At 33.9% G+C, this 56358-nt stretch overlaps 4 protein-coding genes and 1 long non-coding RNA gene across 6 annotated transcripts; 1 reads left to right on the top strand and 4 right to left on the bottom strand.

The window, feature by feature from the left end:
- Positions 1 to 12323: 12323 nt before the first annotated feature.
- Positions 12324 to 12719, bottom strand: LOC132314448 (uncharacterized). The gene has a single exon (XM_059813311.1). It carries the CDS (start codon positions 12717 to 12719, stop codon positions 12324 to 12326), a length of 396 nt encoding a protein of 131 aa, XP_059669294.1.
- A 3143-nt stretch (positions 12720 to 15862) lies between these two features.
- LOC132312397 (uncharacterized) lies at positions 15863 to 29398 on the top strand. Of its 2 annotated transcripts, XM_059810755.1 has the most exons (10): positions 15863 to 16121; positions 19667 to 19759; positions 20325 to 20449; positions 22705 to 23483; positions 23687 to 25041; positions 25901 to 25980; positions 26092 to 26187; positions 26262 to 26335; positions 27904 to 28036; positions 28627 to 29398. In XM_059810755.1, exons 1-10 carry the CDS (start codon positions 16037 to 16039, stop codon positions 28708 to 28710), a joined length of 2904 nt encoding a protein of 967 aa, XP_059666738.1. In that variant the 5' UTR covers positions 15863 to 16036; the 3' UTR covers positions 28711 to 29398. The 2 variants fall into 2 exon arrangements, with proteins under 2 accessions (XP_059666738.1, XP_059666739.1); XM_059810756.1 differs by lacking the exon at positions 15863 to 16121 and having other exon boundaries at positions 19672 to 20057.
- A 775-nt stretch (positions 29399 to 30173) lies between these two features.
- Positions 30174 to 37831, bottom strand: LOC132312399 (protein YELLOW LEAF 1, choloroplastic-like). The gene is made up of 5 exons (XM_059810757.1): positions 37674 to 37831; positions 36969 to 37043; positions 33038 to 33198; positions 32245 to 32320; positions 30174 to 30544 (listed from the first exon to the last, which is right to left on the bottom strand). Exons 2-5 carry the CDS (start codon positions 37018 to 37020, stop codon positions 30348 to 30350), a joined length of 486 nt encoding a protein of 161 aa, XP_059666740.1. The 5' UTR covers positions 37021 to 37043; positions 37674 to 37831; the 3' UTR covers positions 30174 to 30347.
- Positions 37832 to 43077: 5246 nt separating this feature from the next.
- Positions 43078 to 43558, bottom strand: LOC132312400 (uncharacterized). The gene is made up of 2 exons (XR_009483255.1): positions 43390 to 43558; positions 43078 to 43238 (listed from the first exon to the last, which is right to left on the bottom strand). It is a non-coding gene; the product is annotated as an uncharacterized LOC132312400 (long non-coding RNA).
- Positions 43559 to 47606: 4048 nt separating this feature from the next.
- On the bottom strand, positions 47607 to 51321 carry LOC132312401 (farnesyl pyrophosphate synthase). The gene is made up of 12 exons (XM_059810758.1): positions 51030 to 51321; positions 50334 to 50358; positions 50098 to 50213; positions 49878 to 49964; positions 49678 to 49794; positions 49506 to 49594; positions 49338 to 49389; positions 48762 to 48857; positions 48519 to 48563; positions 48317 to 48406; positions 48153 to 48224; positions 47607 to 47951 (listed from the first exon to the last, which is right to left on the bottom strand). Exons 1-12 carry the CDS (start codon positions 51138 to 51140, stop codon positions 47823 to 47825), a joined length of 1029 nt encoding a protein of 342 aa, XP_059666741.1. The 5' UTR covers positions 51141 to 51321; the 3' UTR covers positions 47607 to 47822.
- Between the last annotated feature and the right edge of the window lie 5037 nt (positions 51322 to 56358).

Genomic DNA, 56358 nt, shown 5'->3' on the forward strand with positions numbered 1-56358 from the left:
GGATTGGATCTTAAAATTGATCCGTTCAAATTTATAGTATATATATTATACATATTAATTATTATTTATTTATTTTTTTTAATTTAAATTTTTACTAAGTTTTAATCATATATCAACTTTTTTGTATTGACTTTTGAAAATTTATCTATTAGGTCATAATTAAAAAATCACAATTCTTATTATAATCAATCCGATTCAACTCGTAAAAGAGCTTAATATGATCCGATTTATTCCGTAAAGTAATGGTTCGGATTGGATTAAATTTTCATCGATCCGTGGTCACCCCTGCTTAGTACCATTCGATTCAAATTTTCTTATATATATATATATATATATATATAATTTGAAGTAATGTATCCATTAGTGCATGAAAAACACGTCTACTTTATTTGATTCTGTGACAAAATATTAGAAAAATGGTACAAAAACTTAGGATATGCTTGGTTTATCACCCATAAAATGATTTTTTGTTTTTAAATAATTGAGAATCAAATTATTTGTACAAAAGCTTTACTTGATTCATTTTCTTTATAACTGATTAAATCAGATATTTCAGGCTTGGTTTGTCATTTATAAAATATTTATCAAGAATTCATAAAATAAAAACCTATTTTCAGAGAACTACAAAAGACATTTCTATAAAAATAAGCCCTTTTTATAACTGAGTGATTAGAAAATTGAACCAAGTAATTTGATTGAAAAACAATTTTTTTTATTTATACGTGTAAGAAACTTGTTAAATTCATAAAATACAAATTTATAAATTTTATGATACATTGTTGTATTGCATTGTTAAAGTTTTTGTTTAATTTTGTGCATTGCATTTTTTTTTTTTTTAAGTGCATTTCATATTTATTGATCCAATGCCAATTTCTAAAGGACAATGCTCAAGTCCTCTATTTAGGACGATGAAGTTCATCCTCCATTTGATGTGATCCAATGTCAATGCAACATTTGTTTAAGCAATTCTCTCTCTTCATCTTCTCTTGTTCTCACAACAATACAAATCTCCATATCCAACCTCCATCGAAATATATATATATATATAGTTTTATATTATGGAGTTCTAAGTGAAATCATAAAGATTTTACACTTATTTAAGACTATATGCTTAGGGTTTTAGAGACTCACACTTAGGGTTTTGAAATTAAAGCAACCACAAGCAGTGGAGGAAGGTGGCGGCGGAAAGCAATGCAGGATGAAGACTACGGTTTCAAATGGATGTTGGATATGGAGATGGATAGAGATTTGCTTTGTCGTGACGAGAGAGAATAATACAGATCATGTTGCAAAAATAAAAAAAATAATAATAAATAAATAAATCTGTTTAACCCGTGAAAAATGGATAATGCCCATCTTTAATTTTTTTATTTATTTTTATTTAGACAAATGTTCCGATAACATTGGACCACATTAAATGGAGTTCATCCTTTGACAGGGGCGGAGCATTCTGTGGACTAACCTAGGCTATAGCTCAAGTCCAAAAAAAAAAAAAAATTTGTACTACTACTTTATATCAGCCAGCCTAGCCCAAACAGCCCAATCCATAATAAAATATAAATGATGAATGACCTAGCCCGGCAAACCAATTAATCAAAGCTACAACCTAGCAATCCAATTACCATTTAACCCAAGCTACGGCCCAACAAACCAATTAATCAAACCTACGACCCACCAAACCAATTTTATTTAGCAATCAATTAATAATACCATAAAAAAAATGTAACATTGCAAGTCAGTCCAATTTCGTAATTAAACCAACAAATAGAATTATGTAATCCAAACAAGGAGCAGTGTTCATCTTTCTTTCCAATAATCCAATGTGTAAATTTTTTTTTTTTTAATGCAACAAGAAAAAAAACTTTTCAAATGTTATAATTATTACTAAAGATCTAAAATTAGGATTTGAAATAAATAGGATAAAAAAAATAAAACAATTTATAATTTAGAAATATACTCCTTTTTGTTTTTTCTTGAATTAGAAAATATGATTGAATTGAAAACCCTATAACCAATAAATGCCTTTATATATGACTGTCCAAACATAGCTTTGCGAATTAGTTTTGTTTCCAATTAACCAAAGTTACAGCCCAGCAGACCAATTAGTCAAGAAGAGTCAAGACATAACTAATTAACTATTCGTGATTCCTGATCAGAGTTCCGCCCCTAATTCCCAATTTCCCATCTCTTTGAAAAGTTAAAAATTTGAAAACGCATCACTCGTGACTCAACTTTGTTATCTCCATCATTTGCAACAAACCAACGTTGAACGATCGAAGGTATGTAGATAATCTCCCCCACCCCCCCCCCCCCCCCCCCCCCCGCGGCAGGAATCCTAGCTTCCGCCCCTGTCCTCCTAGATGGAGGACCCAAGCATTATCCATTTTTAAATGTGTGCTGAAGAGTTCTCAGAAGATACCAATATATGCATATTCTTTAGATGATTAGTGTATTATCAATTTGTAGGCTTGCCACCAACATATGGGCAAGGACACGAGACATGGATTTTTTGAGGTTTGTGGTTAACGAATGTGTTCTTTAACATGAAGTTTTCTTGTTTTTGTTATTGTAAGAAGTATAATCATGATTTTGCTCTTTGGAGTGAAAACAAAAAGGCGAAATGATGTTTATAAATCTTTGTTGTTGCTATAATTTTAATAACAACAAACAATAATGATAAGTGCTTAAATGTTGCACATTTCAGCACCTAAGTTAGGGTATTTCAGTCTTTGCATCTATCTTAAGTTTATGTTTTAGTCCTAATTTATGTTTATGTGTATTTCAGGGCAATAAAGTTAAAATGAGCTAAGAACGGTCCAATTAAGCCTTTTTGGAGTTAAGCAAAGATTTTCAGAAAATGGCACAAAGCGGTCAATCTCAGGCCTTTGATGATGTTCCCAAAGATGGAGAAGCAAACCAAATAGCCCGGGGCAAAAATGGAGCTGAATAAGGCTTAAAGGAATTTTCCAACTCTGGGGGATCGATCCCCCAGGGTGGGGGATCAATCCCCCAGGATTTGGCAACATTGCATATTTTTATTTTAATGTTTGGGCTTATTTTGTAACCTAGTGGGCTTTAATAGGTTTATTACTTAAGCCCAGTGAGGCCCATTGTTTTTAGGGTTAGTATTTATTAGTTTAGTGATTTATTATTTGAAAAAAAAAAAAAAGTTTGATTTTTATTATTTATTTTTCTGTATCGTAATATCGTATTTTCTCTCTGGAAAAACACGCGAATAAAGGGAAAAAGGAAGAACAGGCTAGGGTTTGGAAGAAAAGTTCAGAGAAGATGAAGCAGATGATGGGGATTGTCCTGTCTTCGACTCCATCAACCATGAGTAGCTGATTCTTCTACTTAGGGTTGGATAAACCCTAAGCATGTAACCTATTCTCTCTCTCTTTTCATACTTTTTGGGGATTAATTTATATAATTAGTGTATAGTCTTGAATATTATGAATTAAATTCTTCCAATTGATTATCTGTATTAATCTCATATTGTCTTATGTGTGGTTGATTGATAAACAAATTTTACACATGAATTCTTTGTTAATTGATTCTTGTGATGGCTATGCATGGTATTGCTTAGTTGTAATTGTGTTTCAAATTGATGAAAAGTGCTTCCATTTGATGGATGGTACTACATGTTTAGGTTAAATTGTTGTCTAATTAGTTTTAAATTCATGTTTAATTAGTTTAATTTAAGTTTAATTAATGTAATTGCAATTCAATTATTAAGTAAGTAGACCATCCATACTTATGTTTGAATTCCATACTTTTTGTCACAATTGCATTATCTTCTAGATTAATGTGTGTTAAATTTGTAACTTGGATTGATAAATCATGCTTTGAATGGGTGAATTGCACTACACTTAGTTTAATTGTCATTAGGTAGTTGATTTATGCTTGAAATTGATGGTTTACACTTTTCATTGCACTTGTTAGCCACATATAGATTACATAGTATTATTTCCCCAATTAGTTGAAAGTGAGTGAGTTAGGGAATATGCTTAGTGGTGAATCCTACACCCTAAGTCTTTTTCCAATCTCTTAAACTCTATTTCTTTATTGCAATCATTTAGTTTAAAATTAGTTTTAATCACAAACAAAACCCTTTTGGCAATCACATAAGCACTAAAGTAGAATTCAATTCTGGAAAACCTATAATTGTTTAGATCTCTTGGGACGATCCATGCTCACTTCATACTCCATAGTATAAGTGTTTAGTGGTTTTATAAATTTTAAAATATGGTGCCCACTTGACATTATTTCTAAACCTAAAGTGTTGTGCATTATTTTGTGCACACGCTCGGTCGCACCAAATAACAATGTTTAGTGATACATATATTATGGATTGTATTTTCTAGTTTCTATGGGGCATATCGGCATTAGCAAGGATCCGGAAGGTAAGTCCTTGAGGTATTGCTTTCGAACCGCACTCCCGACTTGAATGGTACGTGTGTTGTGGGGCTGATACATGTGCTCTAAGAAAAAAAATTTGATTGTATTTTCTACAAAGTCATCATTGAGAATTTTTTTTATTAATCTTCGTATGATATTGATGATTTGTATTGAGTAGATCAAATTTTTTTGGATCTAATTATCGATTAATTATGACGTGATAAATTTAAATGCACATAAAGTAAAGGTACGTGCATAAGAGATAGAAATTCATCGATATTCATAATTATTAATGTTCGCACTCAAATAAATATAATTGAGCATTCTATTTTAACGAGCGTAACTTTCTATCTCGGGTAAAAAAATTGAGTGGAGTAACTTATCTTAATCATTTGAATAGGATCATTCAAAACAAAATATGTTTGGCGTATGGGATAAATTAAACGGATGGTCGACAAGTAGAATATTACTTGCACTATAATGAATAGTTTTTCTTACATGTTACTAGTATAAATTAATTTTTAATCTTGAGAACTACTCGTATTTGAGAACTATAATGATTGATATTATATTAATTATTTATTTTGATATACTTGAGTGATTTGCGGGTCGGCACAATCAAGTATTTTGGATAAATATTAATATAATGCTGCAGAATATTATATCAAAATAGAATCTACGTTTTGGTACTACTCCAGGTCAAGCACGTTTAATTCTGAAATTTTGGCAGGTTCACGCCATCACTGCTTTAAAATTTGTTATGTCATAGAAGGGTTTTGAATTTACATATAATACTTGCCCCATCCACACTCAGGCGATGTGGGATTGTACACCTGTAGTTCGCCCAGTGTGATAGCTTACTGGTGTCACCTGCACATACTCACACACACTCGCCCACGAAGTCGCCGCAATTTATTCAAATAACTAATTAACGGCTATTAAATACTTGTGGCTAGGGATGACCATTTAACCTGACCCACCAGTTTTCGCCCCACCTTGCCCCTAATGGGGTGGATTTGGTAGCCCTCTAAATGGGTTTGGGATAGATATGATAAAACAATTAAAAATTCGAAGCGGGTTTGGGGTGGGGGCGGATTTAGTAATTAACCTGCCCCGATTATATATGTATCTTTAAAATAATATATATATATATATATATATATATATATATATATATATATATATATATATATATAATATTTAATATTCTTAAGGAAGTATCAACTAATATATTAATATTTACTATTTAGTAATTTATCAGGTGGATCAGCTTATTTATTAGCCCAATTTGAACATATTGAGCTATTTTTTTTTTTTAAACTAAATAATAAAAGGGGCATAACTGTTGGGTTTTATTTAAAAAAAAATCATGTAGAAATCAAGTTGTAATTAATTAAAGAGTAATTTAGATATCGTACTTGATTAGAAGATGAAACTTTTGATATCTTTTTGAGAATTCCTTAGTGCCCTTTGAGAGATCTGAAAAATTAGAGCGCTTTATCCCCTTCTGAAAGTTGTCGATACGATAGGACTGAATAAGGGTTTTAAAACCCCTATATATAACAACAACAGAGGGGTACGGCTTCTCTACAAATAAGCATATCTAAGTCTCCCTTCCTATCATGGAAACTTATATATCAATGGTTAGAAATAAATCGCACCAAATAATTGGAAAACCATAATCCAACGGTATAAAGCCATACTCCTAATTAGACCACCAAATTGGAAAGTACAAACCCAATCCATCAAGTATCAATAATCACATTGCAATCCCACTTTAGAAAACGTAGTGCGTAGGACCATAAAATAATTTTTATTGTTTAAATATATATATAAAAATTCTAACAATCTCTCACTTGGTCCATACACTCTCAGTTTTATAAAATGACACTATGAATTGCAACACACTTTATAAAAGTCGAGTGGCCACTCATTTTTATTTAGAAAACACAATTATTAAAATTGATGAATTGAAACTTTAGAACACTCTCCCCTATAAATTTCCTCAATAGTGGATCATGAATGCGTAGACAAGTAATATATTAGTCTAAAAAGTTCCATGGTCTTAAGATCGATTCTATCTAGGATTCAAGCAAGTATAGTGGTTTTACTGTATTTCATGAGATATGCAAACTACATGTGATATAAACGCACACCTCACTATCCGTTCTACTTCATATCATTGCGGTATGTCACCTGAACATATTACAGCAAACCGCCAACCTTCTGTTCAATGTGAGGGTTTACCGATATGGAGCCAATCTCATATCTAACCCAAGCTATCTTCATAGAGCGTTAACACTCCCACATGCAAACTTTAGTAGTTATGTTTGGATTTACCAATGTGGTGCCAATTTCACATCTAGCCCAAACAACTTCATGAGTGCAATACCACTCTCAGGCAACAAGAATAACACGTGCATATATCATATATAACAATGTAATAATAATAATAATGATGCATCATAACTTTATTTTCATGCAAATAATTGTCACTAGAAGGTGTAAATAAACTGAAAGAAACAACTGCAATGTAACATGATGTAATAGAGAAATCAGACATCATAACATAATGACTCTTGAATACCCATCCGAATCACGTGCTCTTTAAATATTTTTGGCTGAAGACCTTTAGTGAGAGGATCTGCAATCATCCTTGCTGTATGTATATGCGGAACCTCAATAATACCTTGTTTAACCTTCTCGCACACGTAAAGGTACTTTACATCTATGTGCATATTACGCTTGGTCAATTTTTCATTTTTTCACATATTTTGTGATAGCTTCATTATCACAGAAAATTATCAAAGGCTTGTGTATGGAGTTCACAACCTTTAAATCCGCAATAAACTGTTTCAACCACATAGCACGTTTGGTCGCTTCATAACAACTGATCAACTCTCCATACATAGTTGAATCTGCGATAATAGATTGCTTAGAGCTTTTCCATAATACAGCTCCCTGAGCCAACATAAAAATATATCCAGAAGTGGATTTTCTACTACTCGAATAACCTGCATAGTCCGAATCAGAATAACCAACTATCTCCAAACAATCTGATTTCCTGTACACCAAAATAAACTATTTTGTTCTATAAAGATACCTCGAAACTTTCTTCACCGCCCTCCAATGAGCAATACCCGGATTTTGCTGAAATCTTCCAAGCATCCCAACCACATAACTAATATCTGGTCTAATGCACGTCATAACATACGTCAAACTTCCAACTGCAGATGCATATACAGCGACATCAATTTTACTTTTCTCAATCTCATTCTTAGGACATTGTTCCTCTGAAAAAATATCCCCTTTTACAACTGGAACCTCACCAGGTGCACAATTTTCCATCCCAAAAGTTTTTAAAATTTTATTAATATATGCCTTTTGAGATAAACCAAGTGTTCCTATCGTGCGATTTTTATGGATCCTAATACCCAGGACAAACTCAGCATTGCCCATATCATTTATATCAAAATGAATTGATAAAAAATTATTCGTATCATGTATCGCATGAATGTCATTACTAGCTAGTAAAATATCAACATATAAGACAAGAATAATAAAACGACTCCCACTAACCTTGAGATATATGCATTTGTCTCCAACATTCTCCTTAAACCCATAGCTAGTAATCACTTCATCAAATTTCAAGTACCATTGTCGTGAAGCTTGTTTGAGCCCATAAATTGATTTATTTAATTTACACACTTGATGTTCATGTCCCTTAACCACAAAACCTTCAGGTTGAGACATGTATATCTCTTCCTCAAGGTCTCCATTAAGGAATGTTGTTTTCACATCCATCTGATGCAACTCAAGATCATATTGTGCAACAATAGCAAGAATGACTCTTAAAGAATTCTTTGATGAAACTGAAGAGAAAGTCTCAGAGAAATCAACACCTGGCTTCTACTTGAAACCTTTAGCCACCAATCTAGCTTTATATCTATCAACATTTCCAAGTGAATCCCTCTTGGTCTTAAAGACCCATTTGCACTCCATCGTATTGCGATCTATAGGTAAATCAGCAAGCTCCCACACCCCATTAACATCCATATAGTGCATTTCATCTTTCATAGCATCTATCCAACTAGAAGATTCATGACTCTCTATGGCTTCATTAAATGAAATTGGATCTTCATACTCGCCAATGTCAACCTCACTAACATACACCTCAAAATCATCAGGTATAGCGGATCTCCGAGTTCTAGAAGATCTTCTAAGTTGATTAGGCTCAGAAAGTGGATCAAAAGTTGAAGCAAGAGGCTGCATACGAGGAATAACTGAAGGGGTGGGACTAGGAGCTCTAAATGGAATCACTGAAGTTGGAATTAAATCTGTAGTAAATGGAATAGGCACAGAAGATTGCTCTTCTGTGAAAAAGAAAATACGATGATCCAAACTCCCACTGGATTCGTCATTCTCAATAAATTGTGCATGACTGGTCTCAACAATCTCCATAGGTCTCGAGGGACAATAAAATCTATAACCAAATGATCTTTTAGGATACCTAATGAAATGACAAGTAACAGTGCGATGATCAAGCTTCTTAATATCAGGATTGTACAACTTTGCCTCTGCAAGACATCCCCACACATGCAAGTGTCGAAGACTAGGTCTACGACATGTCCAAAGCTTGAAAGGTATTTCAGGACCTGCTTTACATGGCACGCTATTAAGAATATAAACTGCCGTTTTAAGAGCTTCTCCCCAAAAATTCTCAAATAGTAAAGAATGGCTCATCATATTACGAACAACATCTTAATAGGTGCGGTTTCTCCTCTCTGCAACTCCATTTTGTTCAGGAGAATCAGGTGTGGTATACTGTGGCACTATACCTTGCTCCTCGAAGTACATGACGAAAGGACCATGATTCACACCCTCCTGGTCCATTCTCCCATAATACTCACCACCTCGGTCCGATCTTACAATTTTAATCTTTTCGCCTAACTGTTTTTCAACTTCAGTTTGATAGATTTTAAACATGTTAAGTGCATCGGACTTTTGGTGTATTAGGTACAAATAAGTATACCTTGAGAAATCATCAATAAAGGTAATAAAATACCTTTGTCCTCCTCAAGAAGCGGTAGGAAACGGACTACAAATATCTGTGTAAATAAGATCCAAAAGACTAGATGACCGACTAGCCTCAAAGTTGCGTTTCTTGTGCATCTTCCCCTTGACACAGTCAACACATAAATCAAAATCTGAAAAATTTAGTGGTTTTATAATCTCATCCTTGACCAAGCGTTCAAGTCTCTTTCGAAAGACATGCCCCAATCTCCTATGCCACAACATAGATGAATCCTTTCTAATAAAAGCACGTTTTGATCTGGAAGGTATCGAATCAACAGAAAAACAAGAAGCATTTATATGAGAATCATTCAACAATAACTGATATAAACCATCAATTAAACAACCATGTCCAACTATATTCTTACCATAATGAATAGTAACTGATCAATCACCAAAAGAAAATTGAAAACCCAAAGCATTAAGTCTTGAAATTGAAAGTAAATTACGCCTAATAGTAGGAACATAAAAAACATCCTGAAGCTCTAAGGAAAAACCAGTGTGTGACACTAGCGAAATCGTCCCAACAGCAGCAACATGAACTGCAGCAGCATTACCCAACACCAATTTCTCCTCAGTCCCGGGTTTTCTCTGGCTTCGAAGTCCCTGTGATGAACAAGAGATATGAATAGATGCACCCGTATTAATCCACCATGTATGATTAGACACATTTACTAAGTTGGATTCAAAGATTACCATAACAACTCTCATACCTGTTTTGTTTTCTTTAACCAATTTTTGTAGCTGTAGTAGTCTTTCCTTTGATGTCCTTTCTTTTTACAGAACTAACATTCATCATTCTGATAAGCGCTGAATATTATATATTCAGGCGCCCTAAATTACATTAACAAAGTCCATTAATTGATTATTTTATGTAGATTAACTCCATTTGCATGTTTTTGTGCATTTTCAGGTTAAAGTGCAAAAAGGAAGCAAAAATGATGCCTTGTGGAATTATGAACAAAAAGGGTGCCAATTCTGAATTTCTGGCAGCTGTAGAACCTGACTTTTGTTGCCATTTTTGACCTAGCAAACTCAAGAACTGGACTTCCATCATAACATGAAAGATTTAGAGCTCTGAATCAGCTTTCAAAATCTTCAAGCGGTTCATCATTCGGAGTTCAGAGCAGAGAGTTATGATCTTCTTAACAGAGGTGCACAGAACTGCCTGGCAGCACTGAAGTACTGCCTTTCTCCCCATTTTTGACCAACCAGACTTGAGAATTGGGTCTTCATCAAAACATGAAGTTTTTAAAGCACTGAATCAACTCTCCAAATCTTCAAACAGATCATCATTCGGAGTTAGGGACACAAAGTTATAGTAGTTTTACCAAAGTAGGTCAGTGCTGAGCAAGAAGAGCATGTTACACATTACACTAATTTAGAGTGCTCGAGACCACTCTTCGAGTGCTCGAAAATCAAGCAGATTGTACTAGGAAATGGCTCAATTTCAGCCACTTGGCAATTGGTTTCCTCAATGCCATCTTCCTTTTTTATGAAGTGGTTGGAGGTGTTCCTTGGAGGAGAGAGAGCCTTGACTTGAGCTTGATAAGAGAGTGGAAGGACCACACAAAACATTATCCTATATTCTAGCAAGATAGAGGAGAGAGAAGAGAGTAAGGAAGAGGGTGTTCTTGAGTGCTACAAGAGGGTGCACGAAAATGAAGATGAGGATGATGCTTCTTCCTTCTTCTAGCTCACCAATGGGCAACTAAACCTCATATAGGGAGGTGATGAAACCCCTCCCTTGTAAGCATGTGTTAGTATAGTTTATTTTTGGGGATTACAATGTATTTTTTATAGTCTTTCCATGATCAAGAGCCTCATTTTTGTTGTAATGAATGTTGAATGTTTATAAATGATTATTGTGAGTTATTCATCTTGTCTTGGATGGTTACTTTTCTTAATCATATTGCTTGCACTTCCATGGTGACAATGGAAGTTAGATCATGGAATGGTTTTAATGGCATGGAGTTGGAGAACCTAGATAGTTCATGGCTTAGGGTTTCCCTTTGATGGTCTATACTTGATTTTTTGCTTTATGTGCATTCACCATTTAAATTAGGGCTTGATAATCCTTGACTTAGTAAGCATGTTCTAAGCTACATTTTAGTTTAGGTAGTTGATCATGTGAACCTTTGATGGTTTATTCTTGCCTTCCTATTTAAATGAACTTCTTGAGGATATTATAGCAACCTAGTATTGTTATGTATCATGACTATCATATATGTTGTTTTTCCCTTAAATTAATCTTAACCTAGCATGTGTATAGGGATGAAGGTGGATTCATTTCCCTAGCCTTCTTTACTTGTACTTCACTCACTTGAATTCTTGCAATTTATTATTTTATGCATTTTTAATTTCCTAACTTAAGTGACATCCAACAAAACCTCTATAAACCCCTTATCTTTCTAAGAACAATTCTAGACACTTAGGTTGCCATAGACTAGCGCAGTCCCAGTGGTTCGACTTACCCGACCAATAGCCCTATTTTACAATGATTCGTGCTATTGCGAAGGTTGATGTTTAATTGACCAACCAATCACATTCGCATTTGCATACTCAATGCCTTTTCCTTTATTGTCTTGCTTTCCATTTTTTTGAATTGCCTGATTCCCTTTCTTGCCACCTTTCCACTTGAAGTTATTCCTGCTTTTACTGCTTATGGCAAGATGAACTGACTCAAATTTAGCACCCTTGAGCCGCTCTTCCTCGGTCACACAAAGTGCCAATAGCTGATTAATGTCCCATTTTGTCTCTTGTGAATTATAATTTACCCTAAAAGCATCGAAAGATTTAGGCAGAGGGTAGATCACCATGTGGACCAATAATTCATCATCAAATGTGATTCCCTACTCCCTGAGACCATTAACCAGCTTGCATATCTTATAGATATGCTCCCTCACTGAACCACTGCCATCATAACTGGTTGACATAAATTGTGTCAAATAATAATACTGAAGCGCCTTGGCAGTATTAAATACAGGAATATCACCACGAATAGTCTCACCAATAGAAGCACGGATCAACCTAATGGCTATGGTATTAGCTTTAGTCCACTTAGCATACAACAACTTTACTGCTTCAGAAGACTCTTCAGTGATTGCAGCGGGTTTCTCCTCATAAAGTACAAACTCATAGTCCAAGAAACCCAACATAATATCAACACTTGTCCTCCAAGTAGTATAGTTCGAACCATTCAATGGTTCAATCCCTGTGAGCTGTCTTTGAATAGCGAAAGCGTCCATAACTGTAATACATGTTATATCAAATAACATAAAAATGAACATATAAAATAATATGTTATAACTTTAGGGATTATTACTTTAATTCATGCTTGGGGTTTTAAGTCGAATTTATCAGGGTGTTTTACTATATGCAAAACCGTCCACCCTGCGAGAACATATAAAATGTCATCTAAAAAACACAGTTTGGCAGAATTTTAGATTTTATTTTATCCTAAACTTGTGATCAAATCACACATAGACCTATTTGATTATACTTGAATTGTTACTAAACACTTCCACTACCTTTTGGCAAGACTGTTATTTAGTTATAATCCAAGCACTCTCAAATATTCTACTTACTTATTCCACACTAAGACATTAATCACTTTTTGGCAGAACAAATACCCTCATGTAGGTAAGTGCACTATGAGACTTCAATAAAACTAATGCTTTAAAATTTCAAAAATAATAACCTCTATGAGCATGTCACTTTTTAGCAGGCATCACTCACTTTGACTATTAATTTTGAAACGGTCACTTTACCAGTCCTCATAAACCCCAATAAAAGACCTTATCTTTAGAAGTTCCATTTTAATCAGATTAAAATTTATTTATTTAATGTACATAAACTGAACCAAACCAAAATATGGAACAAATATCATAAAATTAGGTCATGTAATTTCATCACCATTATATGGGATTACAATCAATTAGTCAGGGAGAAATTAATAAATAATACATAAAATTACTATCTCAGATATATGGAATAATTTAAAGACTTAATTAAATATTCAAAACCATATATCTTTCTATATATTGTTTTTCAAAATAACTCACATAACAACATATAAATGAAACCGCCAGATATATATATATATATATAACATAACAAACTTGTTGTTTAAAACCCTCGTTCGACGTGCACAAAAAATTTCATACAAACTGATTGCATACAGTCTCGTTCAGCGTGCACAAGAATTATCATACAAATTGATTGCATAAAACAAACTTTAAGAATCTGTATACAAACTGATTGCATACAATCTCGTTCGGCGTGCACAATAATTAACATACAATTTGATTGCATAAAACAAACTCCAATAAGCTGTATACAAACTGATTGCATACAATCTCGTGCACAAGAATTAACAACATACAAAAGAATCCTACTGATTAGATATATATGAATCAATTGATTGGTTAAATAACAATTATTATAATATTCATATTAAAATCATATCCGGAAAACAAACACAAAACCGATCCAAATAGTACAAAACTCATGTACACAATTTGCAATTAGATATAAGTTTATTTATTTATCGTGTCCTTAATTTAAAATAATATATAATGTGAATTCAATTCACTGATCTTGATTTCTACAAACCCTAACCTTGCTTTGATACCAATTGTTGGGTTTTATTTCAAATAATAATCATGTAGAAATCAAGTTGTAATTAATTAAAGAGTAATTTAGATATCATACCTGATTATAAGATTAAACTTTTGATACCTTTTGAGAATTCCTTAGTATCCTTTGAGAGATTTGAAAAATTAGAGCGCTTTACCTCCTTCCGAAAGTTGTCGATACGATAAGACTGAATAAGAGTTTTAAAACCCCTATATATAACAATAATAGGGGGGACGGCTTCTCCACAAATAAGCATATCTAAGTCTCCCTTCCTATCATGAAAACTTATATATCAATGGTTAGAAATAAATCATACCAAATAAGTTGGAAAACCACAATCCAATGGTATAAAACCATACTCCCAATTAGACCACCAAATTGGAAAGTACAAACCCAATCCATCAAGTATCAATAATCACATTGCAATCCTACTTTAGAAAACGTAGTGCGTAGGACCATAAAATAAATTTTATTGTTTAAATATATATATATAAATTCCAACAATAACCTATCCTACCCCCCAAATAAATGAAGTATGCAGTGAGGAGTCGTACTTAGGTAGGGATGGTTATGGTATACCAATTACAAATTTGTGGTACACCAATTACAAATTTGTTTCGAAATACAGGCGAAGTTGGTATGACTAATTTTCTAATGGGTGGAGTAGAGTTTAGCTAACTTTGCCTCGTTGACATATCTGTCCCTAAACCTTAAATTAATATTTACATTTATATATTCAGTTTCAAAATACATTTGGAGTAATGATCTCTTTCTTTCCATGGAATAAGAAAATTCATTCACACTTTCCATAGTGACCATTAAATCTAATCTAATGATTGTTATAGAAACATACTTACATCATTTCCTTTTAATACAAAACCATTGCTACTATTTTTAGTTTCTAAATTTAATATTTATTAATACCACTAATTACAATAATAAAAGGTAATTATTTCAAAAAAATTGAAACCTCTTTACCTCTAGAAATCACGTCTCTCAAACAAAAAATAACAAGAGACAATTTACCTCTAGAAATCACGTCTCTCAAACAAAAAATAACAAGAGTCAATTTATTTTCTTAATCCATTAAATTTTATGCGGGTGAAATGTCATGCAGAAAAAAAAAAAAAAATTTATTTATATATATTTTTGAGTTGATGTTTCATATGTCATTAGTTTAATTTTCCCAATCTTAATAGCTGTAGTATGTATGATAATGACTATGATTTGTCATGAAATTGCTAAACAAACTTAGTGAATGGTTTGTGGTTCTTTTGTAAGAATCAAAACTTATGATTAAAAGGAGACAGAGAACTTGCAAATTGAATTTATATGGAGAAAGAAAAATATACTCTTGTAGGTCTTTGTTTGAAAAATATGTTATTTTTAGAAGTGAAGAGATTTCTATATATATTTTTTTGAGTAATTACCTTTTATTGGTGTAATTAATGGTGTGGTAAATATTAAATTTGAAAATTAGAAATATTGATGGTTTTCTATTAAAAAGAAAAAATATATATGAATTTTTTATAGTGACCGTTATATTAGATTTAAAGGTCTTAATAGGAACAAGAGTTCAGTACACTGTATGTATGTATATATATACGTATATTATACTATTTCATAATTTAAGTTGGAAATATCTTATATCTCAATATGTGAACCGAACTTGGAGGCTTCTTGTATACCTTAGGATCCCAACTAAGCGGTGACGACCGACGCACTATATAAACAGAAACTAAGTAGGGCAAAAAATAATACGCTATATATATATAAAATTATATATTGAGAACTCTCGGCGACCTTTGCTGTTGTTGCTCTGTTACGCGTTTATTGAGCCCTAGGGACTCGGCTCTCAAAACTCAAAAGCACGAACAATTCAAAACTTCAATAATTGAATTTTTGATCTTCAAATTTTCAATCGTCAATGGGTAAGAGAAAAGAGCGTCGACTGGCAGCAAAAAGCGCCGCCGGTAGAAGAGTAAAACTCGATCTCTTTGCGGAACCCTCTGGTATACCAATTTCTCTCCGTGTCTATATATATATACTCATTATATATAAAATATTAGATGCTTCTTAGGGTTTAAATTGTTGTTATTTATTTGATTTCTCGATGTCTGGTTGCTGAGATTAGGAAGCAAAAGAGAAACTAAATTGAATTTCTGGATTTGTTGTTATAAGTAATTTTGAATTCATAAGAAACAGAAAACCACTAAAATTGAAAGGATTAAAACTGAATATATAAATGTAAATTTAAGGGAAGAGTTGGATATTGATAATATAAGTATCAGACTTCAAAACTAAAGGACCAAAGTGTCAGTGGCGGAGCCAGGAATATATATTAGTGGGGCTACCATTAACAATAATAAATAATAAATAGCAAAAGAAGACTCTTTTGTAATTTTGATTCTTAAAAATATTGTGTGACCTGCTGGATGACGTTTTATTTTTTCCTTCTGAATTTGAAATTATGTTGGACCAATGAATTATAAATGAGGGTTCTTTTGAATTTTGGAAGTTTTATTAAGGTGTTTTGTGAATTTTTTAGAGATTTAGGGGGACATTTGTGGGGGCTCTTTTATAATTATTAAAATTTTTGTATAAAAAATAAGAATAATAATGCAAAGTGACCATTTTATATTATGGTGGTATAATTAGTAAATTGGAGCAGGTTGGACAAAATAGAGATACAAGTAGCAATTTATGCTATGAAAGAATAACAAACAAATTAAAAAGGAACGTTTTATAGTTCTGTTATTAGGCCAACCATTTTAGATATGATAGATGATAGGGGTGACTATAAGAGTAAGAGATAGGGACACCAATCATCATGAGGGAGAAATTCGGATTGATGCTTATTAGCGGAAAAATAAGAGAAAGTAAACTTAGGTAGTATGGACATATACAAAGAAGATATATAGATGCACTGCTAAGAAGAGGAAGACTAATTTGCATGGAAGGTGGGAGACAAAGAGGGAGACCAAATTTAACCCAGGATGAAATCGTTAGAAATGAGTTTAGAGAATTAAACAATATAGGGGAGATTTGTTGCAATAGAAAGAACAGGCAAAGAGATTTCACGTGGCGTAGACCTCATTCATATAATATTAATGCAAGAATGACAATGATGATGAGAAATAAGCACAAAAAATTGTCAGAGAAAACGATCAGTTTTTAGGAGAATGGGTGCTCTTTTATTAAAATCTATTTATTCGTATGTGAATGATAAAAGAATGGAATTATCACCAAGTTGTTATGTATGTGAAGGCAGGCCAGCAGGATGTATTATAGTGATCTTCATATTTCCCTACTTCATGTGGGGAAACCTACACAAGATTTTGTTTTGTAATTTAAAGTGTTTCTAAAAAGAGTTTAGTGCCTTTCCCCATAATAATCCCTGGAGGTTAATCAGAGCTGGCAAAGCAGCTAGCCCTTGCACTTACAAATTTAGTTGGTGTTCAGGGGAGTGGGATGGGTGTTAAGAGTACCAATAGTAAATTTAGGTGCATAGTCGTGGTGGAGCTTATTTATATACATATTCAATTCATAGTTGTTAAAGGCTCATGGCGCAATACAGTGCCAAAGGTCTTCTGGAGCCTAAGCACAAGGCGCGAACCTAATGGAAGTAAGGTGTGCTTGTGATCATAACGAATATTTTGTAAGCATATAAAGAATAATTAAACTATGCAACACTAATTTGTCATTATCAAAATAAGAAAAAATTTCAATATATCAATTCAATAAATTAGCTAAATCAACATACATATATCTTAAAAAGGAAAAAAAAAATGCATATACCTTTTCTCCTTGCATATGAATTTAACAAAGTCATTATACGATAAGAACCAATTCAAGATATATGACGGATATAATAACAAATTCTTTAAAAATGGAATATATATATATATATATATATATATTTCAACCAAGAGGATCAGGTAAATTAATGCTCATAAATTATTTCCTATGCATGTAGTTAATTAAATTAAATGTGATTATGATTCCGAAACAATTAAAAACTATAATCATGCAAAACTTTAAACATATATTATCATAAATATTCAAAACCGACCACTAAATGTAATTACTGTAAGTAAGTGAGTCATAAATTTACGAATTTTGTCAAATACTTCATATGGTTGAAAAATATGATCCGATAAATATGACCATGGTATGATATAGAACATTCTAATTTTGTAGTCATTCGATAAAAAAAAGGAAAATGATATGAACTAATGATTAAAAAATAGCAGGTGTTCTTTTTTTTTCTTTTTTTTTTTTTTTTTTTTTAGCTTGGAACCTACTAAAAAGCGCAAGCCTTCTGATCCAAAAGCTTAAGCTGGTGGGCAGTGTTGTATACCTACCCTTATATACACACTCTATTTCCCATCCGGATCTGACGTGGAACAAAATTCCTCTTAACATTCTCCCTCACCAAACTCATAATGCCCTCATTGCAGTCGGACTGTCCTGCCTACCCGGCCTGCACTAGGGCACCTCCCGAGTGGGCTCGCCCAGGCGGGCGCTTGGCATGACACCGGATCAGTGACTGAATCTGGCTCTGATACCAAATGTAATGGGTCAGGTGCTTACCTCATGACCAAAGCTTAAGCTGTTGGATAATGCTGCATTTCCACCCACATATGCTCAATCTCTTTCCTATCCGGATCCAATGTGCGACAAGACCCCTCTAACACTTGGCCTGTACTAGGTTGAGGCGCTCTAATCGAGCCTTGACGAGTGTGGGGCTTTTTTGAAGTCTAGACATGCCTTTAACAACCATGATTCAATTATATTCAATTATCTACTTCTTAGAGCTCGAACACCTCTATGTGTGTATTTGCGTGCGTGTATATGTATTTTTCTCTACTTCTTAGGGCTTCAAAAGTTGTTCTTTATTTGATTTCTTGATGTTTGGTTGCTGAGATTACTGAGTAAAAAGAAAAGAATTTGAACTTCTGAATTGTTATAAATCATTTTGAATTTACAAAGAAAAAAGTATGAGAAGATAAAATACTAGTTGTCTTTGGCACAGTTCGGTGGAGCTTATTTAATTTTTGGCTAATTGAATTTTTTTAAGGCACATACTTCTAATTTCGTTTGGTTTCCTTTCTTTTTCTCAGAATCAAAACAGAGTATTTGTAGTTTTTTGTTTTTTTAGTCTTCATACTGTATTAGTTACCTCTTTCTTTGCATATATTTATATTTTAATTAGTCTGTCGCAGAAAAAGGAAAATTATTAGTTTGGAATTTTGTTTCTGTTGATTCCACAATACAGACAAATACACAAACATATGTTCTTATTGGGCAATCCTTTGCATAATAGCTGTTTTGGCATTTGTATTGTATCAATATTTGGAATACTTGATGATCATTATGCTGAGGTGCAAGCAGCACTTGTTTACGGCTGAAGTACAGTACCACAATGGGTTTATTGTTTTTCCTTTATTATGATGATTGTGAGTCACCATTTATTGCATTTGGAAATTTATTATTTACTTATACTCATCTCATGATTGATTCATTTTAATTTCGGGCATTATGCTTGATCTTCTAGGAGATTTGGGTGGCTCCTCTCCCCGGGATGAAGTTGAAGGGGACATGGATTCGAAAAGTCATGCTGGGTTACCCAATTCACCCTCTTCTTCAGGTGGGTTCCGTTAGTTTTCTTCAAAAGGACTGATCTATGTAGAGAGGACATGATGTGCACCGCATTACATTGGTGGAAATTTTTGATATACTTTGTACAAGACATGTTGTTTGCCCCTCCAAGATTTTGTTTTCAGACTGTAGGATGGCTGTGGTCTTGGGAACGTTCAATTGATCATCACATCTCCTCGGGCCCTACCACAGTAAATTATTAAATGAAACTCCCGACCTGTTATTCCTTTTTATTTCGCGGCATCAAAGGCGGTTTGGAGATTTCGACAGGAAAATTTTCCTCTGCGGTTCGTATATCTCTGGCTTTATTTGTTTTGTGACCTACTGACAATTCGTGCAATGTGTAACAGGTGGAGGGGATCGATAGACTCTAACATACACCCCTTGGATTTATTATTGCCTTTCTCTAATTTTTTTTATTCTTGATGGCTGCTAACTTTATATAGACATAATATTTTATTGGTATTTTTGTTTGATCCCAGATATGCTGGTTCTGCTAGGTAGATATTTTGATGGCCTTTAAGGTATTTGACATTTTAGTATCTTGTCTTCAGGTCAAAAACCAGAGAATCCTCTGTTGTTACTCGGGCAGTATAGTGATGACGAATTGGATGAGGAATCGGGTCAAAAACTTAATGAAGCCATCGTGGAGAAAAACTCAACCAACTTAAATGGCCAGGTACTTTATTGACAATGACATTTGTTCACTTGACTGTCAAGCAGTTAAGTGTTAATTTTGGTGTGCCACAAATTGCAATTGGGAGTTGTTTGAATGTCCATGAGCCAGATTAGAGCAGTGAACAATCTCTTTTTGTATAGTGAGTGTGAAACTGGTGGTGATGTGCTTAGCTTGGGTTGGTTTATAGGCATGGAGCCATGAAGGGCCCAATGGAGGCGGCCACCCTCACTGAATTTTTAACTATTTATATTATATTCTTAAATTTTTGTCAAAATTTCAATATGGCCACCACTAATTTTTTGACAAAACCCGTTATATGTTCTCTTATCTCTTTCTCTAAACTTCACAATATCAACTTATCTACTTTTGAATCTCCCACTAAGCCTACTATTCTCTTTAATTTTTTCTCTCATAAATATATTTCATTCTTTATATATTGCATGGATTGTACACAGTTTTTGAATTTAGAGATTTAGAGAGTTCATGATGGAGTTTTCTCTCTCTCCTCTCTCTCTCTTTTATAGTTTTGTGCCACTTCAAATGCTAAATTTCTATCGATTCACGCTTAGATATATGTATTGTTTTATTAGAGTTATACAATCCTAAATATATATGTATTATATGTGGATGAGATTTGAGTTTGTAGCTTGTTTACCTCTCTCTTTAAACTTGTTTATTGTTTCTCTATTCGACTAAAATTTTAATGATACGCGGGGCTTCTTGGATAAGGGTTGACCACAAATTTCTAAGATTGTCTTTAATTAAGATGCCATCTTAGTCTACCAAAAAAATCTAAAATTAGTCATATCAAATTTGTGAATTCATAATTTCTATTTTTCTTTCTAAATTATAAATTTTATGATTATACATGATTCTTTCTAGAATTCTTTTAATTTGATATTGTTTTTAATATGTTAACTTGATAATAATTGAAATGGGACTATTTACCAAAAGATTAATTGAAATGGAAGTATGAGCAATTTTAGATGAAAATATATATTAAGCTAAAAAAAAATAGTTTATTATGATAGTATGATTTATTTATTTATTAGTTTTTGTTGTCTTATTACTGATTTAAGGCTGACCCCTCTTGAATTATTTTCTGGCTCCATTACTGGTTTGTATCACTATATGATTGTTAGGATGTGAAAACTTGGGACTCTTACCTCACAATTTTACTTATCAAAAAAAAAAAAAAACTTGAGACTCTTTCCTCACTTCCCCTTCTTTTGGATACTTGTTTGCAGTAGGCTTTGCAATGGAGCGGGCCTGACCCTAGATCCGATCCAATTTGAGGTCATTTTGTATGTGTAAGATAAGGGTCGGGTATGGATCATCATTGAATGACCCGTCACCAATTCGGGTTGTATGTGTCTGGGTGGTTCTTGAATGGCTCAGGTTTTACACAAGATCCAACCCAGCTCAAATATATTTTACTCTATTTGGGTCCCAGTTTAAATTATACAGGTCAGATATGGAATTATGTCCATAGTATCTTATTTGGATCGGATCAGGATTCACGTGAATTCTGTCCATTTTGAGCCCTATTCAACAGTTTCCATCTTAGATAGATAGGAAACACCACCTCCATCATCATGCGTCATTGTCGACATATATTGGAAGAGGTTCATTCACATCAATGGCAGCAGGGCAAACTTTTCCTCTGCTTGACTTGGATTGGTCATTTTGACTGTTTCGTGGGGCATGTGCATTCTCAATTTTTGCAATTTATTCTTCCAAATGCAGGTTACAAAGTCTTGTGCTTCCATGTTTTGGAAATATGATGGGTCTTGTTTGATCTAGTTCTTAGAAAGCAGTTAGTAAAAAACTGTAAAAGCAAAAAATAGTTAGTACTTTTTAGAGAGCTAAAGGATGTGTTTCATTTATGCAACTATGACTTCAGAGAATTGTAAACCAAAGTTCTTGAACTGTTTCTTGTTTTTTCTTTAAAAAATTTGAACCAGAGAGGGCCATGATTTGGTGTTAGCATTTGCTTTTGAAGTCTTGATATCTGGGATGAATTACAATGCTCTGTTTACTTGCAATTTTTCACACTGTTAGCACATGTAGACTTTATATTCCTTACATGCTGAATATATAGTATTTGATTTGTTATGACGAGAAAATAAGTTGGCATTAGTGGTGTAAATATATTAAAGTTGTGGACTAATTTACACTCATCTACTAATCACTAGTTACACCTTGACAGATATGAACATTTTCTTTTGCATGCTAAGCAAAATTTATTCGAGCAGGTTGATGGCAATGAAGGAGAAGATATGGAAATCAATGCGGGCGAAGATGTTGCCGCTGACAATGTTGAACATGACATGGAGATTCTTTCTGCTTCACTGGAGGTTTTGCAGAAACCGGAGGACAATGATGCTAAAGAAATTGATGTTATTGGTTCTGGGGATTCATGTAAAGAAGATTTGAAGGAACACACCTCTGGTCTTGGAAATTCTGATGCACAAGTCATTGGGGATGTAAGTTCAGGCTGGAAGATGGTGTTGCATGAAGAGAGTAATCGATATTATTACTGGAATACTGTCACTGGGGAAACTTCATGGGAAGTACCTGATGTTTTAGCTCAGGGAACAGAATTGACCTGTGAACAGAAATCTGTTTCTAATAGCGAAGGAAGAGAGAATGCTGTTGTGGGTACACACGAATCAAATTCTACTTCAGATATTGGACTGGATGATTCTTTAGCTGCACAGACGAATGATTGCTCTAAACCTAAAGAAATTTATGAGCATGGCCCCCAAACGGAAGTGTGGAATGAAGGTTATAAGGGTGACATTTTGGAAGATAAAGAAGGGGGCTCCAATATCAATGGAAGTGGTGAAAAGAATAGCTCTGATTATGTACTGCTTCATGATGTTTTCCCCAGGCAGTCAGCTGATTCTTTTGGGAATGGGATCACCACAGCTGATACAAAAGCTCATGAAGAACATGAAACAGAGGCTGATATTTCTTCTTCTCTTGTGAAACATGGTGAATATTTGTTGGAGAGATTGAGGTCATTGAAAGGGTATGGACATGCCTGGTCTGCTTTTTTTTTTCACCTGTCTTTTGCATAGTTATCCTTGTATTTTTTTATTTATAAACTTATCTGACAAATGACTCTAGATTTTGTTCTCTCCCCCCATCTCTCCCATATTTTTCTATTTCTAGCATTTGATTGTTATTATTATTTATTTATTTTTCACCTTTTTTGTATCTGCAATGTTTCAGTCCCAAGGGCCATCTGCAAGGAGATGATCAGATAGCAAAGTATATATTGGAAGTTGAGATTAGACTTTCTGATATCACGTCACTCTTATCGTATGGGTCATCCTTGCTTCCTTTTTGGGTGCACTCTGAAAGGAAACTTAAACAGCTTGAAGTTATCATTAATGATGTTGTTCCCCAATTTTTTAAATCTGCACAAATGACTGAAGCTGAGGAAACATATAATTCACATGAAAGAATGAGCATTAATACGAAAGCAGATGGACATGAAAAAGAAGTAGTTTGTTGTACTTATGAACAGTCTCATGGTTCTAATGTTGGTATAATAACTGAAGTCCAGAAATATTCACACAATGAAGCTCCAGATTATGATACCATCGACTCCGAACGTGTTTCCTTAATTGGATATGGAACTGAGCATTCTGGAGGGAGTGCAGGAGGAAAAGGTGAAGTCCATGGTGCTGCACTTCCTACTGAACTAACTCCCAAGACTGTACTCGACGCTGAGGAAGATGTAGACATGGACGTGGACATGGAAGTAGAAGATGCAATTCTTGCAAGCAACACAGAGACTGTTGAATATTGCGCTCCACCAGAGCAGCCTATTCAGCCAAACCCATCTGCAGAATATGAATCATTTATGCCAGAGGAAGAGCTCGGTGTTCCACCTCCTCCAGATGATGACTGGATTCCTCCACCACCGCCTGATAATGAACCTGTTCCTCCACCACCACCTGATGAGCCACCTGAACCGTCATATCCTGAGCCACCGTCATTTCCAGAGACAATGCCACCTCTTTCTTACACAGAACAGTACAATCTATCCTATCCAGGTTCTAATTATGAATATTATGGACAAACAACACACAATGAAATTCCGGGCGGTAACTTCTATGGACATGCTGAGGGATGTCAAGTAGCTGTGCTCCATCCGACACTTTATTATGAAGCAGTGCCCGGAACATATCCCGGCGCTCCTCCAGTTGTTGTCAATCCTATTGAGCCGGTAGCATATTATGATCTTCAAGATGGAGCGGTAGCTCCTTTACCTGTAGTTAGTGGGGTGGGATCTTCTGGGTTTGACGGTGGATCTGTTAAGGACACCCTTTCTTCCGAAATCAGATCTATGGGGGTGCTTACAGAATCAGGCTGCATTTCGTTACCAAATACCAAGGTTGACGCTTCTGCTTTTGATAAGGGAACTCAGAAGGAATTTGCAGAGGTTCCTTCTACCCTAGCCACAATTGAAGCTCCAGCAAGCATTTCAGTGATTGAAAATGTTCCCGTCTCATCAACACCTGCTGTCACTGCTAACGCTGTTGCTACAGCATTAACAGTTTCTAAGGGTCAATCTAAAGGTAAAATTTCAAATCTCTGGAGTTTTTTACGTGGAAAAACCTACTATTTATTGTATTTGACTCAACTGAAGATTTTGTGCTTACTTACGCATACTTAAACTCCAAATATTATTCTATTGTATAAATTTCTGTATCTGGCTGTCACATATCTACCTAGGACAACTGATGCAGCTGCTTCTAAAGAATAAGTGGATCTGCTCAAACGCTGTTGTTTCTGAGAAATGAATGTTTTGCTTGTGACGGTTTCAGCTGAAATTCGTTTCCTAGAATCTATTTAAATTTATTTTTGCACTTCTATGACTGTTTCTCTCTCTCTCTCTCTCTCTCTCTCTCTTGTAAATAAAATTATTGTTTTTGAGAAATTCAGTGTAGTGGCTAATGTGGATGGATATATTCCTTCGATTGGATATATATAATCCCCTAACATCCCCTTTCCTCTCTCTTCCAAGCTTGGTGGACCAGATAAATATGATTTACCTCATTCAAAATACTAATTATCACTTCATTGATTCTTTTTTTTTTTTTTTTTTCAAACGTATTTGTTTATTTATTTTTTTGGTGGATGGGGTTGTGACATGTCTTGAATTTTGAGTTGCTTATTTGTGCATCAGACAACTGATTCATATTATCGTCATCATCATCCTTGCCTTTGTTCCATATGGATGGGGTTGGAATATATAATGCTGAAAAGAAAAGCTGTTGATTATTTGTCATTTCTCACCTCAGACTTAAATTTAATAAAAAATAAACCTTGGTACTCATCTTTGTGGTTAAATTACTACTTGCTAATAGTTTTGGTTCACTCATATGAATTTATAGCTCTATGTAATTGGACTCCTACACCTTTCATTCTTTGCAGTTCCACGGAGTAAGAAACGGACAATTGCTGTGGTGCCCTCTTTGAGGTCAAATAAGAAAGTTTCTAGTTTGGTGGACAAGGTATATTATTTGTCCAGTTTGGTACTTTGTTAGCTTTTTGGACCTGCATTCTTGTATGTTTGTATATGTGTATTTTAGATTATTAAATATTTAATAATTATGTTCCATTAGTGGAAAGCGGCCAAAGAGGAGTTGCATGAAGATGAGGAGGATGAACCTGAAAATGCTTATGAGATTTTAGAGAAGAAACGGCAACGGGAAATAGAGGTCTGCGAATGGTTTTCTGTTTCCTCTTTTGTTAAATGGCTGCTTCTAGTTTCTAAAGGTCCTTTTGATTGCAGGAATGGCGTGCTAAGCAAATTGCCAGTGGAGAGGCCAAAGATAATGCTAATTTTTTGCCTCTTGGTGGTGATTGGTATGGAGCGTTGAACCCACTTTAACAGTTCTTTATAGGACATATCAATGTTGTTTGTCCTGTCATAATGTTGTTCGAGTAGAATGTACTGGTACCAGTCTACCAGATCATTCTGATGTACCTTATTGGATTTATCATGTATATTTGTGGTTGTTTAAAGGTAAGCCTAGGCATCAAAGAAGCCCGAGGTTTGCTAGAGCGCCTCAACCTACTAAGGGGCAGGCACACATAAAGCCTTTAATCTTGCACTTTTTCGGAGGCTTAAGCTAAAAGAAAGTGCGCCTTTATTTTATAATCATTCAATTGCAATTGCCATTATTTATTTATTTATCTTTATTATAGGTGAATTACATTGACCTCCTCTAAAGTAAGGCTCATTACACACGGCATAAAAGAATGTCTAATTACACTGATCACGGTATAAAAGAATGTCTAATTACACTGACCTCCCTTGGGGTCATTAAAACACTAATAGAAGTTATTAAGTGATTGTGTGAAATGTCTTTCGTATCCTTGTTATCTGATTTAATATATTTTAATGAAAAAAGTATGTAATGCTTCACCCAACACAATTTCTCTCTCTCTCTTTGACGCTGTGGCCACTGCCAACACCACTTCTCTTCTCTCTCCTCCCCTCTTTTTCTTTCTTTTCTCTCTCCTCTCCCTCTGAAACGATGGTGTGGTTGATTGCTAAGATGATTAGATTGAGTCCAATTCAATAAGTTTTGTTGGTCAATTATGTTTTAAATCCCGCTTCCTTCTAATAGTGATTTTAATGTCTTTTGCTTTTCTACCATTCGTCTCATACTTCGTTTTCTGGCTTGCTTGCTTGCCTCAATATCGACCAGAGACACATACCCGGTTAATGGGAATCTAGTGTAGGATTCCTAACACATTCATTGATTAACTTAAGCCAGTGCTTGATTGAGGCCTCTAAAACTTAAATTAGGGTGAGGTTTGGCCTATTGGGGGGAAGGAGAAGATATCATGAGAACCGGATCAGGATTCTTTTGAAAGTTTTACATGTTCTTCATCTTTTGGCCTCTTTGTATAAAAGAAAACTATAAACAAGAAAACCTAAAGTAGTGTATGGCTCTTTATGCTGTATATGCTTTCTCTAATTGAGTGGCCCAATGGGACTAAAATGTCCAGAATGGTCAAAAATTGCCTGAGATTAAAGTTAGAACAAGAGCGTTTGTTCCATTATTTGTGACACTGTACAATCTGGGGCTGTTCCATCAAAAACCAATTGGATTATTGGCATTTGTATTACATGGTGATTTTACCCTGCATTTTATAAAGTATCTGTTTGCTATGTAGTGTAGCTATGACATGATCAAAAGATCTTATTTATCTTACTTTATATATATATATATATATTGGGTAAATAATCTTGCTCTAAGTTTAGACTGCGTATAAAAGTTAATTATCTTTTTCTTCGCATGTTAGTTCCACTGGTAAAGCTCAAGCACAACCAAACTCTTGTTAAAGGCCTATATTAGAAAATTTCATGATTGTTTTACACCCCTTCTCACTGATATTGTGATTTGGCTCTTTTGATTATGCAGGCGTGAGCGGGTGAAGCGTAGGAGAGCCCAGTCAGCCAGTAAAGCTGTACAGGCTCCATCAGAAGATGTTACTGATGGAAACAAGCAACCTGATTTGAACGAACTTTCAAGAGATCTCCCATCTGGGTGGCAGGTATATCTAAAGCTTACCCAACTCAAGTGTTTTTCTTTGATCCAACAAGCATAAGATGAAGGTGCATGCAATTAACCCCAAGGGGTTGGCTCAAGTGGATAAGAACTTGGCCCTGGTGCCTCATGAAGCATCAGTTCTAAGGGTCAAATACTCTTGGGTGCAAACAATTCCTCAAGAGATTGACAGTTCATTATCAGAGACACAGACACACACATGCAGACTTCACTAGTATGCTAACTTAGCACCTTCAAGCATTGCCTTCATTACTGGTGTGACTTAAGAGTCCTAGGCACAGCCGGTTTTGTTTTTCATTTTACTTTAACTAGTAGTCAAATATTAAGAAATACTAATTATCAGGGCCCTTGGATCTGTTGTGTTCTAGCTGGTTTTTTCTTATGTTCTTCCATTTATTTATCTATGCTTTCTAGGAATGTATTCTGATGTCAGAATTTTATTTCTTGCTGATAGCTAGCATTAATAAATAATAATTGTTCTACACTATAACGATCTGTCGGGATTTTCTTCTGTTTTAACCTTGGACTGATTTTATTTCTGTTCTTTTTTTTCCCCCCTTTTGTTGGCTCGATCAGGCTTTTTGGGATGAATCCTCAAAGCAGGTGTATTATGGAAATTCAATCACATCGGAAACAACGTGGATTAAACCAACAAATTGAGCCATTAACAAATTTGACAGAATTTGTGACTGATCCGTCCCACCTTGGGTTGTATTTTCCACCTCTGCTGCACAATTCTGTCTGCAAGTATGCCAAGTCAGACATTGACGACGGGATATAGTCAGGACAAGCATTTCTGTTCGAAGTAGAGGAAGAATTAAAAAAAAGAAAAAAAGATACGCCGAAGCTCATCTCGAGGAATTGGTGCTCGAATTATTGGATCTAGAGCAGAATTTCTTAGCATGGGCGGCATACAAGTGGTGGGTTTTAGAAACTCAAAAACAATACTTTGGACCGGGAAGAAAAGAAGTCTAGGAAGAAGAGTCTTCTTGCTTTAGAATTCGGCATTGGTTTACTCTATTAGTACTCATTTTAAATCACTTGGTTTCTATAATTGACTCGTTTTGTCCAATTATTTAGTTTATATTTTGTGCAATGCACAGCTGGGGAATGTACTAGGTTAATTTGATTACATATGAAGAGAATTATTTCAGAGCCTTGACGTTGTTCATTCAAGGTCTCTTGTCGGACATGTTAAGATACAAATTTGAGAGGATGTGGCACATCTTGGGCTATGAAATTGCTGCCCCTTGGGTGTGCCATATAACTGATGACATATCTTGTCGGCTAAATTGTACTGGGAATTTACCAAGAAAGCCATCATCTGAGAGTTCCAACATAGTATAAAGCTCTCTTCAAGGGATGTGAACTAACCATTCTTATTTAGCAATTAAAACAAACCCTTTTTGTCTTTTTTGTTTTTGGAAGAAACACATGAAACAAAACCTTAAATAAACCAAAAGCAAATGATGTTTGAGAAGTATTAACATACTAGTAGGATTTTTTCCTGTTTGGAATGTTGACATGGAATTCGTTTATTCAGAATGTGAAAAATTTAGCCTGATTTTCAATTATCACATCATATACACACATTTCTTTGGGTATGTCACTCTTGCAAAAATCAAGATATTAAAAAAATCTCAAGATCAGTATCGAGTAAAGTATGATATTAATAATTACAGGCATAATTTAACTCACTAAAGTCTTTCCTCTCAAACAATGGATCATTTTTGGCCCTTTTAATTCATGCAAGACTATAAACTCAAATAAACCACTTTTTATATTTTTTTTTAATTTTTGGTCACTTCCTTCCCCTAGCATTACTCTCAATAAGAACTTAAATTACCAAAATTCTTGCAATAATTTTTTTCGCAATGGTGGTGGGTCTCCTTTCTTTTTTAATTTTTTGGATTCTTAAATATATTAATTGATGAGTGAAAAAAACTGAATTGAGCAGTTCGTTTGGGTGTATATATTAAACCCTTTGTCCCAAAGGGTGATCTTAAGGTTAATAAAAGGGTGCAGTCCACTGTGGCAATAAACTCTTTAATTGAACTTTGTTTTATTTAGCACTTTAATTGAATTTGTCATATGTTTCTAATATATTTATCAATACACAATAATGGAAAAAATAATAATAGATCTTCCAAGGAAGAGTGTTGCTACAAGAAGACTGAGTTGGCGTCTTTGCGTAATTATCATTCTCACTAGCTAAAAAAGAGAAAAAAAAAAAGCAAAATATAACCATGGAGCATGACCGAATGCTTCAAGTTTCGTCAAACTCGCAATACTCTTAATCATCTCCTACCACCATTTCGGTAAGGCCCTTCACTTTCCTCATCCTTTAAGAAGCCTAGAAAAGCAAGAAAGCCAAAAAAGAAGAAGCCGCCTTTCCAGCCGCCGCCTCCACCGCCTCCTCCACCACCACCACCATCATCGTCACGGGGTGGAAGTCCAGTTCCACCATCATCGAGATCCGGCGATTTTTCCTTCCCTGGAATTCAGTTATGAGTCATCAAATAACAATTCCTAAGAATTTTGTTAGCAAAACAGAAGCTTACACAACACACAGCATTTTAGTCTTCTAGTCCCAATCAGTTTCTAGATGGCTTTCAGATATTCAGGAACTCATTAATCATAATTATGCAAGATATAAGGAAACAGAGAGCATGTGCAAAAGTAATTAATTTCCAAGCACATAAGCGCACCAAACGTTCCTCAAGGTTAGAGGCGTTAGAAGTGCTTTAGCATTTAACACGGGCTTGGTGTTAGATGTTCATACTTCTGATAAATGTATAACTTTTCTGATAAGTACGCTAGATTTACATCATGAACTGCAGTTCTTACATGCACCATAAAATAAATAAACAAAACAAGTTCCCAAAAGAAAACAAGTTCCCTAATATCAGCGGCCTCCCGTTGATGTGTGCAAATAAATCATACAACCAGAAGCATATACGTTGACTAGACATTTGTATCTACAAATATTTATCTGTGGAAATCCTTTTGATTTTATTTGTGGGTTCACCCAAATTAAAATACAGATCCTTAAAATCCTTTTGATTTTATTTGTGGGTTCACCCCAATTAGAATACAGGTCCAAAACTAAAATTCAACTTCCACCGTTCGCTTCATGGAAATTTATACTCAAAAGCCTGACTCAGTATGTTACTATGTTTACAAATTTGGACTACGGTTCTGTATGTCCCACAAAGGAAATCTTTAAAGCCAACTCAACAAGGCCTCAACAACTTAAATAAACTATATAAAATCTCGCATCACCAGTACACTGTCTTTTTTCACTAGTCAACCCCATCATTTTTGGAATTACCCATTTCCCTAGAACAACTTCAATTTTATTGGTCTTTACACGTCAAAATCATCATTATCAGTTTTCTTTAATGTTGACTGCACCTGCTACTCACCAACTCCCTCAGAAGTTGAATGATGCATGGAGAGCCATCAGACACTTTTAGTTAAATGGCACCTAAAAGAGTGAACCTTCTCCTATGAAATATCTTAGTATTCAATATTTGGGAATATTATGGACCTAGACCTTTACAGAAAAGGAACTCTCTGATATCTCATAGTCACAGCTTTTCCATAAGTTTACGAATTTATGCCAAGAAAATAAGCATAAAGTTATGTTTAATTGAATGTATTTTACTTTTTATTTTATTTTATACTTTATAAGTAATTGAAAGTATTTTACTTCAAAAGAGTGTGAAGTTCATGAATTAAAGAAAATAAACCTGGCGATTTTCTATCCATCCATCAATCTATAAATCTCTCTTTCTCAAATGCATGAAACCACACACCCTGAGAAATCCAATTGCAACGATATGTAAATATGGACCATGGAGCATGAGAATTCTACTAATAAAGCAGCTAAGCCCATGAGGTTATTTGTGAGGAAGAGGTGGAGGAGAAGGCATCTTCTCAGTTAGCCTGATGAAGTAAATCATTTTGTTTTTTTTTTTTTTTCATAATTAGAGGTTGTGTAGGATTCATTCACTTTATCATCAAGGTTTTATTCTTAGGTTCAGAGAAGTGTTCTATTTCTTTGAACCTGGTTATAAGGAGTCTATATAAACTAACTAGTGTAGTTACTCTTTTACTGGGAACTTTTAAGATAAATAACTGGCAGAATACAAGTACAGTAATATAGTTTCACAAGTCTCTGGCAACAGTCACCTTGAATAGGAGCAATAGTAATAGTTGATTGCTGCCTCGTAACTGTTTGGGTTTGCTCTGCACCACATCTTGCATTCTGCAGAAATAAAAACCATATCAAGATCCAAGAATCACAAGTATTCTCAAGAGCTGTCAATTCCAAGCATATGTGACAAAAACAAGATTCGAGCAAAAATACAAATGGTAGCATATTTTTTTTGACATATCCCCTCTTGCAATCCCTCATTGTTTATCTAAGGGTTGGCTCATAACCATTTCCCAAGTAAGGGATACTGTAGCATTAATACTTTTTTTTAATGAGTAATGCTGTAGCATTAATACTATAAATGTAAAATAATGCACCTCCAAAAAGCATATAAATAGAACAATGAGTGCCCATAAAAACATCATACTTTAATTGCCAATTGACTAAATCGTAGGCCAGCCCCGCTTATCATACTAAATGTCATACTGAGTTGCCAAACCCTAGGTAAGACAACAGAAATTCTAATAAGTCCAGCTTTGGAAGCTTTACAACACTAGCTTGCCTCGACACTAACTATCAAATGAAGGACTGAAAGGGGAAACATGAACATTTAACGCAAATGCAAGCCCTCCTGCTGGTTTACCAACAAATGTGAAGCTTCAAGCCTTCCACTGAATGTAGCGAGGAAACCAAGAACCTTGCAACTATTTTCAAAAGGGAGTTTGGTAATCTTTGAAAATTTATATAACAAGAATCATTAAAAGGAAATTTCTGACAAGCTGCCAAAGAAGTAAAATGTAACCCAATATTAGGAAAAGCTAAACTTACCAGAGCAGCAGCGCATATTAAAGAAGCAGACTTCATCCGAATGGCATGTGTAACGGGTCGTCTTCTATCAAAGGGCTGACACTGTGAGGTACGTGGCCATAGCCCTACTGCACAAGATCCACTAAGTTTGGCCTGCCTCGTCCAAAGAGACTCTGATCTCACTGTATGAAAAAGATATGGCAATTTAATACTGCAAGTAGTATCAATATATACAAAAACTTCTGAAACTGTGAGTGTACAGTGTACACATGTTAATTGTCTTATAAGATTCAAGCACGCGCGCGCGCGCACACACATATAGAGGACTGTCAAAGAAGTCCTCCACACATACACAGGAACCTAGAATGCCTACTCAGTTTGTTTCATCCAGAAGTACATACTCTTATCTCAGTGAGTTTCTGCAGAATAAATCCTGTTCCGTTTATAGTCAGACTTAAAGTAATAATAACGCCAATGAACCCAGAACAGACATTTTGTCTTCATCATACTGAACTCATTGATAAATCAAAAGCATGAAATAAGCATGAGAACAGAAAATAAAATAAAAAAGCGGCATAAAATTAAGGGTGCAATTATTACCTTTTATCAGAAAATGGGTGCAATTATTAGAGCCAACTAAACCTCTGATAAATCCATCCCTGTTGGGGGGTTTTCTGGGCAATTAGATATAAAGTCAATTATGTATAAGTAAAGCTAAGTTTCACGGCTATTTCAGTATTAGTTTGGTAGGTCAGGAAAACCTAACCTTAATGCCTTCTATATAGCAGAAATGCATTCAAAATATATTTGCCATTGCAACTTTATGACCACTGGTTGGGTCCACAGGACAAAAAGCCCGCAAACCATTAAAACAGAAATGATTAATAACTCTGGTATAGTCCGAAATGATGGGTCTGGGATCTCAAATTAGAAAGGGCACTTCAAAGCTTCATACAATAGAGAGGGGAGAGAGAAAGAGAGAGAGGAGAGCCATGTTGAACTTAAAATGAAATTGGGTGTGCAAATAAACTATGGAGTGTATGACCAAGGTAAGTCTTATCTCTTCTTAAAAAAAAAAAAAATTTGGGAACTAAAGAATAACCAATGCAAAGCCGTGAAACTGAAATTTTGAATTAGAATGAATAAATGAGTTTGGGGGTGTGATTAAAATTCACATGAGAGATAAAGCAGACCTGCAGCACAAGTAGATGATTAGTAATCAAGATATCTTCTATGAAATATTGACCCAATCCATCTCCCCCCCCCCCCCCCCCCCTCTCCCCCTCCTTTCTTCTCTCTTATTTCTTCTTTTACCCTCTCCCTTCCCTTAGTGGATTTTGAGCGAGATGTTAGCGCCTCCCTTCCTTCCTTCTTTTACTCTCTCCTCTACTTCCAGGCGCTGACTCTCAGCCTTTAGGTGTTTGATTGGCCTTCCTGAACAAGGGTGCAATTGACGCGGGAAGGAGCTCACAAGCTTTAAGGTGTGGAAGCCCTTTTTTCCAAATAAGTCACCACTGTAAAAGTACCCCCAAATCTCTATTCAAACAATTGGTGAAGGGAAGAAGCAATGCATCGTACTACACTCTTCAAATTATACTCATTTCCCTATTACAATATCACGCTCCTTATACAGGAGTCGCGCATACGTCATCTGATTTCCATGTGTTCGTACCAGCATCAATGAAATCTCTTCCTTCATCGGCCTTGGTCGTTCTTTCAACTGCCCCGTCTGATCTCCTCATTGGCCCAATGTGGACAGCCCCCATTTTCTCACAATCTGTCCCAACTCTTTGGATCTCCTTAACCTTCAGCCCTCTTACCCTCCTCCTCTTCCTCCATATCCATCCCCTAATGCAAGCCGTTTAAACCAAAAAAAATTAATAAATAGGCACCTTTGCTTCAATTCTTTTATTCAATTACACAGTTTGCTTTGCTCCTATTACAGATTAAAGGTTTAAGAACCAGCTTTGATCTCATTAGTTCTGAGTTGAAGCTGACATGAGACTCCCGAAATCACTGCACTACAGTCATATCTCTTGAAAGCAATAGCACCTACATAACCGACCTACACTTTTTGGAGAAGACTATGCAAGTAACCAGTACCTTACTTAGCACTTGGTGTGGATGGAATCACCTAGGTTAAAGCTGATAAGAAACCCTCCAAAGCACTGTAGTATAGTTATATCTCTTCAAACCCATAACATCTGTGTAGCTGACCTATGTGTAGATGATTGCGTAACTAATCTACTATTCTCAGAAACACAGATCGACAGGACCACTGGAGGGCAATTATCATTACATATACCCATACATATGTGTGTATATATATATTTTCTTCTTGTGATTAGGGCTGTAAATGAGCCAAACGTTCGGTGAACAACTGGGTTCGCCTATTTAGTAAACGAACCAAGCTCAAACAGGCTTTCCAAGCTCATTTCATAAACGAACCAATCTCAAACAATCTCCTGCTCAGCTCGTTTGTTTGTGAACAAAACTTGTAAAGGTGTTCACGAACACATATAATTATATATATATATATATGTATATACATATTTTTATACACAAATATATACCTAAAACTGAGAATCTAAAGTCTATTTTTATATAAGGTTCAGTTTAAAATTAAAATCTCTTAACCCAATGTAGGCTCATAAATAAATGGAACCAATCAGCCCACATATTTATCTATAAGGTCCATTTAAATTAAAATGTCTTAACCCAACTTAGGACCATAAATGCATACAACCCATCAGCCCATATACACACATATAAACCCTAACCTAATCTAATTAAACTCATCATCTTGTTCTATTCCTTTCTCAAACAGCGGCAGCGTCTCTCTATCTCACATACAATCTGCAAGCCCTCTATCTATTCTTTCTTTTACTCCGTCCTCTTCTCTCTCAGCATCTGCAATCCCTCCCTTCTGAATTTTCTTGTGAATCTTCACTGTCCTTATTATTATTTTGTATTTGTCTTGTCTGTCATTCAAAATCACGCTTGATATTTTGTGTAATCAAGACCCAAGAGGAGATGGAAAGCATTACAGGGGCGTCACTTTGAAGATCTTTAAAAAGATTGAAGTGAAGATAAGTGATGAATTTGTAATTTTATATACATAATTATTTTTTTCTTCTTTTTGGAGATATGTATCATCTATGACACGTTAGTGTGTGTAAGTATATAGTTGTGTGATCTGTTATCTGTAAAAGTGGTGTATATATATATGTGTGTGTATTTGGCTCTCTGTTAGAGCTTGAAGCTCGGCTCGAAATTTCGTGAACAGTTTCGAGCTGAGCTCTAATATTGAAGTGAGTGCTTGGCTCAAGCTTGAGCGCCCAAACACTATGGTGTATAGCCGAGCTCAAACAACCCATTACTCGGCTTGGCTCGTTTACAACCCTACGTCTGATTACTCAAACCTTTTCTCTACGCTCTCCATCATACCTTTACTTAGATCTCTAATTCTTAAACTAGACAACTTGTAATTGATTAAGCATTTTAGCCCCGGTTTACATTAATATCAATACATATTGTGTTCGGGTGCATATATGGGTATTAACTTTTCTAATTCCTTAAAACGGGGACACAAAATAAGAGCCATTACGCTACAGGCATTCAGAATATGAAATATCTATCTAACGTGGTGTGGCAAAAAACATGTGGCAAAAAACATGTATACCTTGCTCATCCAATACAGTGTGTGTGGCACCAAGGGATGAGAATCAACAAAACTTGTATTAGAAGTGCTGTAGACTTATCCTATACATTTCACAACCATTTTCATGTATGTTACCCTGGTTACCCATTTTCAAATTTGAAGCGTCTAATTAGCATTCAGCTGATGAAGAATGCACAACTCACCCATGCTAATTTCCATAATGGATTTTCCCCCCTTTTATCAATAAAGAGTCATTAACAAAAGAAGGTGAGCATAATAGTTACAACATACCTTGTGGTATCATAGTTGGGGTGGCAATGGTACTTGCAATCAGCGAAGACATCTTGATAAAATGGAGAAAATGACCTGAAAATTTTAAGATTTTCATTAGAACCATAACGGCATAAAAGACACATTTTAAAAAATCTTAGTACATGATATTTATGAAATAATTCATGCATCTTAGAACCCAAAAAGAAACGCAAAAAAATTCCAAAACAATAATAAACCCTATAATTCGTGTCAACAATAGAACATTCATAAAATCATTCCCTAGCCATTGTCAAGGCCAAAATTTAGAAAAGCCCTTTTCTTATTTATACAAGCCAAACCAATCCAAAGTTTGATATCAACACAATAGAATTGGTTCCTAGTTCTGGCACAAAACCTATCCGTCTTGGATTCCAAACATTTAATTTAAAAATCCAGTTCCCAGAATTCATTACTTTACCCTGAATTCTAACCTATAGATTCATTTAGAATATAATATGAAGCTTAAATAGATATTCTCTATGAAGAAATCTATTCAAAGAAACTTAACCAATATATATCCAATAAAATGAACGGAGACGCAGGAAATTTTTCCCGAGAAAGTTTCCCTACAACTATTTTCCGTTAAAATAATTAAAATGAATCCAAATCAAAACCGACTGTAATTTGAGGGGTTTGTTTATATAAAATCGAAGCCACCCAACAACCCTTGATTAATACTGGTACCTGTAATCGGATGATAAATGAACCAATTGAATCTTTGTTTCGCCGGAAATTAGCTTTTTTACTCTACAGATGGCGGAGAAGAGAAGACGAGGGCCTCTGTCGCCGAGGGAGGTTAGAGAGGGAGAGGGAGAGGGAGAGAGATAGAGGAGAGGGAGAGGGTCTCTCTCTCATGATATTTATCATGACATCCGCGAAATGACGTTTATGCCCCTATCACGTCAAGCAGATTTTGAGGGAAAAAATACCGTCAATTTTTATGTCAATTTTCAATGAAATGAATAATAGTAATATTCTAGGTGAGAATTTTTTCTATTTAAATTCTAAGTCATTCAAAATTTCATTTATATACTTATCAAATTAGATATAAAATTTATATGAAAAATGACAATGTTCTATTCAATTTTTAAGATTTTATTTTTATTTATTTTTTTCATGTGCTTAACGATATGGTACTCCGTATTGATAAAATTTGTGTAAATGAAAGAATCAGTGGTTTAAAATTAAATAGAAACGGTTTGATCTTATTTAAAATTTAGTAGTATCTATTTGTATTATTATAAAGGAAAAATGGGACTTAGTGGTCATTTTGTCAATTTTGAGGGCAGTATATTCAAATACCAATAAAGAAAAATAAATAGAATTACTACGGTGGCGAGTTGGTAATGGGACTTGGTGATAATTTTAAAGGGAAAATGGGACTTAGTTGTAATTTTATATTTTTGCATAAAGTGAAGCCTCAGCTCCAAATCTGTGATCTTATCCTGTTCTGAGTCATAAATTTGAAGGATTTTTTTTTTTTTTTTTTTTTTTTTTTCATTTGAAAAACACAAAGGCCAAGGTATAAAGCATAAACCAAGTCCGATAAAACATACAAATTGTTGAAAAAAAGTCACCCCTCTAAAACAAAATCACCAAGAGAGAAGAGCAGTAATTGGAGTTATCAAAAGACAGACTATCACCAAGGTAATAGCTCCAGAGCTGCATCCACAAGACGGCTCCACACATCCAACCCGCACAAGATCAAATCAAGTTAGGAAAAACAAAAATCGACCTAGAGCAAAGATCTAACTGAAGGGAAACAACAGATACAACCTGTCGAGTCAAAAACAAAGTAAACAAAAGTAGATCTAGCCACCCAAAACCAAAAAAACTACTTCAAAAAATTACTCACCGGACGAACTTATTGAGACACGCCAAAGTTATTAACCCGGAGGTAAACAAAGGTCACCTCCCCACTCCCATGGAAGGGTGTAGGGAGCAAATCGGAAGGGGAGGAGCAGCTGTGAGAAAGAGAGAGAGAAAGAGAAAGAGAAGAGAGAGAACAGAGGAAAAGTTGATTTTATATAAACAACAAATTACAGTCGGTTTTGACGTGGATTCATTTTACAGATCTCTTACTTTCCTCTGTGTTCAAAGATAATACATACACTGTTATATATGTACACTTATACGCTTTTTTCGCGTTTATTGCTGTACTCCAGCTTCTTCACACCTGTCTTCTCTCTCTCATATGAATATATATATATATATATATATATATATATATATATATATATTCATATGAGAGAGAGAAGACAGGTGTGAAGAAGCTGGAGTACAGCAATAAACGCGAAAAAAGGTTTCTCTATCTTCGACCGCGTCCGCTATATTTCCAAATTACAGACGGTTTTGATGTGAAGAAGGTGGTAATGCAGGGCATTCCAGTCCTAACTTCCCTTCCCAGCACTCACAGGCAAAAAGACCGGGTGGGTATTTCCCATAGAGGTTGATGTAGCTGAACATGGTTGAGGCACAATCATTAGTTAAAGTCATTCAAATCATCTGCATAGGGGCAGCCAAATTCTTTAAGAGCTCCACAACACTGTTTTGGTGGGTACTACGGTCCTTTGCATTGACTGGTGATAATTGTGTAGTTCAGAAACTCAGAGTTTACAGGGCAAGCTGCAAATGACATGACTCAAAATCATCACTAGCCCATCATTAGCGGCAAGTCTAGTATTGTTCTTCAAAGTAAGATTTCTAGTTTTGAAAAACAGGAAAAATGAATAGCATTCCATAGAATGTTTGAGAAAAACATTTTAAAAAAATACTAATTATGAGGTCTTGTGCAAGAGATGAAATACATAAATTTTATTCAATTATATATGTATTGAATGGAAATATTATAAATCCATATTTAAATTTTATTATTTATTGTTTTTGATTAAAAATATTATATTATTGTTGTTCAGGATCGTCTTCACTAAAGTAAATTTCTGACTCCGCCACTTTATATCATTTGCCGGGAGTCATGAAAATTTCAGAGCACAAACCTCCTAATAAATACAGGACTTGTCATACAATCCAACGAGAATGTTTTTGTAAAAGACCTTAAGAACATAACTCCTATAACTCCGTCTTTTCCTTTAAATGCCATGCCAACATTTTTCCTGGTGCAAATCATAACAAGTATGAGGATATGCAATGACCTACCATTTAGAAACCACTTCAACATTGCCGCGCAATTTAATGCATGAGATCCTACTTATCATGTTTTTGATCAGTAGTTTAGCAATTAACTTTTGCGTTACTACATTTTTTTCACCACAAGTAGTGGAATTTACATTACGTTTTCAGCACTCCGGTGAGTGAAAAGTAATCCAAATTCTTTCTCTATTACTTTTTAGGGTTAAGTGCAAAAAATCCCCCTCTACTATCGATATAATGTATATCAGTCCCTGCGTAGTAAAAAATCTCCCTATACTATCAATTTGGTGCGATTGGGTCCTTGGTAGTGTAAAATGACGACAATACCCTCACTTCAGTTGAATAAATTAATAATTATAAATACAAGCATGTAAAATGACCCTTTTGTCCAAATTTGTATAAAATGAGATTTGTTTGGAAGAAGGATAATATAAACCTCAAATTGTATAAAATTGGAATAACCTAAACCTGAATATAATTAAATTTAAAACCAAACATGCCCTTTCATATTTTAAAATTTAAATAAATTTGTCATTTATATACATATATATATACACACACACACACACGTGCACACACCATATATCATTAGGGCAAATCATTTCAGCCTCTGCCTCCATGGCTATTCTCGTTCTCAACTCTGAACTTGCCCCCCCCCCCTGGCTCTCTCTCTCTCTCTGGGTGCAGAATCAGAAGTTCAAAACCCATATATTTTAGTTTATCTATCTGCTGCAAGAATCAAAAGTTCATAACCCATATCGGTATATCATTTCAGATTGTTCAAAAAATCAAAACCCATCGCCTGCTGTTCCAGTTCGGGTTCGCCGTCGCAAGCTTCAGCCGTTGTTCCAGTTCGAATTCGCCCTTTTTTTTTTTTTTTTTTTTTTTTTTTTGTTTGTTTGTCTAAATCAATGATTAATGGCCATTGTAAATTGGGGATGGATTGGAATATTAACATATAATCATCATATATCATATGAGAAAGAGACAGATGGGATTCAACCAAAAAACAAAAAAAAGGCAGATGGGTGGTGTCACGGTTATGCATAGATGAGTAGAGAGATAATTGTTTTTGGATCCATAACTGACCTCTTCTTCTCTCTCCCTTTCTCTCTCTAGACGACTGCACAACAGAGACTCCACAGTAGAGATCTACGGGTGTTGTTATTTGACTCGGATCCTTGCCGCTTATATGCGTGAGGTGAGGCAAAAGAGGCTGAAGGCGACGTGTCAGCAAAATGCTCAATTTCAACATAAAAGTGCATCTAATCCTAATCACAGTTACTAGCAATGCATATGAACTGAAAACAAGTATCTAGACTTCGCAAGAAATGAAATTAAAGATAGAAATGAGTTTGGTGCGGCGGAGGCAGTTTGGTGGAGGGCGCTGTTTCTCTCTCTAGTTGTTGGGTGGTTCTTTGGGGTTGTATGTATTTATGCGTGTATGTACATTCTGTATACACACGTTTGCCTTTTTAATCAAAATTGGTGCTAATATTGTTTTGCTTATATAATAATTTAATAAATACATATAAGATAAATATTATATTTCTATTACAAAATAAATAAATATTACATCTCTCTAGTTGTTGGGTTCTTTGGGTTTGTATATATATATATATATATATATATATATTCTATATCTGCATGTTTGCCATTTTTAATCAAAATTGGTGCTAATACTGTTTTGCTATAATATATAATAATTTAATAAGTATAAGATAAATATTATATTTTTGTTAAAAAATAAATAAATATTACTCCATATATCCATACAAATTCTAAAGGTGAATCAAACAGAATTAAAATTCTAATATAATTAAAAAATAATAAATTAAACTAGAATTGTAATTTAATTCCATAACCAAACGTACCCACAGTCTTTTTTCTTTTCTTTTTTTTTTCCTTTTTTTCATTAATAAATAAAAGTTGACTATTGATAAAAAAAAGAAAAAAAAACAAGAAAAGGGTATATTTTACTAGTGATGATAACGTGAAATTTAATTTATTTATTTTTGTTAATGTTCTTTATTTTTTTGTTAATATTTTTTCTATATCTATATCAAAATATTGGGTGCTGAGCACAGTATGGGGGGCCTTTTATGCACATCGCTGAGGGACTTTTATGCACAAATGGTGAGGGGCAAAATGGGAAACAAAAGGGTAAAATGGGGTTTTAAGTTTTACTTTTTGTAAAAAGTTGTCAGAGGGACCGGTTATGCACCTTTTTAAAATTTTAAGGATTTGTATGCACTTTTTCAAAAAGTAGGGACTTGTTCTGCATAAAATCTATATATCATGGGGTTTTTTGCACTTAACCCTATTTCTTATTACTGTATTTCGCTATTCTAAAAATAAAAGAAAATAAAAAAAGTTTTTAAACAAGAACCTCAAAGAACAACAAAAAGGTTTATTCGAAGTACCAAATGATCAGCTCACCAAAGCAAAAAGCATCCTAATCATATCCACAAAAAATAAACATGACAGGCTGTCCTTAGCTATATTACTAAAACTTCTTAACATTTTAGCTAAGTCAGGAAGAAATTCACTCTAAAAAAACTATGAACTCTGTTTTCTATTGTTGGATGACTCCCCTCAAAACCCAGCCACCCCCAACCCCCCCCCAACAACAACCAGATATATATATATATATATATATATATATATATATATATATATAGATTTGTGAACTCCTTGTCTAGAGCACATTATACCCATATAACATTGCCCTCATTTAACTCAAAAAGGGAGACAAAAGAGGAAGACTCAAAAGTTTGGAATCTGAATTTCTCACTCCAGACACGCTCTGAGATAGTTACATTTTTAAGTTGACAAAGATCTTTTATCTTGCAGGTCAACCAAGTATAACAAAGAATTCATGTAATTTTTATTCTATGAAAAGCCCCAAAAAAGAGGGGGCAACAACAAGACCGAAATCTGAGCTCATGAATCTGGAAGATTAATGCATTATAACTGAACCCACAAATAATTTCAATTATACATATAAATTGTGTAGAAGCGGCTGTAATTGAAAAGAAAATAAACCTTTGCCCTGAAGCAGGTTCCGGCCGGTGGAAGAGTGAGACCCAAAAATATCATCTGCACCATACACACGTATAATTACATATGGATATAGTGTGTGTATATATAGATACAGAGCTCTAACAAGAATGATATAGCATGATTGGGAAAGGTGATTAAATTGATTAAATAGATGTAGACGGTCTATTAGAATTGACACACACACAACCTCACTCCTGATATGTAAGTGGAAGCAGAAGCAGCAGAGAAGAGGAACAAAAACAGAGACACAAGCACTGATAAAGAAGAAGAGTTGGAGCAACACCGATCAATCCATTCTATTTTCATATTTTCCTTTCCTTTCTTTCTTCTTTCAGTCAACCACTAATATGCATAAAGTCAGCTCCAAATTTGTGATCTTATCCTGTTCTCAGTCATTGGGCTCCACAGATTATTTCACTTTTTCCAAGATTGTGGCTTTCAGGACTAACAAATACTCCTATAGCAGGTGTTTAAACCAAAGTTGCACAATCTTTTTCAATAATTGTCATTTTTACGTTTCGAGTGCATTTTTGTTCTTAAGTTTTGTGTGTATTTTAATTCAAATTTTTATTATTTATGACTTAATTTTGATTTCTACCGCTCTCATACGTCCGCTTTCAAATTCGCTCCGACTCTCACTTCATGTGACTTAAGTTTAAACCAAAATTTTAATTTTTTCTTTCCTTTCCTTTCTATGTTACTCTTCAAATTCATTTGATTGTCTTTAAAAAAAAATCACATTTCCCTTCTTCAATCAAACCATAATACTATTTCCTTCAAAATCCCCTTAATTTTCTTTTCTTTATATATATATATATATATATTTTTTTATTACAACAAGATTTATTTAATCATGATCAATATGTCCCCCCTATATATTATTCCTGGCTCTGGCACTATTTATATTAAGTGCGTCGTGCATAATCTATTGAATCTAATTAAACGAATGAAAAATAAAAAACAACCGTCCAACTTGAAGTGCTGTAAATGATGAGTTTATCAAGCATTGCTTTCAAATTATGGAGAGACAATAACAACTTATATTTGTCTTATATTACTTCTATTAGATGTTTTTTGTTTATATATATTTTAAGGTAAATTACACTATTCTTTCTTAAAATTTGGACAAATTACATTCATATGGAACATCCTTTATTACTTTGACTTTTCCTAAAAGTATAACATGTCTATCATACCCTTATCTAATTTAATAAAATAAAATCTGTCAAACCAAAAGACTTTGTTACCCTTTTTTTCTCTTGTAAAAGCTAAATTATCCTACCTATTTTTTTAATTTTTTAATTTGGGAAAAAAAAGCCTAATCAAACCCTTAAAAAAGAAACCTAATCGAATGTCACAAAAAAATAATAATAATAAAATAATAAAATAAAATAATAATAATAATAAAAAAATTTGTAAAATTTAATAATAAAAATTTGGTATGAAAATTGATACTTTGAATTATTTCAATGGCATTTCATAGTACTTTGTCATTTCCTGTCAAAATATAAGGATGTGGAAATCTTTTATAACAATGAAAGGGCAATTTCGTCATTTTCTGAATTTTTGTTAACGGTCGGGTGCCGTTAATCTCAAGGTAATAAAGGGCCAAATGCTCTATTTATGTGTAATTTGTCAAAACTTCATAGGAGGTGAGTGTAACTTACCATTTTTTAATCAAGTATACTAGAATTTTTATTTATATATTTTTTTATAAAGTTCACCTGTTACCAATTTTCCTAGAAACTGAAAGCGTCCTCCAGGCCAATTGATATGCAGATTTGAGGGGAAACAACAGATACAACCTGTCGAGTCAAAAACAAAGTAAACAAAAGTAGATCTAGCCACCCAAAACCAAAAAAACTACTTCAAAAAATTACTCACTGGACGAACTTATTGAGACACGCCAAAGTTATTAACCCGGAGGTAAACAAAGGTCACCTCCCCACTCCCATGGAAGGGTGTAGGGAGCAAATCGGAAGGGGAGGAGCAGCTGTGAGAAAGAGAGAGAGAAAGAGAAAGAGAAGAGAGAGAACAGAGGAAAAGTTGGTTTTATATAAACAACACCCTTCAAATTACAGTCGGTTTTGACGTGGATTCATTTTACAGATCTCTTACTTTCCTCTGTGTTCAAAGATAATACATACACTGTTATATATGTACACTTATATATATATATATATATTCATATGAGAGAGAGAAGACAGGTGTGAAGAAGGTGGAGTACAGCAATAAACGCGAAAAAAGGTTTCTCTATTTTCGACCGCGTCCGCTATATTTCCAAATTACAGACGGTTTTGATGTGAAGAAGGTGGTAATGCAGGGCATTCCAGTCCTAACTTCCCTTCCCAGCACTCACAGGCAAAAAGACCGGGTGGGTATTTCCCATAGAGGTTGATGTAGCTGAACATGGTTGAGGCACAATCATTAGTTAAAGTCATTCAAATCATCTGCATAGGGGCAGCCAAATTCTTTAAGAGCTCCACAACACTGTTTTGGTGGGTACTACGGTCCTTTGCATTGACTGGTGATAATTGTGTAGTTCAGAAACTCAGAGTTTACAGGGCAAGCTGCAAATGACATGACTCAAAATCATCACTAGCCCATCATTAGCGGCAAGTCTAGTATTGTTCTTCAAAGTAAGATTTCTAGTTTTGAAAAACAGGAAAAATGAATAGCATTCCATAGAATGTTTGAGAAAAACATTTAAAAAAAATACTAATTATGAGGTCTTGTGCAAGAGATGAAATACATAAATTTTATTCAATTATATATGTATTGAATGGAAATATTATAAATCCATATTTAAATTTTATTATTTATTGTTTTTGATTAAAAATATTATATTATTGTTGTTCAGGATCGTCTTCACTAAAGTAAATTTCTGACTCCGCCACTTTATATCATTTGCCGGGAGTCATGAAAATTTCAGAGCACAAACCTCCTAATAAATACAGGACTTGTCATACAATCCAACGAGAATGTTTTTGTAAAAGACCTTAAGAACATAACTCCTATAACTCCGTCTTTTCCTTTAAATGCCATGCCAACATTTTTTCTGGTGCAAATCATAACAAGTATGAGGATATGCAATGACCTACCATTTAGAAACCACTTCAACATTGCTGTCAAACCCTTAAAAAAGAAACCTAATCGAATGTCACAAAAAAATAATAATAATAAAATAATAAAATAAAATAATAATAATAATAAAAAAATTTGTAAAATTTAATAATAAAAATTTGGTATGAAAATTGATACTTTGAATTATTTCAATGGCATTTCATAGTACTTTGTCATTTCCTGTCAAAATATAAGGATGTGGAAATCTTTTATAACAATGAAAGGGCAATTTCGTCATTTTCTGAATTTTTGTTAACGGTCGGGTGCCGTTAATCTCAAGGTAATAAAGGGCCAAATGCTCTATTTATGTGTAATTTGTCAAAACTTCATAGGAGGTGAGTGTAACTTACCATTTTTTAATCAAGTATACTAGAATTTTTATTTATATATTTTTTTATAAAGTTCACCTGTTACCAATTTTCCTAGAAACTGAAAGCGTCCTCCAGGCCAATTGATATGCAGATTTGACGGTTAATTCACCATTATCAATTTATCTGATAAACCTCACACCAGGAAATGTCCATTTGCAGCAGAGAATGGTAAATGTTTTCTAAACTGGACGCAAATATTTTCCATTATTACTATTTTGTTAATATATATATATGCATAATGTTGAGCTTAAATGTTAGGAATTTTTTTAAAAAAAGTTTGACTAAATTAAAATAAGTCCGAGACAATTGGTAATTTTCATTGATTAACTCCTCTTTGGCCCATTCCTTTAAATAAAAAAAATGCTTCACAACTCATTGCAAAAGCTCAAAATATAACTTTCTTACTGCAAAATCACAACATGAAATCGCATCACACTAAGAACTATAATTTTAAAATTTTCCTACTTCATATATATATATATATATATATATATATATATATATATATATTTCTGAAAAGATTCCGGCTTCTTCCTAGAAGTGGGTCAAGAGAACAGAGTTATGCCATTGCCACATTGTAAAGCTTAACAGTGATTTTACTTTTCCATAAAACAAAGTGAAGAGCTAGTCCTTGCGAGCTTGCAATGGTAAATGGACAATGCCAGGAAGAGATCAACACGATACGCGGCAACACAATCAAGCAATCACCAGATCATAGACTAAAAGCCCTCGCTTTGATGATGCTCAAATGTAAAAAATTCGAACTGCAACTTTGAAAAATATAACGGATTACACAATTACCATGATTCAAGACACAACTCACTCCATTCTTATAAAAATGACCATGCAACTTCTAAGCTCTAAAAATAAACAAGACATGGATAATCAACAAGAAAAATGACGCAAGAAGTGAACAGAGGGACAACATTATAAATTTTATTATTGTGAACCATGTGCATTCTCAAACTTAATAATGTAGCGGTTCGTTACCCCCCAGTCCAGAGAAAACAAAACCCGTGCTTATAGAATACAGACAACATTTTCTCCAAGTTTGGAGAATACAAATACTAATCAGGCAAAAGATTCGAATTCAACTCCATGCAACCTTGCGGTTTTGGTGAAGTTCCTACTTCTGCCTCTTATATATCTTTGCCAAGAACGATTTCAACAGTGCTTGAACTGCTTTATTTGGATGAGCTCCAATGGAATTGATTAGCTTCTCATAACTCTTGCTCTCATACTCTTCAAATACACCCTAAAAGTTCCCCCCGAAAAAATGAATTAGAAAATAAAACAGTTGAAATGCTGTGGGGTTTCAAAGACCTATATCTGTGTAAAAAGGAAAGCAAATATTTGGGATTCTGCAGAATATTGAGATTTTAGAACACCAAATTTTTTGGCTGTAAGAAGTTGTTGCTCCCCTCGATGCAAATCAGAAAGGGTGGAGAAAACAAACCTGAATATTGAGAACTTTATAAAGCTCCTTTACTTTTGCTTCGCAGCTTGGATCTTCCTTTCCATAGTTCTCCTACAAAAAGAACTCATGTCGATGAGCAAATTAACCACCTGTTGAAGTCTTGTAGCAGAAATAAAAAATAATAGGAGCACCGCGTCGCTTACATATAATAACTTCTTTTGTTCATCATTACATAGTTCCAGTGCTTTCACAACCAACCAAGAGCACTTAAAATCTTGAATGTCGGTTCCAATCTGATAGTGCAAAAGACCAAATAATTTTGAGATCTCTATCAAAACAGAGCAGAGGTCGAAAGTAAAGAAATATGCATCAGCAAAATCCATTTGCGCATATCCTGGAACTAACCTTTCCAATCACCTCAGGTGCACCAAAGCAGTCCAAATAATCATCCTAAAAAGTATTAACAGATCAGTAATCAACACTTGATATCATAACCCATTGGCAAAGTCGTCATAAAAAACTGTGTCTTTTTGCATGCCAAGGAGAGACTTCACATTTCATACCAGCAGAGTGTTGAGGTCAGTTCCATTTTCCTTTTCTAAAATTAGCGATTTTTAACAACCAAGTATCTGTGCAAATAATACTCACCTGCACTTGAAAATAGGTTCCCATTTCAATGAGTACATCCTTCACATCAATATGATTGTCCAAATTCTCGCCTGACATAAGCAGCGCGCACGCCACCTGGACACAAAAAGTAACCACCGGCGTTTTAAACTCAAGGCAAATCCACTACATTTTGATGTAAAAAGAAACTTCTTAAGTAAAGAAAAGTAGTCTTGAGATGGTTCCAGGACGCATAAAGCCATATGAATCTGAGGCAGAGTTTTCTCATTATATTAAGGACATGAGGGAATCAAGATAATTAACAGAAGCACAAATGATATATTTAAGTGCATTCAACTCTGAAAACCAGAACAAGAAAAATTCTGTGTGTGTCTTAGCCATGCAAAGCTTGAAATGTGGCCATCAAAATGAAAAGTTTCAAATATAGAGCAGTTTCATTTTCAAACAAATAATAAGAAGTCCACAGATTTTCCATAAGATATCTTCAGTTGAGAACATTAAAGAAAACATGACCATAAGAAGAAACACAAGTCGTTCACAGCCCAAAACAAAACAGAAAGAGTTACGAATGCACTAGAAAAAAGGGTTTTTACTCACTGGAAGGTAAAACGAGTAGTAAGCAGTTTTGTACTGAACAATCCGACGGTGACTGCAAAGAACACAATCATTTTCATACTTTAGAATGAAAAACACAGACAGATCATCTTATCACATTGGAAGTTGAATAAGAAAACAAAGCCACAACCATATAAAAATTTCACTTACATAGGCAATGAGTATTTTGATAAATCTTTCTCTCCTACGAGTGTTGTGATCAGATCTATCATCTGTCCAGAGGCTGTTTGGAATTCAACCTGTTCAAACATGCTCATGAGTAGTTTGTCATACTGAATAAGTACGCAAACTCATTCATTATTCTATGAAAAAACAACCGCACCTCATTAAATAAATCCAGCAGATCCACATAATAATGCTTTCCTTTGAAATGCTTTTTGAGAATTCTTGGGATATGGTTACGAAGTATTATTCCATCATTTACAGCAATCATACCAACCTAACAAAATACTTCAGAAGTCAACAGCATGTTACAATCACAATAAAATTCAACAAATGTAAATCAAGACAATAGGCTTGCACCTTGGGCAGTTTGTACCAACATGGTTGACCTCGACGTGTTTGAGAGTTATCCATGATATCATCAAGAATAAGGAAATATGCTTGAAGCTGCAAGAGTAATTGCCAATAAAGGTTCAAGTTGTGATGCAACACAAGTGAGGTTCAACTATAATAATAATAATTATGATAACAAAAATGTATGCTTGACCACAGATAAGGAAAGGGGTAATCACAGCCATACCCACTCAATGCACCAACCAAGCGCGCACGCAAGAAAAACTTCATCATCGGTAAGTTCTTTTCCTTCTTTCAGCAACTTGTAACTATCGATAACAGATAGGCCTCGGTTCAGCTTTCCTGCAAATAAAATAAATCAGCATGAGCTGTTAAATGAATGTAAAATCTTAGCATAATATGGTCATGAAAATGCAGCAGGACATCTCTTAAAGTACAATGATGTAACCATTCTATGCTCACCTCCAGGTACAGTGTAGTCCAGCATCTGCAATGAATGAAGCATAGACGCGAAATTAGGACACATGTGAATATGTATAATTTAAAGGGTAAATAAGCCCACTTTATATTCACAAGAAAATAATTGATTAGAAAACTTGCAGGATTCCACAAACATTAGACATACCCAAATATATATATATATATACATACACACACAAACATACATACATACATGCAATTGTTAAATTGTAAGTCCAATATGAATAATTTGAGGCAATGTAAAGTTTCTGATACAAGTCTAACCAATCAATCAAAGCAAACATGAACTCAGAACCTGTACTGAACTCAAACAATTAGTAGTGTGATGTACTCTAATATCACCGAAATTCACTAATATATGCATTTTAATAATTAACCCTTTTTGCAGTGAATTCACAATAGAATTCATCAAAATCATATACTAACCTTCCAAGATCGAAAAATAAATCATGCCCAAATTAGAAAATTAGTGAGTTAATGCATACCAAAGGGGAACTAGAATAATTCATAAATGTCGGAATTAGAAAATTTGTGAACTGTTTTTAAGTCCAATACTAAAAGAAATCTATAATTCAATTCAGTTAATAACTTAATACATAAAGAACAAAAGAGAGCCACTATATGTGCGTGTACACATAAATATATAAATGGATGTCTGTATAGACTGTATAGTATTACCCGCTCGACCCATTGACGGGAATCATCGGTGAACTCGAAGGCAGGGTCATTGAGGAGCTCCGATTTCAAAACAGAGTACACCTCCAGAAATTTCGACTTCAGATCGGTCATTGTTTTAGAGAGAGAGCAATAGATTTAGAGAGAGAGAGCAATAGATGCGAATCCTCAGAGATGGTGGTCCATTTGTTTATATATATATATATAGAAAGAGAGAGAGCGCGAACACAGTGGTGCGTGTGCTTGTAGGTGAGAGAAAATACGACGCCGTCTATTTGGAATGACGACTTTGCAATACCAACCCCCACGACTTTTCTTATTGGAAGAAGAAGACAACAAGTGGTATAACTGAGCTTCGCCAGAGTGAGGCAACTGTATCTACCAATGAGAGAGAGACAGACAACCCAAATAGAAAAATTATATATACTCCGTATATATATATATACCACACATGTATATATTCCAATTTTTGTACTCATAATAGCTGCAAATTTGTCATTAATGAATCTAATTAATTGTTGAAGCTATCCCATATTCATAAATGCTATGTTTAGGTATATCTAATTGATACTTTGAATTTGAAATTTAGATTTATTTATTTTTATTTAGTTTTTAATTCCAAAATTAATGTGTCTCAAGCTTTTTGTTGATCTTAAATTATCAAATAAATCGAATTTGAAAAACAAAAAAGAATGAATACATTTTTTTTTAAAACACCAAATTGACATAAATGCCCCTAATAAAATTAGAAATAATAATGTCATTTCACAATTTCACAATAAAGTAAAGTACATTTATTGTTTTTATGAAATTGAGTGATTTTAATGAGATCATAATAAAATTGATCGGTCGAAAAATAAAAATATTAAGTTCAGACATTCTAAAAATCACATGATTTATTTATCACCAATGGACCTTTTGTGGTGTTACAAAAATTTATACTTTTAGTTTTTTTGTTTTTTTTTTTAGCGTAGTTTTCAACTTGCTACTAAAAAAGTCTAATAAGTCCAACTTGTCCTCAAGTACACCGCCCTCGTCACCAAAACAAAACACAACATCTTAAATAAATAAATACAAACTAAAAGAAGAAATTTAAATACAATCAATTTTCATAGTTGTGTCCTACGTTGTTTTGGTCTTTTCCTAAAGCAAAATTATCTCAATTCACTATAACCAAAATTTCGAACTAATTTTTTTAACTATTTTTTGTCCCTTAATGCTAATATTCTAGATTCGAATAAAAACTTTTCCTATCAAACTTGACTAAGTCATGTCAGATTTTTAAAAGAAAGAATTTTCTCTTACATGGTGTAACGGAAAGAAAAACTAAATAATAATAATAATAAATAAACACATAATGCTTCCTCTTTCCTCTCACAAATAAGAAATTAAAAACTCTCCCTCTTCCCTATTACCAAAATCTTAATTCGCAATACATTACAGAGTATAGTTTAACGAACCATACGTAATAAAGTATAAATTAATGAAGATTTAAGAAAGTTTTGACTTACTGTTAAAAATAATTTTATATATTCAAACTAAATCGTTTTATGAATTTTTATTTTGTGAATTTAGAAATATTAAACACTAAGAACTAATTTTTGGTTTGTGATTATTTTCTTTTGAATCTTTTACTTACTCTCCCTCTAATGCTATTTTCGGTAAGAAGGAAAGAAGAGGTGTGGAAGGAAAATAGGAAGGAATGAACAAATTTTCTTCGTTCGACAGAGACGATATAAGGAAATAAAGGAAAATAGGAATGATGTACTTCATTCTTTACAAATTTTCATCTGCTCAAATATGAACGGAAGATAGAAGAGAAACAAGTAAGCCTATTATAGAAGTTTTAAATTACAACATCACCTTTCATAAATATTTAATAAATCTCATAAATAAAGTAAGTGATGACTTTAATAGTAAAAATAACTTAAAAATTTATCTTTCCTTTTATCCTACCGATCAAATTAAATTGTCAGTTTTTTTCATTATCTTCCATCCAACCGAATAAAAAGAGAGAAATGCTTAATCTCTTTCTTAAGGATGTCTTAGTCTTCTTTTCTTCTCTCTCTTTCATTCAATTTTTTTTCCTTCATACGGAACGGAGCATCAATTTTGAGAGTTTTTTTTAGTTATAATATGTAAAGATAGTACTCTTTCTTTTTTAATTCTAACTTGGCCTAAATAGAGCATATTTGGAAATCTATGTGTATATATATAAGATAACATTTGGATATATTTTGTGGTTTAATTTATGAAAACATGAAATAAGTCACGAGTACACATTATGTCCATTTGATTTATTTTACTATTTTTCAAAGAAAACTATCTATATTGGATTGATTTGACTTCGGTTACATTTTTTTATTTCCCACTCCGCTTGTCATGTGCCCAATTGATGCCTTCATTGTCAAAGCAAGTCTGCTTGCCTTGCACACTCACATCTCTATAATGTCTTATGGAATTAGATATGTGTGTAGGAGATGGCTAAATATTTATATTGTTTAATTTTTTTATTTTATTTTTAATATAATAATTTATTCAATTTGAATCAATAATATAATAAAAATTGAATTATTGAACATAATTTTTAGATGCACATTCATCAAAAGTGTTAGACAAATATTTCATACACATACCCATGTTCGAATAATATATCAGACACAGTTCAAATGATCTATTATCAAAGAATTTATATAACATAGACACACATGTATCGAAATTAACATGACATTTTGTAATATAAATCATTTTAATGTAGTTTGTTTTTGTTTGTTTTTTTTTTTCACCTTCCTAAACATAAAACCAATCCATAGCTTTTTGATTGGCTTCCTAAAAAGAAAATTACTAATGCGGATTCCAAATATTTGAACTTGCATTCTCCATTCTTATATGAAGTACTCAGCGATCTAAATTCCATCATTGGATAATAATTTAGGATACCAAAATCGGACAACTCCGACTTATTTACATTAGTAGGACTGACGTCATCTTGATGTCATTAATTTTCACGAAGTCATGATGGCATCAGCTCGACTCATAAAATTAGTCGAATTTGTTTAACTATTGGACTTTCTATTATTATTATTTTTTATCACTGCAACAAAAAAAATCCCAATTTTTATATTAAAATGATATATGAAATATGAATTTTGAAGTGACCATTTAATTTCAAAGAACAAACCCTAAAAAAATTTTCTACTAATATCTTTGTACACAATGTTAGGATGTGTGGAGTCCAAGATTCCAATATGTAAACACTATGAACAATATAAGCATGTATATATATATATACACATGAATTAGGAAAGCCAAAATGTGGCATAGCACACCAACAAAGAATATGCGTACCTTTGACTATGATTTTTGACCTACTCCGTAGTTCAAAAGTCAATGCCATACAGAATATATTCCTTTAGCCCCAGTGGTGTGTATCTTTTTTTCTACTACAATTACTTATATAATAAATTTAGGTAGGTGGGTGAGACTAAATCAAAACCTCTGACCACAGGTAGCTGCGTATGAAAGTCAAATATGTTCAAATTATTTTTTATTTTTTTCTTTTTGCAAGCAACTCTGATAAAGTTAACCTAATAAATGTTACAAAATTAACAAGTAGTCCAAAAATAAATTTGTAAAACATTTACATTTATAATTTAAAGTATTATTATTTATCATTTAGATGATGGGTGTGTAGTTGGATTAGATTAAATCTAAACCTATCATGTTACTCGTGTACAAATATTTAAAAATGCTACTTTTAAAATTGAAACTACTCTTGCAACAATAACAAGAAATTACCTATCCTGATAAACTTATGATTGGTTAGATCGGAACTAGGAACATCAGATTTTGTTTGGATAGTCCAATTCCAGTTCACACACTCTTAACCCAATCCAAATTCAAACCGGGTTAGAGTAAAATGAAGGTTGGGTTCGGAGTGGTTTGCAAACGAGCATTCGCGAACAATTTAGGCTCTGTTTGTATTCGTTTATTTAGTAAACAAACTTAGCCCAAAAAAGATTTGATATGCTCATTTAAATAAACGAGCCAATCTCCAACATATGCATGCTCGGCTTTTTGTCAATCTCAAACATGTGTATGCTCGGCTCGTTTGCTCATGAACATGTTCATAAACAAACTCGTATGAGTGCTTGTTTTGAGTTTGTGAATAGATACACAAATATATATGCATATATAATTATATGTAAAAATATGATATATATTTAAGCTTTAACTCTTTTAGATATTTAATGATTTAAACATATTTTTTAAGCCCAACCCAACCACATTAGTTTTTTTGTTTTCTAAAATCTAAATGAAGCATTAAGTCCAATCCAACCCAAATGCAGCATTAAGCCCAATTCATCCAAATAGCTTCCTTCACTTTAAAAGCCCAATAGCTCAAGCCCATCACATACATATATATGTATATATATATATACATTTAAATATCTAACCCTAGGGCCTAATCAAGACTTTCATTCCAAAACCTAGCCTTCACTTAACAGTTAACACTCCACAACCACGCTATCAAACTTCCTTCCGCGGTCGGAGGATTACTCCTGGCTACCATAATTTTACACGAAGCATATTCTAGGTTAGTCTGTTCTTTCTCTCTCATTTTATTTCATACGCTTTAAACATAAACTCATCCTCTCTGCATCATGACTATATTTGGATTGACTTTTCAAACATTACTTTTTGCTTGTGGGACTCAAAAGCTATTTTGAATAGTATTTGACATATTTTTTTAGATAGAGCTTTGAGTTTTAGAAGAATATTTTGGAGAAGCTGCTCTTCTGTAACACATTGGAAGACTGTATTTGGAATGATAGGATTCCACGGAATTTGATTTTAGAATGAAATTTATGTTATTTGGAAACGAAGGAATTCTAACAAGAATCTGATTTCATCAAAATATTGTGGTTGTAACAAATCTGGGGAAAATTGACAGAATTTCTTAAGATTTGTGACGAAGTGAGTAACAACTTTTCCGAAGTATCTTAATTTTATTAAAATATCCTCCTCTTTTGACGTATCACTTTCCCTATAAAATGAATATTCGCGTGGATTCTCAGTCCTTTTATTGTCTTTCTTTCTTTGCATCAATCCTTCTCTTCTAATATGCAAAAGCAGGCCAAACTGTAAACTTTTTTCTACTCTATACATCAATTATGCTTTTTTCTACTCTATACATCAATTATGATCTCTTTAATAAGAAACACATCAATGTGATGGTTGAAAAAGGTCCGGGAGAAGAAATGTTTTCAGATCTACAAGCAATGGAGGGAATTGATAAAACTTTTTTATTTGCTGGTCATGATTTTCTTAT

The sequence above is a fragment of the Cornus florida genome, unplaced genomic scaffold (genome assembly GCF_030987335.1).
Source record: "Cornus florida cultivar Cherokee Brave unplaced genomic scaffold, ASM3098733v1 CherokeeBrave_3.0.0_Hap2_Chr06, whole genome shotgun sequence".
Lineage (NCBI taxonomy): Eukaryota > Viridiplantae > Streptophyta > Magnoliopsida > Cornales > Cornaceae > Cornus > Cornus florida.

Coding starts and splice junctions, on each gene's coding strand:
- LOC132314448 (XM_059813311.1), bottom strand. CDS start 12,719: ATGGACGCTTTCGCTATTCAAAGACAGCTCACAGGGATTGAACCATTG.
- LOC132312397 (XM_059810755.1), top strand. CDS start 16,037: ATGGGTAAGAGAAAAGAGCGTCGACTGGCAGCAAAAAGCGCCGCCGGT. Junction 25,981..26,091: donor TTTCTAGTTTGGTGGACAAG/GTATATTATTTG, acceptor ATGTTCCATTAG/TGGAAAGCGGCCAAAGAGGA. Junction 28,037..28,626: donor ATCTCCCATCTGGGTGGCAG/GTATATCTAAAG, acceptor TGGCTCGATCAG/GCTTTTTGGGATGAATCCTC.
- LOC132312399 (XM_059810757.1), bottom strand. CDS start 37,020: ATGTCTTCGCTGATTGCAAGTACCATTGCCACCCCAACTATGATACCA. Junction 32,321..33,037: donor TAATATGCGCTGCTGCTCTG/GTAAGTTTAGCT, acceptor TTATTTCTGCAG/AATGCAAGATGTGGTGCAGA. Junction 30,545..32,244: donor TACTATTGCTCCTATTCAAG/GTGACTGTTGCC, acceptor ACTGAATTCCAG/GGAAGGAAAAATCGCCGGAT.
- LOC132312401 (XM_059810758.1), bottom strand. CDS start 51,140: ATGACCGATCTGAAGTCGAAATTTCTGGAGGTGTACTCTGTTTTGAAA. Junction 49,390..49,505: donor TCAAAATACTCATTGCCTAT/GTAAGTGAAATT, acceptor TGTTCTTTGCAG/TCACCGTCGGATTGTTCAGT. Junction 48,407..48,518: donor CACCTGAGGTGATTGGAAAG/GTTAGTTCCAGG, acceptor TTGCACTATCAG/ATTGGAACCGACATTCAAGA.